Source organism: Melanerpes formicivorus, unplaced genomic scaffold, assembly GCF_026170545.1.
Source record: "Melanerpes formicivorus ecotype bairdi unplaced genomic scaffold, bMelFor1.0.p_v2 SCAF_3, whole genome shotgun sequence".
NCBI classification, from domain to species: Eukaryota; Metazoa; Chordata; class Aves; order Piciformes; family Picidae; genus Melanerpes; species Melanerpes formicivorus.
The window spans coordinates 20159683-20231239 of NW_027142355.1; the positions used below are offsets into that span (position 1 = coordinate 20159683).

At 46.0% G+C, this 71557-nt stretch overlaps 1 protein-coding gene across 2 annotated transcripts; it reads left to right on the forward strand.

Annotated features, from left to right (window-relative positions):
* Window positions 1–12378: 12378 nt before the first annotated feature.
* On the forward strand, window positions 12379–55882 carry CCDC3 (coiled-coil domain containing 3). 2 transcript variants are annotated; one of them, XM_068168335.1, is made up of 4 exons: window positions 12379–13305; window positions 14254–14428; window positions 53623–53905; window positions 54572–55882. In XM_068168335.1, the coding sequence occupies exons 1-3, from the start codon at window positions 12899–12901 to the stop codon at window positions 53896–53898; spliced, it is 858 nt and encodes a 285-aa protein (XP_068024436.1). In that variant the 5' UTR covers window positions 12379–12898; the 3' UTR covers window positions 53899–53905; window positions 54572–55882. The 2 variants fall into 2 exon arrangements, with proteins under 2 accessions (XP_068024436.1, XP_068024427.1); XM_068168326.1 differs by having other exon boundaries at window positions 53623–55882.
* The last annotated feature ends 15675 nt before the right edge of the window (window positions 55883–71557 follow it).

A 71557-nucleotide genomic window follows, 5' to 3' on the forward strand; every position in this document is an offset into this window, starting at 1 on the left:
AAGCAGAGTTCGAATTGAATCTAGCCAGGGAGATTAAAGGGAACACTAAGAACTTTTACAGGTATATTAATGGGAAGAAGAAGACTAGGGAAGGTGTGGGCCCCCTCAGAAAGGAAAATGGTGACATGGTCACAAGTGATGAGGAAAAGGCTGAGGTACTTAATAACTTCTTTACCTCAGTCTTCACTGCAAGGGCCTCTAGCCACACTCCTGATGTTATGGAAGACAATGCCAGGGACAGGGAGGAAGAACTGCCCATTGTAAGTGCAGATCAGGTTGGTGATCACCTGAAGAACCTGAAAGTGTTCAAGTCCATGGGACCTGACAGGATACACCCACGGGTACTGAGAGAACTGGCAGATGAGGTTGCTAAACCCCTCTCTATTATATTTCAAAAGTCATGGCAGTCTGGGGAAGTCCCCACAGACTGGAAAAGGGGAAACATTGCCCCCATCTTCAAAAAGGGTAAGAAGGAGGAACCAGGGAACTACAGGCCAGTCAGTCTCACCTCTGTGCCTGGAAAGATCATGGAGCAGATCCTCCTGGAGTCACTACTCGCTCAAAAGAATAGCGAAGAGGTGATTGGGAACAGTCAGCATGGCTTTGCCAAGGGCAAATCCTGCCTGACCAACCTGGTGGCCTTCTATGAGCAGGTGACAAAATTAATAGATGAGGGGCGAGCAACTGATGTCGTTTACCTGGACCTGGGCAAAGCCTTCGACACTGTCCCACACCACATCCTGGTCTCCAAACTGGTGACACATGGGTTTGATGGGTGCACCACTAGATGGATAAGGAACTGGCTTGATGGCCGCACCCAAAGAGTGGCTGTCAATGGCTCCATGTCCCAGTGGAGGCCAGGGACAAGCGGAGTCCCTCAGGGATCAGTCCTGGGACCTGTCTTGTTCAACATCTTTGTCAGTGACATGGACAGTGGCATTGAGTGCACCCTCAGCAAGTTTGCTGATGACACCAAGCTGTGTGGTGCAGCAGACACGCTGGAGGGAAGGGAGGCCATCCAGAGGGACCTTGACAGGCTGGAGAGGTGGGCACAGGCCAACCTCATGAAGTTCAATAAGAGCAAGTGCAGGGTCCTGCATCTGGGTCGAGGCAATCCCAGGCACAAATACAGGCTGGGCAGTGACTGGCTGGAAAGTAGCCCTGAAGAGAGAGACTTGGGGGTGCTGGTGGACAAAAAGCTCAACATGAGCTCTCAATGTGCACTTGCAGCCCACAAAGCTGATCAGATCCTGGGCTGCATCAGGAGAAGTGTGGCTAGCAGGTCGAGGGAGGTGATCCTCCCCCTCTACTCAGCCCTGGTGAGAACCCACCTGGAGTACTGTGTCCAGTTCTGGAGCCCCTATTACAAGAGGGATGTGGAGGTGCTGAAACATGTCCAGAGAAGGGCCACAGGGATGATCAGAGGGCTGGAGCACCTCTCCTATGAGGACAGACTGAAGGAGTTGGGGCTGTTCAGTCTGGAGAAGAGAAAGCTCCGAGGTGACCTAATTGTGGCCTTCCAGTATCTGAAGGGGGCCTACAGGAAGGCTGGGGAAGGACTTCTCAGGATGTCAGGTAGTGATAGGACTAGGGGGAATGGAATGAAGCTGGAGGTGGGGAGATTCAGGCTGGATATGAGGAGGAGGTTCTTCACCATGAGAGTGGTGAAACCCTGGAATGGGTTGTCCAGGGAGGTGGTCGAGGCCCCGTCCCTGGGGGTGTTTAAGCCCAGGCTGGATGAGGCTCTGTCCAGCCTGATCTAGTGTGGGGTGTCCCTGCCCATGGCAGGGAGGTTGGAACTAGATGATCCTTGTGGTCCCTTCCAACCCTGAATGATACTATGATACTATGATAGGGAAGGAATGCAGATGAAGGAGAGCAGCTCTTTGGCTGCAGGCAGGTCAGGAGCATGGGATCAGCTGAGATGTTGGTCTTGTCCAAGCTAAGCCCAGCTTTCTGCAGGACAGGAAACAATGCAAGATGGCCAGTGTGAGACTGCACAGTGAAAGCTGGTTTTACAGAAGGGCTGCCAGCTCCACACATCTGTGATGGTGTTTATACTGGTCACTTGCAAACAGTGCTCACTCAAAAAACCCAACACAACAGGCTTAGGATTTTAGTTACTCCTTTTTTTCCTTTCTTGTCCCAATTTCAATAGTTTTACCATATGGTGTTCAAGAAGTTACATTCCAAACTTCTTAATTGCTTCACTCATTCCCTCTTTACTAATTTTCCTTGACCAGCTACTTCCCTCACTGCCCCTTCTCTCCTGTCCTGAGTCTTTTGTTTTGCCTTTCTTCCCAGTTCCTCTGCCTTTCCCCCACTGCCTCTGTTTTTCTCTTGAGCTCTGCACCACTGTATCTGACTCCTCTGTCACATTATTTCTCATTCCCTTAATCTGTCAGACTTCATGGGGTGCAGGAGCATTTCTTATCCCTATAGTAGTCTGCTGTAATCTACCATTCAGTAATCTTCACTGCCTTGCCCCATTTTCCCACAGGTCTGCCTCTCCAGATGTGCAGGTGCATCAGAGGTTGCACATACTCCCAGAGCCAGGAGGATGGAGTTAAACCCGGTTCAGAGAACTGCCAGTCTCCGTGGGATTCCCTTTTCCAAATCCAGAGCAATTTGGGTGTTGGATGAGATATGGATGGCAGGCAGTTGTGTTCCTTACCACTTCCCTGGAAAAGTCAGATATAGCACTGGTTAGTGCAGTTTGAGAGAAAAGAAATGTACTAAAAATTAAGCATATGTTGTCTTACAATGGGAAACATTTACATAAACCCCCTTTAAATTGCATAAAGTTGTTTTGTAAGAGAACTGTCATATACCATGAGACAACTTCACCGGAAAGAACATCCGTAATGAGAAACAAATCACAATGACCATTGCTATAGTGCTTGAAAGCAGGTTTCTTTGGGGTTGTGGAGACTCATTTGCCCTCCAGCAGTGGAAGAATTAAGATGTAATGTTTAACATAAACAAGAGAGGTTTAATCCCAAATCCTCATGTAAGAGCACTTTGTGTTCTCTTAAAAGTTCAGTAACTCCATAAGCAAGATGGACAGCTAGATTATTTTAGGCTCAGCAAAAGCAGGGGAAGGACAGAAGGGACATCAAAGGGAATTAACTCATCAGAGTAAAAACTCAGTTGTGAAAGCTGAGCAGAGTGTGAGTTCAATTGCATTAACTATATGTGATGCCAAGTTCTCTCATTATCAGATGCTCTTCCCCCTTTTGTTTTATTCAGGCAAACTGCAAGAAGAAAGTTTGGTCTGTGTGAGACTATTCCAAGTCAGGGCCACACACCTCCTGGACACACATCCTCATTCCTGCTCAGTCAGTAATAGCATGAGAGTCATGATTGTCATTGCCATGTGGGCTCTACACAAGGTTCTCTGAGGTCTGATGCTGTTTTCTGAGTGATGAGAGAAAGGTAATATGGTTTCTGCAGACTGGAAGGCTTCACAGGGAGGGATGTTGTCTCCAATGATCAACCTTTGCTGGATTTATCTGCACATCATCTCTGTACTCGGCAAAGACAGAGAAGGCTTCGGGTTGAGAACATCATGTCTCTTTTGAAAGGCAATTCCTTCCCCATCTTAAGTTTGTCCTGCTGCTGTTCTGCCAGTGCCACAGACAGAAGTCAGAAGCTGGTAATGTTACCATTTAGCAGTAGTAAATACACTTTAGAGGAAGGGTGTCAAATATTTTACCTCCCAGTGGGATTAAAAAATTAAATCAGATTTAACAAATTGAAAACATAGGAGGGACATGATATAAACCCATCAAACCTGAGCTATTAAAGCAAAGGCAAAGCATTTCAGATCTCCTTTTTTAATTTTTTCTTTTTTTTTTAATATCCAAACAAGAAGCCAAAGTCCTACAATATCAGTGCTCCACTGATGTACATCACTTCCTTCACTGCTTCCCTGTGATCCTGCAGCTCAAGACACTAAGTGTGAGTGACTGGGTGCTGGAGGAGTAATTGCTCTGACCCAAAACCAGGTCAGAACTGCCTTTAGTTGACTGAACTAGGACTGAATTACAAACTGGACTTTGCTAATACAATTTTTCTTCAGGAGTGGGCAATGGAAATTGCTCCATGTTTGTCTGGCCAGCAGAATAAATGTGGCTCTTAGGTAAAGGGGCAGAAAATCAATGAATGGTGGTGCTGCCCTCTCTCTGACCAGTCTCTACAATCCAGAGTTCATCTCAGGAGAAAGGGAGGTTGAAAATCTGAAGCAATCGAGATGCAGCAGTGACTGATGGTCTGGTCATCCTGCCACCAAGTAAAAGGAAATGTGTTCAGTCTGTTCAAGGGAGTGCTTGGTTGTCGGATTATAAATGCCAGGTGAGGATTTCTGTTAAGTGGGTTCTTTTTTCCACATAGAAAAGAACAGCACAACATAGTCCCATGGCTGTAAACTGAAGCCAGGCAAATCCAGAATGGGAAAAAGCACAAAATTTTACCACTGGAACAACTCACCAGGGGATGAACTTGCTTCTCCACCATCTGAGATTTTAAAGTGAGGGTTGGAAGTCTTTTGTTTTCTTCTTGACTCTCCTCTTGACACAGGGGTTTCTAAGTGACATCTTCTAGCCAGTATAGTCATATTAGATTTTCTTAAAGGTTCCTCTGCTTTTAAAACCTCTAATTTATAAGAAGTGCATTTACCTGCACCAGGGTTCACCCCAGGGACAGGGAAATTAGACATCTTTATTCATGCCTGCACAGCTGTGGGAATGATCTGTTTAGATACTTTTCCCATCATCAGTTGTGTCAGTGGTATGTGTTATGCAGATGTGTGTCTACTGGGAGCTATGCTCAGACAGCACATTTCACATTGATTTATGAACAGACTTCTGAGCGCAGCAGCTTCTGGCCTCTGCTGACTTGGGCTGGAATTGCTTGCACATTGTTGCTATTCTTATTCTTGGACCTGCAGTCATGGCTAACAAACCAGATGCTGCAGAAATGCAGAGCCAAGAAGGTTCTTGCCTCAGAGCTCTTCTGTAAGAGCTTGGTATAGAGCAAGGGGTGGGTGTGGGTAGCCAAGAGAGCCCAGGGTAAAAGTGGGTGGTGAAAATGTTCAGGAGTAATGAACTACAAAAACAGTGTGCATAGCAGAAGGTTGAGTAGACAGTGGCGGGCTACAGCTGGATCTGCCCAAGAAAGGATGCTGCAGGACTCAAGAAGTGAGAGGAAAGTACCTGCACAGAAGCTGTGTTGTGTGAATGGTGGGAAAGACACATGTGCTAGAAGATACAGGAAGGTGTATATACACCCTTGAAAATATAGAGTCTAAGGTGAGGATGACAACCAGGTTGTAAGCCCAAGTGACGAATAAAAGGAGATGATAGTGCCAGTGATTGTGAAAGGGAGAAATGGTCACTTGGAATGAGAGTAACTGTTAATCTTCAGCCACAGTGGGACTGAAATGAGGGCCAGATGTCCTCAGGTGTCAGGGAGCCAAGCTGAGAAGGGAGTTTGAATAGGAGGACACAGCCAACAGGACAGAAGTCCATATCCAAAGGAAATGGCATTTGTGAGTGGTTAGGGCAGAGGGAGAAGAGAGTAGGATGGACCCTGTGGGCACAGTGAGAGCAAGATGGGAAAGATGGACAGCCAAGAAGGGTAAAGGCCAAAGGCGTGAAGAAAGGACAAAAAGATACAATGAAGGTGTAGACAAAGATCTCCATCCATACCAGTTCTTTGATCCTTCTACTCACTTTTCCATTAAAATGCTAAATGGTATCACAGAAAGTCCTGTTACTGCCTTGCAAACTCCTTGAAACAGCAGTGTATTCCTAGCTGATCCCCAAAGACAGATCCTGTTTCTTCATGTTCAGAATCACTCTTCAAAAGAGGGAAGCATAAAGAACTACAGGAAACTTTGGCCAGGCAGTCTGATTTCCGCCCCCTCCCCCTCCCCCCCCCCCCCCAATAGGAATCACTCAGTCTAGAAAACATAACATAGAAAACATAATTAAGTGTAATGGACCAAATGGACCAAATGTTAAACTATGAGAAGAATGATTCGAATTAGAGAAGCATAGACAGAAGAAGATAACAAAATAATCTCTTCCTGTGGGGACATCAGCAGCCAATGATTAATCTTTGTCGGTCATATGGTTTAAAGAGGAGTGGGCAGGGGGAAAGAGATCTGGGTTTGATATTTTGTGCCTTGGACTACAAAGGAATCACTGTGGATATATAAATAGAAGACATCTGGGATGAGGTTTCAGATCACCTACACCTATCAGAAAAGCAGCCAGACTCCTAGCACTGTGCTCTTACCTGGACTAGTGCTCAGCTCTGTCAATACTTTAAAGGGGGAAAAGAGACAGAACAGAGCTATATTTTATTAAAAGGCTTAAATCACCCACATTGGCACAGGAATAGCAAAGAAAATGACACAGCCCTGAGGTATCTGCTAAGATGTGTGGAAGAAAAGGAAGAGCTCCTGCCTGGGAAAACTGCAATCCTGTCTCAAAGTCTACAAGACTATCTAAGCAGAGGAAGTGAATGAATAACTGTGGCACATGCATGAGTGGCTGAAAGTGCAGCCTGAACAGTAATTGGCTCTATCGGTGCTCCTCTGATTAACTGGTTTTGGCTACAGCACTAGTCAGACCCATGCTGAGTTCATAGCACAAAAGTATTCATGCTGCACTGAAGAGCCTCTCAGATCAGCCGGTGGATCCCTGCAGAGAAACAGCAAACACAGATCTGAAGGATGCAGTCTCCAGAGAAGGTTTCTAAATCCTTACTGTGTGTCACTAATTTCTTGTTATCCAGGGCTGAAAGAGAAAGGACTCCTGGAATAATTCAGATGCTCCTGCCACTTTTCTCTACCTTGGAAATGAAGGAAAAGAGAAGAAAATTGATGGTGCTCATGTGGAGAGACATTTAAGAACAAAACCAGGCTAATCACTGTGCTCTGAATGTAGATGGTTGTAATTCTTTATTAAAATAGTGGTCTGAAAGTTGCTAATGAACCCAAACAGCAAATAGCCCAAAGAACTGACTTGCAAGGATGGGAAAGAAAGTTTACACACTGATAAATCTCCAGAAAGCCTTCTGACAGGGAGTGGTCACAGCTGCGGATGGCTTGCAGATGGCACAGGAGAGTCACCCCAAGAGCTTACAGTGGCACTGGGCATAGACCAGCAAAAAGAAATGGGGCAGAGCAAGGAAATCAGGCATTTTTCACATGAGAGGTGTTTTTACTTTTCTATGAAGGCCTGCATACCTATTGCATCTGCTCCAGAGTTATGGCCAAGACCTCCTTTCAGCTCACTCAGCTCTGAAGTCAGCTCCATGGACTCCTGCTGTATACTTAAACCACCAACACAATCACTCTGCAGGATGACAGAGAAATTCCAAAGAACATTAATTGCTTGCTTCCACACTCCCCTAACTACCACCAAAAAGAGAGCTGGAGAGCATCACCCAGAGCCAGAGTGCACCAACCAATGCTGTTGTGTTTCTGAGATGGCTTGCTGGTTCAAACACTCTTGCCAAATATAAGCAGTTTAATTTAGACTATTAACAGTAGCATTAAGGAAAGACACATCCATATTTTTTTTGTGTGAGCTGCCCATGCCCTCCCCCTCTCCCTGCTTCCTGACTGCTGTGTGGTGGCTAACTGAAATGTGAGGAATAACAGAACAGATCACAACTTAGATATTTCCAAAGTTGTTTGGGGTCACTTGGCCATTACTCATTTGCAACACAAAGTAAACAGAGATGAAACACAAGTATGAAGCTTTTCTGTCCAGAAGAATCAATCACATATAGAATATACAGAAGAAAGAGCAATTTCACACAAACTAAGAATTTGGTTCCCAGAGCAAAACCAACCAAACTGTGGCCACAAATGTCTCAGCAGCTTCTTGAGGTTCCATCTCCTCAGCAGCTGTCCTGGGGTAATAACATACCTGTATGTTACTGGCCACAGCTAGCACAAGATTCTTGTTGCTGAAGCTGCCTGGACTGTCACCAGGTGTACCACATGGAGGGAGTGTGGAGAGACATGACCCTGGATGGACTGAACATCTCTCCCATCACTTGCATCACTTCTCTCTTCTCCCCCCCCCCCAACATCTTGAAGCAGCATTTCTCAGGAGAAAGCTGAGGTTCATACCAAGGCTTCCATGTACACTGGATTGCACAAAAAGCCTCCAACACTGCCCCAGCTTTGTCTGAAGCCAACATCACCTCCAGTTCTTTATTTTTCTCCTTAGTTCTCATGTATCTAAAAACCTACTGAATAAGGCTCCAAAACTTCTCTACCACAGTTTAGAATAGAATAGAATAGAATAGAATAGAATAGAATAGAATAGAATAGAATAGAATAGAATAGAATAGAATAGACCAGGTTGGAAGAGACCTTCAAGATCATCGCGTCCAACCTATCATCCAACACCACCTAATCAACTAATCCATGCAACCAAGCACCCTGTCAAGTCTCCTCCTGAACACCTCCAGTGATGGTGACTCCACCACCTCCCCGGGCAGTCCATTCCAATGGGCAATCACTCTCTCTGTGTAAAACTTCCTCCTGACCTCCAGCCTGGACTTCCCCTGGTGCAGCCTGAGACTGTGTCCTCTTGTTCTGGTGCTGGCTGTCTGGGAGAAGAGACCAACCTCTGCCTGTCTACAACCCCCCTTCAGGTAGTTGCAGACAGCAATAAGGTCACCCCTGAGTCTCCTCTTCTCCATATTGGGGGTCCTATCTAGCCCGGATGATAATGGCATTCCATGGCTCTACAATCTCCTGCCCATCTTGTTGGCCAGCACAGCCAAGTTTCTCATTGCTTTTATGCTTTGTTTGCTCCTCAGTAGAGGAGATTGACTAAATATGCCCTTCTAAGCCCATCTTCAAGGGCTGAGGAGCAGCTGGGTGCAGGGATGGTTCCTGCCACAGCCTGAGGGAAAAGTAGCAGCATGAGCTACATCCTTGAAGCCTAGCAGCAAAGAATATGTCAGGGATGTCCAGCAGCTGTGCCAAGTGGCCACCTGGGGCAGGGAAAGCTCCCTGGGCACCCTGGACACGGGGACTGCCTCAGGGCCGGCACCCCGAAGGATTGATTCCTCTGAAGGATGCTGGGCAGATAGGCGCTGGGCGGGGCGCTGGTGGGCAGGGCTGTGCATGGGGAGCTGTCACCTGATGTCACAGGGCCACCACCTGATGTCACAGGGCCACCACCTGGCAACGGCAGTGCTATGCCACCAGACAGTATAAAAGGGAGCATCCTCCCGTGCCTGCTGACAGACCTGGCGCAGAGGAGGTCCCGGAGGAGCAGGTGGTATGACTTGGTAAGGCCTGAGAGGTGAAGAGCAGAGGCTGGACCAGACCTCTGGGGGTGAGAACAACCACCAATTGCTGGAGCTGCCTGAGGCTTTTTCAGCTGGGTAGCAATAGCAAGACGAAGGGAATGTGTTATCAGGAGCCCTGCAGAGCTCACCATCTTCACCCCCTGCAGGGGCAGTGGCAGCAGGCAGGGGAAGGATTTTTGTCCTCAAGGCCTATCAGGCCAGGGGCATTTGGCTACTCTGAGAAGCCCCTGAGAGAATAGCTGCAGGCTGAGGGAGAAGAGGGCTTGGGCATCTCCTGGGAGGCATGAGAAGCCTGTGGGAGGAGGAAGCATGCTCACATGCTCAGGGAGTAGCCGATCGCCAGCGCTGGGGTCAGGAAGGAATTTTTTCCCCCGGGGCACATTGGCACTGGTCCCTGGGGTTTTTTTGCCTTCCTCTGTAGCATTGAGCATCACCACTTGCCAGGGCTCCTCCGCTCCCTTTCGGCTGGGTTACTGCCTGCTCCTCATGCACCAGGAAGATGGCCTCTCATGCCCTGCAGCTAGGGCAGGAAGGCTTTTTTCCCCTCACAAGGGACTATTAAGTGTCCCCGGGGTTTTTTTGCCTTCCTCTGCAGCACTGAGCACATTCCCTTGGCCAGGCCTCTTTGGGGCCATTCTGGCCAGGGGCCTGCTGCTTGTCCCTCTCAAAGGTGGCCCTCAGGCTGCAGAGCCAGGGACAGAAAGCTCTCTAGACCACCCTAGCTAGCCAGGGGCCTGCTGCTTGTCCCCCTCAAAGGTGGCCCTCAGGCTGCAGAGCCAGGGACAGAAAGCTCTCTAGACCACCCTAGCTAGCCAGGGGCCTGTTGCTTGTCCTCCTCAAAGGTGGCCTTCGGGCCGCCCATCCAGAGGGAGCAGCCTTCTACCATGGCAGCACAGGGAGGGAACTCTTGTGCTCCACAGGTGGCCTTTGGGCCGCTCCACAAAGGTGGCCTTCGGGCCGCCCATCCAGAGGGAGCAGCCATCTACCATGGCAGGACAGGCAGGGAAGTCTTGTGCTCCACAGGTGGCCTTTGGGCCGCTCCACAAAGGTGGCCTTCGGGCCGCCCATCCAGAGGGAGCAGCCATCTACCATGGCAGCGCAGGGAGGGAACTCTTGTGCTCCACAGGTGGCCTTTGGGCCGCTCATGCAGGAGGAGGCAAGCTCTTTAGACCCAGGGTAGGGAACCCATCACTCATGCTCTGCAGAGGTGGCCTTTGGGATGGACACCCAGGAGGAGGAATCTTTCTAGATTCCCAGGACAATGAAGCATAAAAAAAAATAAAACAACACAAACCAACATAAACCAAAATAAAATCCTATTTCCACCTGTACCCTTTGTGTTTTGTGTCCTTTGAAGTGGTTTTGGAGCTGGAAAACCCCCCAGCATTTCAGGCAAAGAACAGGTTCATGGTTCCTCCACACATGGGGAGTGCAGGGAACAGAAGAGCACAGTTCTGCTTGTGGGATGCTGAGGTCAGCATCACAACAGGCTTTGACACAGGGCTGAGGGCTCCATCCAGGAGAGCAGCTCACTGCAGTGCAGGTATCAGCTCCATCCAGTTCCTTCAGTTTCCAAAGCAAAAGTAGTTTTTCCTGATGGTCAACATTAAAAAAAAATAATAATCAAGCTTATTGGTCTGTTGGGATTGCCTGAGGATATTTTCTTTCAAAAAATTATCTTTCAGGATTGTCTTTTGAGCTTTTCCCCTGAAATTTGGAAGCAATATTTTGATGTTCAAGAAACAAATTATTAAAATCATTTAGAAAAGCTGGATCACTCATTATGGAGTTTTTGTTAGGAAAAAAAACCCACAAACAAACCAAAATCTATTTCTGATTTAGGAAGAACTAAATCTGCTGTTCTTGCATAAAGGTATGACAAAATAGGCTGTAGGACCTTGCCATCAAGAAATATGAATAACAACTTTGTAAAACTCTTCAGCACACGGCTGAGTCTGATGAAACTATTCCAGAGGGAGACACTTGTCATAGAATAAGCCTTGTCTCACTATCATGAAGTCGGCTCAGCATTATTTAACTGATGATTCATTATTTTGCACATTATTTTGAACACTAGTCATGCATGAGGACCTTCTCCCTATACTGGGCACAGCACAGATATAGAATGAAAAAGCATCTTTTGCTCCCAAGAGCTCCTAGTCATTGTAGAGGACTGGAGGGACAGATGGAGACAGACATACAGACAGACAGATGGAGGATGAGGTTAAAGGAACCAGGCAGGACATTCTGTCAGACTTTTGGTAACCATCACAGTTAGGGAGAGGCTTAAGTGTGTCCATGATATTTATATTCTACCAAAAGTTTTTAAATGTCCCATGCCCGTTCCTGCCTCCGTTGATCCCATGAGATCTGATGTAGGACGAGGAAAATACTGTGAGTGCTACAGCACCCCCCGGGGACCCTCGGGAGAATCTCCACAGCAATTCATATGTGGGGAGAGGGCCAGTCTCTGAGCCATCTGCCAAAAAGCTGGAGAAGCCCAAAGCTGCCCCAACCACTTCTAGGAGGAAACAGTGGGAAGCAAAAATATTTCAAGACCTGGCTTTTTATTTTTACCTTGCTCACCAGATGCATTTTGAAAAACGGTTGCAGGGTGCTAGGAAGAGCTGCTCTCCTCTACTTGCAAGCTTTTCTCCATCCTCATCTTGAAGTGGGAGAAGTGACCAAGATTACAAGCTTCCCTACTCACACATCTACGGTTTCCCAGGCTCTTTATTCCCGGGGGGAGCTGTGCACAGCCCTCTGCTTCTCCAGGACCCTTGTACTTTCAGCACCCTAAGAGTCACCCCTTCACCTCTCAAAGCCCTGGGTGCTCTCCTCGGGGCCAGAAGGTGCCTGGCAGCAGCAGTTCTCACCCCGGGGTCTGCTTGCCCTTGGCAGCTCTGCTCAGTTACATCTTGCCTCTGTGCTCCCTGTCCCGTCCACCTCCTCCTTTCGTATTCCTCCTCTTGGCTGCTCTGCCTCCCTCCCCTTTGTATCCCTCCCTTTTCACCTCCCCCTTTGCACCTTTCTCATTTACACCCCTCCCCTTTGCCTCTCTGCCCCTTCGCATCTCTGCCTTTTCCCATCCCTCCCCTTTCCGTCTCAGCTCCTTGCATCTCTGCCCCTGTTCACCCCCTGCCCCTCGTCCCTTTGCATTTCTTCCCCTTTTCACCCATCTCTGCCTGCTTGGGTCTGATCCCTTTGGGTGTCTGCCTCCTGACACCCTCCATTTCACCATACCCCCATACGCCCCTTTGCACCCCCTTCCTTTTGCCTCCCCGCCCCTCTCCGCCTTGCTGCCTCTCTGCCTTCTCCATCCCGGCTCCTTTGCACATCTCCTCCAGGGCCCCCCCGGCTCCCCTCAACCTCTGAGGCAGCCTGCAGTGGCTCCGTGCCGTTCACCCCTCTCCAGCGCCTCCAACACCCCCTTAACCTCTTCCCCTCCCTGCCTGCCCTCCCTGCCTGCCCTCCCTGCCTGCCCTCCCTGCCTGCCCGCCTGCCCTCCCGCCCTCTCCTGCGCGCCCCGGGCCCGGCCACGGAGCCTTCCGCGATGCCGCCTCCTCCGCGGCTGCTGCCGCTGCTGGTGCTGAGCTTGGGGCTGGGGGGACGGGTGGGAGGCGGGGGCGGCTGCCAGCTGCCGACAGAGTGGCGGCCGCTCAGCGAGGGCTGCCGAGCCGAGCTGGCCTCGATCATCGTCTACGCGCGGGTGCTGGCGCTGCACCCCGACCCCTACGGCGCTTACAACTACCTGCCCTGGCAGAGGGGCCCACCCGCCGGTCCCCAGCACGGAGCGGAGGGGCTCTTTTATTCGGCCGAGATCGAGCTGCTGTGCGACCAGGCGTGGGGCAGCATGCTGGAGGTGCCCGCCGGCTCCCGCCTCAACCTCACCGGGCTCGGCTACTTCTCCTGCCACTCGCACACCGTCATGCAGGGCTACGCTTATTTCTTCTTCCTGCGGTGAGTCCCGGGGTAGCGGGGGTCCCGGGGAGAGGAGTAGCCATTCCGGCTCTGGGGCATCACCGCTCCCGTCCCTGCCCTGGACGGTTCGCTCCGTCCCGCTGCTGCTCTTCCCGCAGCGTCTACCCACAGCTTCATCGGAAAAAAAGCCAAACCCAAATATATATTATTGCAGCACTACCGGGCAGCAGATGGACGGAGAGCTGCTGCTGAGTAGCTCCTGGGTGCTGCTGGTTTGGCTTTACTGGAGAGGGGCCAGCACCTGCTCTCCAAAGTTTGGCACAGGAGTTTAAAACACATCCCCAAATACTCATCTGAAAGTTTTGTCTTGGCTTTCCCAAGTCCCAGACAAATCCTGACTTTGGGCTTATCAAAAAAAAAAAAAAAAAAAAAAAAAAAGAGAGAGAGAGAAGAAACCACAACGTAGGAATAGAGCCATGGCTGTGACCTTTCAATCCAAGAGTGTTTACAAAAGGCTACTCAGTGGCTTGTTTGGATATATTCCTGCGCTGGGTGCATAGCACAGCAGTTTGATGATGTCTTGTGCTCAGACTGTGGCAGTATCTTTAAACATGTTTTACATGAATTATTTATCAACTGCTTGAAGAAGTGCTGAAACTCCAGGATCCCTGGATCCCTAGATCCTGGAGTTTCAGTAGGAACCATGGGCCAAAGTATAGATTTGCCTCATTCATGAGGTTTTATTGATGTTGGCAGGGTGGCAGGTGCCTTTTAGGTCCTTACTGCTGCTGCCTGGTCCAGTCCTCCGTGTGGAAGTTGTCATCTTGGCAACAAAATACCAGACAGCCAATAGCCATATGCTGGCTAGAAGTTTGTCTGTGTGACTTCGGTGGCAGTTGCTGAGCCAGACTGAAGTATGATGGGTGCCTTCTGTGGGAAAGTGCTGTTCAGCCTCACAGAGGGCTGCCTGTGCAATTTGTGTTTCAGAATGGATGAGAATTACATCCTCCTGCCACATGGAGTCAACTTCCAGGAGGCAATCTTCCCAGACACCCAGGAGAACAGAAGGATGTTTGCCAGCCTTTTCCAGTTTTCTAACTGCTCACAGGCACAGCATGCCTCAAGTTTCTCCAGTGACTGGGAGATTCAAGAGGACAATCGGGTAAGGGATTTGTTTGCTCTCCAGGACTTGTTTTCTAAGTGGGCTCAGGCATTCCAATGTCGTTTGCAAACATATATGTATCTATATACATGAATGCGAAGCAGAAGATCCCTGATTTTTTTGTTCCTTTGGTGATATCACAGGCAAAGTAACACACTGGGGCAAAGTTAATTTCTGTTTTCAAAGCTGACCTCTGTTTTAGCTCTTTATTTTCCCATGGACCTGAACAAAGCTTGGTATCAATCTGTTAATGAGAAATACACTGGAAACAAATGTTGTTTGTGATCCTGTCCTGCTCTGCCAAGTCATTTCTGGGTTTGCTATCTAGACACCCCAAACTTTAACTTCATCTGAAATATTCAGGAGCAGAGCTTTTCTTGCCTAACTTCACATCTGACAGCACAAACACCTATTATCACCCTAAGCTGTCTTTGTAGCTTCTGGGAAAAAAAGTAGACTGTTGAGGGCATATTTCATCTAAGTGATGAGGGCATGGTTCATCTGAACATGTACTTCTGAACAAGCTGAATGAAATGCCTCTTTCTCCTCTCAAGGGAAGCCACAACAAGTAGTCCAAAGTCTAGGTGATCCTCCCTTAAGAAAATACATTTTTAATATGGAAAGACCAACAATGCCAGCTGTTAGTGGCTTCTGATCCCCTTTATGGAGCTGTACTATGTGTAATAAATGCAGAACTTTAATAAATAATTCCCTGGCAGCAGGAAGCAACCTGCAGTTATGTGTGTGCAATGTCTGGATGTGCATATACATTTGCAAAAGAGGAATTTGGAGAGATGATGTAGTGCCAAACCTTGCTTGATGAGGCTGCTGGTCTCCACTGGTAGGTGAGAACATTTAAAACATTTCTTTTGGTCAGAAAGGACAGGACACATCATTGCTTTGCATCTTCTCTGGACTTATCTGGACAGATGAATTAGTGGTTTGTTGGGAGACGGACAGAGGGAGCTTGGTAGCTGTCTGAGCCCTTTCTCTTCACTAGCAGGCTGACTGCCAGTGTACAGTTTGAACTGCTGCATGACTGTCTGGCCAGTGACACAATCCTGCTCCTTGGGGTGTGCCCTGAGTGAGTGTTTTCTTAGAGCAGATATTTTGGGGAGGGAGTGGGAAACACTGATCTTCAAATACATGACTGGGGACGCCATCAGGGATTGATGTTTAAGAGAAAATGAAGCATCTTACAATTAGATTGCAGAGCCATAACCCTGGCTAGGCAAAAAGCAGGAGGTGACTGTGATGAAGTGATTATTAATTTATGGATATGGAAATTGAATAATTAACATTAATTTAAAACAAATTATTAAAAAAAATTAATAGCCTATTTGGCAAATAAAGGTGCTGCTGCTGCCAAATCCACAGATTTTGCTCCAGGGGAGCAAAGTAGCACTGGAGAACCACCACATCCATCCCTCCATGTCTGCTTGAGATGCCTCTTCACTGCTTATTTAGCCACACTTAGCTACATGTGAGGGATCCTGATGGATCAGTGCTCATTTATGCCAGAAGTGAACCTCACCCACCCACTGTAATGGAAATCACAAGGCAGAAACCTCCAGGGTAAGTTGGGGCAACTAAAAGCATATGTATCAAAAGTGTATTTCAGCTCTTGTGCTATTTGACCCCACACAGCTGTGAACAGAGTAGGGGGGATTAGAACTGCTGGTCACCCAGGCTGGGGCTGATGGCTTTATATACTTCAACACCCACCCATCAAGGGAATAAATTCAGCACAACTGATGGATACTTTGTCTTCCTTTCATTATGAAAAGCACCAGTTCCTCTGCACCAGTTAAAAATAGTTCAGGGTGACTGTGCTCCCAATCAGCTCCTGCATCTGTGTTTGACCAGCTGAGCGCTGGCTCAGCCTGGGAAGCGGATGGTGTTTCTGGCTAGCATGGTATTAGGAATTTGTTCCCCAGTTCTTCCCAATGCAGGTGCCCATGTCCAGGGTGCAACTCTCTTTAGTATTTGCTCCTCTCTTTGCCTTCTCACATCTGATGCTGAGCAGCCCTGCAGAAAAGGACTTGGGAGTACTGGTGGGTGAAAAGCTCAACATGAGCACTTGCAGCTCAGAAGGCCAGTCACATCCTGGGCTGCATCGAAGGCAGCATAGCCAGCAGATTGAGAAAGATGATTCTGCCACTGTAGTCTGCTCTGGTGAGACCTCAACTGAAGTACTGTGTCCAGTTCTGGGCCCACACAAGAAAGATGTGGACCCGCTGGAGCAGATCCAGAAGAGGCCACAAAGCTCATCAGAGGGCTGGAGAGTTGGGGTTGTTCAGCTTATAGGAGAGGCTCTGGGGACACTATATAGTGGCATTTCAATAACTGAAGGCTACCTACAGGAAGGCTGGAGAGGCACTGTTTTGAAGGGCCTGTAGTGATAGAACAAGGGGCAGGATAGATTTGGATTAGACATAAGGAAGAAGTTCTTTACAATGAGGGTAGTGAGATACTGGAAGAGGTTTCCCAGGGATGTGGTGGGGGCCCCATCCCTGGAGTCATTCAAGGTCAGACAATAGCACACTGAGCAACCTGATCTAGTTAGAGATGTCCCTGTTCACTGCGGGGAGATTGGGCAAGATGACCTTTTAACAGTCCCTTCAAACCTGATGCATTCTATGATTCTATGATTTATGATTGCCATCCACTCAGATCCTATCAGAGTGCAAGCAACTTCCACTTTCAAATGTACTTGGAGAAGCTGCCCCATGCTGGCTTTTGAGCTGAAACCTATGCCCACCTTTGTGACACAAAAATTGAGCGTTACTCAGAGGATTACTCTTGAAGCTTTTTGGAAAAGAGGCTCTTTGGGTCCTTGTGGAGCTTCTGTGATTGTGTCAAGCTGTGGAGAGCTTGGACAGAGATGGAATTTTCTTATGGTGAGGCTCACACTGCGGTGAGAAGTCAGGGGTCTCACTAGCTGCCTATGTACTCACATAAATTGCTGTGCAGTCAGAGGGAAGATATGGAAAGGCTGAGATCTTCAAAGCAGAAGGCAGTTGGGATGAATGTCTGGTTCCAAGAGTTAATAAATAAGGTCCTGCCTCTGGGTCATGAGACAGCAGCATGCATGGATACCTTAAAATGTGGCTCTGTCTAAAAGCAACGTGCTCAAGTAGGTTAAGAATAAAGGGGTGAGAAAAACTTCTCTATAGCTGGATCACATACTCAGAAAGCTTATAAAATCCCTGTATTTGCTTATGGCCCTGTGCCCTACTCTTGATATATTTTTGGGGTGGACATTTCAAGGGAGAATTCAGCACTGAAAGTATGTGCAGTTGCAGTGAATAATTTGTGTTTGTAGCTCTGGAGTGCTCAGCTGGATGGTGAGAGTGCCCTGGGTCAATGGCTTTAGCCTCTTGTAATGCTGCTCCCACAATAGGTTCCTTCTGCAGGGTGTACCTGAGCTGGCAGCAGTCAGGAGCCCAAAGGTGACTGCTGACTTGCTAGCCTTTGGCTTGCCCTCTTCTCTCTGCAGTGCTCCTTGCATGCCAGTAGCCATGTCTGGGCTGTCCCAATGGATGAAACAAGGAAAATCCTGACAGGTCCTTCTTTTCCTCCCAGCATGAGTGTCTGATGATGCAAAAGAGAGCAAAGAGATGTGCAGGAACTTCTTGATGCACTGGGAGGTACCACTGCCTTTTCCACTGTAGAAATGCCCTTTTAATTTTTGGAAAGCCCCATGGCTCATGGTGAAAGGAGGCCAGACCCAAGGCACATCTTGTTGGGGATAACATGTTCCTCATTCTAGGCCTGCTGCTGTTGCTGGAAGCTAATTCCAGCTGTGTTTTTAAGCCCCTTGCAGTCTGGGCTGAGGGCCAGATGTAGATCGCTGTAGTTTTTCAGTAACCTTACAGGCTCATAAACTCACTTAGGTTCTTGTTCTGGCCACTCTGGAGAACAACAGTAGCTCCTGCTGGCATTTCTTTAGGCACTTGCATTTTGGCTTCCAGATTTGCAGAGGCACTAATTAATTTGGCTCCATCCTGACTTTTCTCACAGCCTCTTAATGGTATTTGCAGACCTTGTGTTTTACTCCAGCTTGCCACAGCAGCAGCTTCCACAAGGTTGTTGCTAAAGCTCTAAGTTTGGATTTGTAACAAGCAGCTGCATTATTTGAAGAGTTGTGTGTGTGGGGGGGCATTCTTGCAGCACATTTCAGGTACCTGGGTCCCAAGTTTGGCCCAATCCCAGAGCTTATGTTGTTGGAGACAGTAACACAACAGCACTCCTTTCTCCCTCTTGCAATTAGTTTTCGTCAAACCTTCCCACCCTCTGCCCCTGGGAGAAATGCAGTATTCACCTATCCAAGGAGACTTGCAGTCACAGCAGTTTCTTTTAATAAGCTGCTTTTATTTATGAAAGGAATAATTAAGTAGTAAAAACCTAATGGAAATTCTTAAAAGCTCCATCTTTTTACCCAAGCCTCATGCTGACCCCCTGAGGGAAGACCCACAGAACTATCAAAGAGTTTGTAAAGTCTGAAAGTCTGACAGCCTGCTACATGGACATCCCAGGTTGTCCTGTTGTTACCAGGGAAACCACCCCAGACAACCTGCCTCCATGCAGAGGCCCTAATTTCTGTAGGTCAGATAAGGTCAATTAAAACCTTATTGCCTTGTATTCGCAGGAGGAATGACACCAAAGTAACTTGAGGTCTGGTGATAATAAGGTCTATAGAAGTGACAAAAGGAGCTTGTAATTATTTGTTATTCAGAGAGGTTTTAGCTCCAGGCTGATAGGCAAATGTGGTCTTGTGGCCTCCATTCCACTTGCTGTGAGTTGAGGCGGTATTCCTGATCTGCAACCATGCAGTGCTTTCCAGGGCACCTTCCTCCCTGTTTTTTTCACACAGGAGAATTGTAAGTTTATCCCAGTGGCATGTCAAACTACCTGTGGGCAACTCTGAGAGCAGTGGTGCTAGTGCTGTGATAAAGCCCATGAAACTTAAGGAGTCCAATGACTTCAATTAAGCCTGGCGAGATTGCAGAGAGAAATTATTTCTTTTATTAAGCCTCTCTCTCTGCATTGCTTCTCCTCCTCTCAAGCATCAAAACCACAATAATGTTGTTACTTCAGCTGATTTAGACAGACTTCTGAGAGGCCTCCAGAGATTTATCTGGGTAATAAGAAAGCTTTTATGAGAGTTATCACTGTTCCAAATAAAAAGCAAGGTAGTTAGTGGGTTAGCACATCAGTCTTCCAGCACCTGCTTAGCATCTTTGGGCTTGGGTCCTCTTCTCTGATGGCAGTTTGGCTGCTGTAACAAACTGATGACCTGACTGGGACATCTGCAAGACTTTGGAGCAGCTGCAAAGAGAACCAGTAAGCAAAGCAATGTAATTGCATAAATGGCCTTGCTGTTATTGTGCCAAGCAAAATTTAAATTAAATGGCATTCTTCCTCTGTGGAAGTAGAGGACATAGTTTCAGAACTATTTGTATTTTAGCAGTGGCTGTGTGTGTGAACTGGGAGTTACTGGATCAGATAATTTCCTGAACCCATCTATGGGCAGCACCAGCACATTTTGCCAGCAAAGGCCACAGCCCTTCTCTTCTCTGATGTTCTCAACTGAGTGGATGGTAGAGGGTCTCATTCAGTTACACTTCACAGGACCACAAGAGCTAAAATCACAATGAAACAGCTGCTTGCACAAAAGCTCTTTGGGCTTGCATAGTGTTTGCTGGGGGGACCTGTGTCAATCACCCATCTCTCTGCTAACATGCCCCTGGAAAGGGAAAAGAATGTAAGTTCGGGAAATCTCCTGTTTTTCTGCCCGTCCTGATTTTTGGTCTGGACAGTGATTAAATGGTATCATGGCTAGGTACCTGCTGGAGAGATGCCTACTGCATCCCTGGAGAGAGCCTCAGATACCTTAGATGCAGGGACCAGAGCTGTTCCTGCTGTGGCTGAGATGGACTTCAGCAATGCTGAAGGAGTCTTTGCTATATGAATCATGCAAAGCCTGGCCACTAGAAAGACAAGCTGATAACTGTAATGGATTTCAGCTTAAACTTTATCCATGGTATCCACTGATATAAAATGGAAAAGCAATCTGTTTTTTTTTCTCTCTTAAAAGTTAAGAACTTCTGTTCTTGAGGAGTTTCTTCTCTGCTCTGAGTGCATTGTAAAACACTGTTTGTAGAGTCCAGACCCAGCAGTTTTAGGGGCAGGACTGGATTGGAAAAGAAAAAGCAGCAGCCTGGCCTTGGTTAAGACAATTTTCTTTAATTCCCATGTACTGACCTTCTGTGTTTGCTTGTGGCGTGAGCTGCGTAATGGATCCTCCCCTCTCTGGTCCTAAGGCATTAGGGAAACAGAAAATATTCTCAGTTCAAAACAGTGCTACAATACAAGGGCAAGGCCAAAAGATACTGAAATAACTGGAAGTAAGTCCAATATCTAGAGGTCTGAAAATCTTGGTTTACATTCAGTTTCTTGCCTTGCTGTCTGTTAGAAGAGTTGTTGCTCAGTTAGCCCAATAGCATAATAGAAACTGTACAGTGCTTCTGGATTGTTATAGTAGTGGTTTGCAGTCCTTAATTCTCATCCCAGAAACCCACCCAGAGTGTATCCTCTCCCCATGAGCTGTGTTTTATTTGAAAACATACAAGAAATATGAGATGAAATGGAGAACTGCTGACAAGTGTCTGCGACGAGGGGAGACCACAAGACAGTTGGTACCTTTGGGTTAACATCTCCAAGAGTCTTTTGGCATAGAAATGGCATTGACTTGTTTCCAAATATTCCCACTCAGACTGTGGTAGGGACTGTTAGAGATCTGACTGGCATCTCCCTATCAGTTTTCTGTCATTCCACATGCACACAGGCTGCTAAAATACAGAATAAAAGATCACAGAAGAGTACCCAATATTCTTAGCTACAAGATGTTTCCATTGCATATGGTCTTTGTCATATTTATAGAACCAAGAAGATGTTCTGAACATTTCCCAGGAGAAAAAATGGGGACATTCCTCTGGTTTTAGGGTGTCTCTTAGATGCACCTTATTTCTCTGTCTGAAGGCAGGTTGGCTGGCTGCTATATACAGTGCAGGAGAGAAAGCCTGAGGTAGGATTGGTTGTGAACAGACTGAATAAGGAGCTGATCGGCTAGAGGGTAGAAAGGCTTTGCAGAGAGACCTCGACAGGCTGGACAGATGGGCAGAGTCCAACGGCATGAGATTGAACACATCCAAGTGCCGGGTTCTGCACATTGGCCACAACAACCCCATGCAGTGCTACAGGCTGGGGTCAGAGTGGCTGGAGAGCAGCCAGGCAGAGAGGGACCTGGGGGTGCTGGTTGATGGTAGGATGAACATGAGCCTGCAGTGTGCCCAGGCGGCCAGGAGGGCCAATGGCATCCTGGCCTGCATTAAGAACAGTGTGGCCAGCAGGAGCAGGGAGGTCATTCTGCCCCTGTACACTGCACTGGTTAGGCCACACCTCGAGTACTGTGTCCAGTTCTGGGCCCCTCAGTTTAGGAAGGATGTAGACTTGCTGGAACGAGTCCAGAGAAGGGCAACGAAGTTAGTGAGGGGCTTGGAACACAAGCCCTGTGAGGAGAGACTGAGGGAGCTGGGGCTGCTTAGCCTGGAGAGGAGGAGACTCAGGGGTGACCTTATTGCTCTCTACAACTACCTGAAGGGGGATTGTAAACAGGCAGAGGTTGGTCTCTTCTCCCAGGCAGCCAGCACCAGAACAAGAGGACACAGTCTCAGGCTGCGCCAGGGGAAGTTCAGGCTGGAGGTCAGGAGGAAGTTTTACACAGAGAGAGTGATTGCCCATTGGAATGGGCTGCCCGGGGAGGTGGTGGAGTCGCCGTCACTGGAGGTGTTCAGGAGGAGACTTGACAGGGTGCTTGGTTACATGGGTTAGTTGATTAGGTGGTGTTGGATGATAGGTTGGACGCGATGATCTTGAAGGTCTCTTCCAACCTGGTTTATTCTATTCTATTCTTTGCTGCTCCCATCTGAGCTCTTGTCCTTACTGGCAGCTGGGACTGGTGAGAAGCTACCCAGATGAGGCCCCCCACTCAGTACCCTCCTGGTACCAATGTGAAGTGAGGGGAGTCCCACATCAGTGTTCAACCTCCTGGTGAACGAGTCTGAACTGACGTACTCTCTGTCAAACAATGTAGATTACTCCAGAGCACAGCTCTAACTGTGTCTCAGGCACATCCAAGTACATGATATCCCTAAAAGTATCTGGTTTTCAACCCACTGAGCAAGGAATGCCTAAACAGCCATGGATATGTGTGTGTATGTACACAGCTGCCTCCTCTGAAGGGTGAAACACCAATCCTTCCAGGAACTGGCAATGAATGAAGACCCACATGGCTCCAGGCTGCTTTTAATTATCCAGAGCCACGCTTAAAAAAAGCTCTGCCAAATGCACTAAATCATTCCAGATTTCATGGCACAAAGCTATTTGCTGCTGTACGTGAACTTGGTGCTAAGCAGTCTTCTGATCCTGGCCCCAGCACTTGAAAACACTTGTGCCCATGGCCAAATCATCTTCCTTTGCACTGGTTCCTGTATTCAAGATGCTGCCTGGGTGTCTGGGACCTGGCCCCCAATGAGAAGGGTTGATGTTGGTGTTCTCAGAAGGTGGATGTATTATCTTACCTATTTGAGGCAAAAGAAAATGTGCAGTCCAAATAAGCAGATCTTGGTGGGTTTTATTATTCATATTTGTCCCATGATTTTTCAACCTGAGAGAGTGGAGGTACTGACTTAACCTGAGAGCTACTGGAAAATACTCAGTGCTTTTATTTGGACTGGGAGCAGGAAAGGGAAGCAAACATCTGAACTGGGTGCCTCTAGCTCTTCACCTGTTTGGATGTTCTTGGACATTGATTTGGGCCATTTGTTTGGGGAAATAAACTCAGAGTGAGTCTCAGGCAAGTTTTCTGGGACAAGAGCAGCCAAAATGAATGAAGGAGGTCCCCAAATTCTGTGTTGTTCAGCCCAGTTACAGGACCCATCAACCCCCTCTGTAAAACTGCAAGTCTATAGATGTGTTAAGTGTTTGTGTGTACAGATCCGTGCTTTATGTTGATCAGCAGTTGGGGAGGTGATTCATATGGACCAGCAGTCCTGGGCCAGGATCTGTCCTTGAAGCACACACTGCCTCTACAGGCACTATAAGCAGATCTGGTCTTTTGATAGTTGCTGGCCCCAGTTGACCTTGAATCTAGGGAGAAGTCTTTTCTTTCCACTTCTGTCTCTCTCCTGTCCCACCTGTTAAATAGATACAGAAAAAGATGGAGCAAAATGTTTATTAAGATCAACATCCACCAAAATCCAGCTGTCAGCTGGCAGACAGGACACCTGTAAAGCTGCCTGTAACCACATTAGCCACTGCAGCCTGAAGGATGATGAGATCTCTCAGTTTGGGGTGTATTTTCTCCCAGCCCATGCATTTTGATGTTTATTTGTGTAAATGGCAAGCCAAGATGGCTCTGAGGCAGCAATAGTTCAAATCCCTAATGGAAGCTGCAGATGGAGCTTTTTAAAGCCCATCCTGCCTCCACCAGCTGAATTCCCCCAGAGAATGTCCTTGTGCCACTCTGCTTGGCCAGGAGAGGCCATGCAGTGCCAGGCTTGGCTTTGCCTCTGGCTCTGGAAGCACAAAGCCCTTGCTGCAGCTAATGTGAAGTGACAAACCAGAGAAACTGGTTTAGAGGGACTGGGAGCATAGCAATTGGTATGACCAGTTACAGCTGGCTGCTGCTCAAATCATTGCAGGTGCCTCTGGCAGCTGACATGATGATTACCTCCTTTTGCTGCCCATATTTGCAGGTTGGGTTTTTTTTGAAGAATGCTGCTACAACTGTTACTTCAGTTATCTGTGAAATGAGTGACAGTAGGGAAAGATACACTGAGCGAGAAGCAAGCCTCCGTGACACTGTATAAAGTGAAGGGGAAATAATATGGCTAGAGACCCATACTGAGTTTCTGTCCACAAAACTGAAGAGCAAGCAAACAAGCAAAATAATATTTCCTGAGATCTGAAAGCACTTAATGGACTTGTTCTGATGTGTTTTTGCATTCCCCAGATCAGTGGGGACCCAGAAGAAATACTAGCTACTGCAAAAGGGAATGTCATCACAGTGTTTTGTACTGAGACAAGATGTGGGACTAAAGTGAAAGCCAGTGCTTACATACTGTTATCCTTGAACAGGCTCATCTTATCACCTTACAGAGGTGATCAGATTTTTCCTTTCTGCAGATGGTAAAGCTAGGCAGGCATGTTAGGCTCTGTAACCCGGTGGAGACAATTCTCTTTGACCAAGGATTTATCTATACTGGAATTAGAAACAGCTGTCTGAACAATTTTTCTTTCCATAAAGTGTGCAAATCCTGTGCCCTTCCCCTTTCCTCTCTGTGACTTCTGGCTTTGTTACACAGGCAGTACCATACTTTTGAGTAAGAAGATATCGTCAGATGGGTGACGGACACATAAGCAACTGAGGTTTGGTTGTTGGTTCAAACCAGTGGATGTTGGTGGTATGAAGTCTCGCTTCCTTCTTCAGGTGATCAGTGACATGTGTCCTCTTTGTTGCCACAAAATGCAATGAGTTTATCATCTCTGCTTGTCTTCACTGTACACCCATTTCAGAGCACTCTCACTGGTTTGTCTTGCTTTTTGTCTTTCCAGAACCTTTAGACAAAAATCTCAACACAATTTTCTTCTTCTGGATGTTTTTGATTACAGTTTTTGTTGTGGAAAAAAATTAAAAATACAGTGAGTTGCTTAGCTAGATGGTAGGCAGGGAGAAAAAGGAGGGAAAGTCAAAGTGAAGTAACAGCTTGTCCTGACATTGGCTGAGGATTGGAGTAGGAATTTGGGTGCTATAATTCCCCATTTCCATTAGAAGGGGAAAGAAGCCCTTTTCTGAGCCTTTGAAGCATGAAAATAGAAGTCACATCCACTCAAAATCTTCTGTGTTGATGCACAGCAGGAAAGTTCTTTTTCACCTTATAATCATCATCTTGGAGCTTGGAAGAGGAGGGATAATGAAGAAGGGGCTTAGCCAGAGTGGCCATGGTGGACCTCTACCAAATGTCACCCTATGCTTTAAAAGAGCTCTGAGATCCCAAAGGGGTCATAAGATTTTATTTGTGGTCTGTAGAAGATACGCATGTGAGAATCTCTGTGTATACAGTTTATTTGTGGGGAGGAACAAGCAGCTTGTTCTTGATCTGTAAGTACCATTGCTGAGGAGATATCTTGCAGTAGAGGCAAAGTAAATAAAATAAAAATAACAGATGTTATATAACAGAAGAATAAAAACCCCACATGGAAATAGGAAATAAGGAAATAATCAACTGAAATATGTAGCCAGTTGATGTGGCAAAATCTCCATCATTTACAAAGCTTGGCTAAAGCTGGAATATTGTGATGGATCCCTTAGTCAGAAGGCAGCATTCTTCCTTTTTCTGCCTGCCTCTGGAGGAAGTTTCATGACATGGCTCTGGGTTTCAGAGCACTCTGCCCCTGACCACTTCTTACTCCTCAAATCGGACTGTGTTGACAGTACTGACTTGCTCCCTCTGGAGAGGGTTTAGGTTCCCTATGCTGTGGCTGAGCAGCTCCAGGAGGTACCAGATGACATCCACAATCTACCTCCATAGACTGGATTAAAAAAGAGAACCTGTAGGTGAATTTTTCTAAAACCACTTGCAAGTTCCTTGAGTCCTTCAGATAGCTACAGCCATGATAGACATAATGATATTGGGAAAAGCCTGTGGACTGGAAACAAGCAGTTATAAGAAGACCCTAGGGAAGGGTTGTTACTAGCATCAGTGACTGGATTTCTGGCCTTTTTCATCCTTTAGGCATGTTTTCTTTGAGTTCAGTTAACACTTTACAATCTGTCCCTTGAAATCCTAATTGAGCCTGTCTCTGTTTCAAAGGGCAGGGAAACAAGTATGATTCTTGGGTCTTTTCCCAAAGGTGCAGGACTGTAGATTAAAGGTGTCCTGGAAATAATATTTTTTGCTCAAATCTTGTTGCCTACAATAAAAATGGATCAAAATAACATCCAGTGACAAAACTCTGCTGTACTTAACCCGTGTCTAGCAGCAGCTGAAGTACTGCTGGGAAATGTCTGGTGCTCCCAAGTCAGTGGCACTCTGGAACCACTGGAACGCATTCCGCTCCTTACAAACAGTGGCTGCTCCAGAAACACATTACAGATGCTAAGGATGTGAAGGAGCAGACTCCTTCTATCACAGCATTAGGACAGAGAAGGGCTAAAATCAAAATTCCAGACTGGAGGCATTTGTCTGCTTATTCTGTGTCTTCAGGATCCACTTCTGGTTCCTGCTCATTGTCAGAAATGCCTGAAACGGGAGAAGCCTCCTGCGGTCGCTGCTAACAAAGTGGTGTTTATCACGCTCTGGTAATTGCATTTGCTATGGTATTTACAGCATTGCCTAGGTTTTGACATGGAGAAAGCTCAGGCTTGCCCAGGGCTAATCGCGTGCTCTAATCTGCTCCCGAGCCCGTGTGGATCTTTAAACATCCATATACATACAGACACATTGTCAGTCCAAACCTGACAATTACTGAGCTGGCTATGTGGCCGTTGCATTGTTAATGTTTGCTCTCAGAATTTATCAGGAACAATATCTTGTCCCTCCTCTCCAGATCTTAGATAACCTTCCCCTCCCCAAACCTCCCCTCTCTGAACCTCTCCTCTCCGAAATTGTACTCTATGGAATGCCTCCTTAAAGATCTGCCAGGTCTGTTCTGCAGCAATTCTGAAAGAGCTCCTGTGTTGCACCCAGTGGTGAGAGTAGCCCCACAAATAATTGGTTTCAAATTCTGCTTTCCTTTTAGGTGAAGACAATATCTTAATACTGCAGAAACAGAGCTCATCTGAGCTCACATTGTGGTTTGGCCTTGGCCCCCTATGGACTTATTAGTGTCTAAAATGGACAGACATGATCCTGGACCATTAATGTGACAATACCCTGACCATGACTACGGCTCTGTCTCTCTGTCTGATTTTCCTGAATATTGCAGTTCTGGGCTTAGATTCAATGAATTTTGGGAAAGTTCAGATCTTGAAACAAGCACTGCAGCCTGTTTGGGGTCATGCTTCCTTATCTGTTGCTGTGTGGAGCAGGTGGCTTGAATTGGGCTGAAGCTTAAGAGGCATTTTGAAATCTTTTTCTTCTAGTTTACAAAGCCTTTTGGTTAAGGTTTGTTGAATGCATGTAAAATGCTGAGTTTTATTTTGTGGATTTAAAGCAAATCTTCTAAATTCCTTTGAAGTAATTCCTTGCATTTTGAAATTTCAACCCCCCAGGCCCCTTCTTTCCTGATCTAGGAAATGGTGCAAAATGTTTAAATGAAACTAAAAACATTTTTATTTGTACTTTATCAAAAGGGGACTATATCTCTTACCCTGGAAACCCTTAGACTCCAAAGCTTGCAAGTAACAACTGGAATAAGTGTTCTAATCCAGGCAACATTGTTGGAACCATCATGTAAGAGGACACATTTTTTTTTTCCCCACATGGGGCTCTTTGAATTACTTCAACATTGATTTTAGGGATTTTTCTTTTTGGAAAGCAAGCATATACTCTAGATTGGAATCTGAATGTATTTTTTCCCATGCATTTTATGCATAAATATTCTGGTTTGAGATTGACTTCCTGATTAGATTTTTGTAAGTGGTAGTTGAAAGGAGTCAGGGAGCTTGTCTACTTCAGCATTGCACTCAGAATGTATGAGAGACTGAATTTCATTGCATACAAGACTCTACAGTGCTGCAGCCAATAGCAGAGTGGAGTACAGGAGTCCTTTCATAGGTTCATAGATCCATAGAATGGTTTGGGTATAGAAGGGACCTTTAAGATCATCTAGTTCCAACACCCCTTGCACTAGGCCAGGTTGTTCAAGGCCTCATCCAACCTGGTCTTGAACACCTCCAGGGAGGGGGCATCTGTGTCCACCCTGGGCAGCCTGTTGCATGCTACATTAAGATTCACATTTCACCCACTCTGAGCACCTTTGCTGTACCCCCAGCCAGCTCTTAGCACTGCATCTTCAGCACTCCTCCCCGTCTATCCCATCATTCCACAAACAGTAAAGCCAGAAAACAGCATCCATGATTACAATTAAGCTGCACAGAAAAGTCTCCAGTGGTCAAAGATCACTCCTCAGCTCCAAAGGTCAGAAACCTCTGTATGGATCCATCTGTGCTGTCAGCAGAAGAGCTACAGACCCAGGTAGGTCTGTAGGGCAGGTGCTTCAGTATCAAAAGCCCTGAACGGGTGCAAAATAGTGATCTTTTGTTGACAAGTGGAGAATATGAGTTGGGGCTACAAAAGAAGGATGAGATATGTGATGGTTTGATTTCAAAAGTTTGAAATGGAAATCAAACTATATTCAAGTGAAGCAATCCATTGAATAGCTAAATACATTGTGTTTTGTATTATCTACTTAGAAGAAGTACACTAAATATTTCCACCTTATTCCATTTCCACTGAAACTCCTGCTGACTTCAAAGAAAAAAAAAGTATGTTAAGAAATATAGTCCATTTTCTCCTCCTCCTGTGATTTGAGAAGTGTGTAATCTGTGGTTGTGATGAGGTGTGGTTGGTATGAGACACTTTGGTCTCTCTTGGGCTAGTGGAAACTAAAGATACTGTGCAGAAGAACCAGCCAAGCCAACCACAGTGTTGCTTCTGTTTGAATTGCCTCATGTCAGACAGAGGAGACATGCTTTGTGGAAATCTCTCAATTTCTGGAAAAGGTAAAAGGAGGAGACAGGGCTGTCTCTTGCCACCATGAAGCAAGCATGGTGCCTGAAGGAGACCAAGTGTCCTGGAAAGATTTGCTCTTGGCAGCAACTAAAACAACTTATCTGTTTATATTGCCTCAAACCATTACTTAGAATTTATCATTTCATTCCTCACATAGCCCCATTTCTAAGGAGAGATTAATTTAGAAGCAGAACATCCAACCAAACCTGAGAAGCCTGAGCACCATCTTTCTAAACTGAAGGATCCCTTAGCCCATAGTGGCAGTAGCTCAAGGCCTGCTCGCAGAGATCATCCTGAAGGGAACAATGAGTCATGCTGTATGAAGACCTACTAACTTAAACTTATCAAGGACATACAGCTAAGGAAAATCAGTGTGATTTGTTCTCAGCACTGGTTTGCTTAGCTGGGCTGATCCTCAGGCTTTCAGCCATTGTCTCCCCAGGTAATGATATATGGTGGTTCCTGCTGATGCTTTCTCAGCCTTCAGTGATTTTGAGTGAAAGACTCTCTGCAGTGAAGTTATTTTCATATATTTAGATGTTTCTATGCATTCAGTGACTTCCAGCGGATTTATTTTCCATGAGGCTGTCCAGCTTCCTCTTGAGAACCACTGCTGTTCGATTGATTGCCTTGAACCCGTTTCCTATTATATCATCTAATACCCTCAGTACCTCTGCTGGCAGATGGTGCTATCTTTTTCATTCCCTCCACAGCACTCATGATTGTGTAGACCTCTACTCTAAATCCTCTCATAGCATAGGGCTCGAGGTTACAGACCATGTTTTATGTCTGAACCACAAAGAAGGCTGTTTCTGTCCTATCCTGGATGAAGATCAGCTACCACAAATGCTATGTGATGCAAGTCCATGAGAAAAAAGGGAGTAAAGCCCCTTCCCTGACTGTCTGGGACCTCCCACTGCTATTGCCACAGGGAAATTTCAAAAATTTCCCTAGACTCCTGGAAGTGCCAACAGGAAAAGCAAATATTTATGTGTAAGACTTAACCCCAAAAAGATTAAGTGCAGATGGATGTCAGTAGTGCCACCAACCTGCAAGAGAAAGTGAAAAATGAGAAGGATGTAAAACCAGAATATGGTATGGAAATAAAAGAAAAAGAAAAGGGGAAAAAAAGGCAAGAGTAAAATATAAAACAGATTAGAAGCAAAGGAGGGCTTTTTTCTTTCCTGAAGAAGGGCAGCTTGAGGACCAGCAAAGAGGAGCACTGCAGCAAGGGCTCAGCATTGCTAAGCGGCTTGGGAGGCTCTGTGGGTAAGCACAAAGTATGGAGTGGGTAGGGCCATCAACATGAGGAGTGCAAATTGATGGGATAGTACATAGACAGTAGATGGCTTTGGAAATTGGGAAGGGATGTGGAGGTGATTAATATCTTTCATGGCCTATGGTTCCCACCTCGAGCTCTGGAAGTCACTTGCTAGCTGGGAAAATGGTGATCCGTGGGAAGAGGTTTGGATTTGTGAAGCTTGGCCCATGTTCTGTGGGAGGAGAGCCATGCAGTTTGGAAAGTGTCCACCTAGGGAAAATCATAAGTGGTAGGGCTGTCTAGACTAGTCAGGAAGGCGTGAACAAATAACCAAGGGAAAACAGAAGGAAAAGAAGAAGAAAAGAAAGCATAATGCCTCACCTAGAATGAAATTAAAATGCCAGGAAAAAAAAAATAAATCAAAGCTTCAAAGGACACGAACAGAAGATGCTCTTAGCTGACATTCTAATGCTGTGAACCCAGTTAACAAGGAGTGGAAATTAGACATGTCCATAGCTGGATTTACATGCCACTGCTGGAAGTGGGTGGGGAGCTGTGTGACAGGAATGTTACAATTAATTATGATAAATCTCTTCCTAACAACTATGTGGGCAGCGTGCAGGTGTGTGTGAGGACCTTGGCAGCCTGACAGAAATGTAATTATGGGTTATGGAGTTAGCAGTGCTACAGAAGAAAACACTCTTTGGCACTTTGTCAATCAGCAAACTGCTAATTATTGATTGCCCCAGGCCACCATGTTTCTCTGGAGAGGAAAGTAGTACCTCCTTAAACACCTGGATGTGGTGCGAGTGGGAGCATGGAGGGAAGTGTAATTTACCTGGGAGGCTGCACTTACAGCGAGGATTTCCTGACTCAGAAATCAAACCAGTTCTGCTCTCAAGCTTTTTTCTTTCTTTCTTTCTTTCTTTTTTTTTTTTTTTTTTCCCCTGCCCTGGAAATTGGTAACCATGCATGTCCATAAAATCCAGCTTAAATAGTGTGGCTTTTAAAGCTGAAGTAGATCCCAGATTGGCAGATTACACTGGGCTGGAAAGGATCCTCAAAGATGATCCTGTCAACCCCCTTGCAGTGAGCAGGGACATCTCCAACTACATCACTAGTCTTCAGTGGCCATGCTGAACTTCCTATCACCTGAAAAGGGGTTGTATCCTTTTTCTAGGAAAGATATGCACCTGCTGAGGTCTTTAGGTGAGTGTAAAGGATGACTTTCAGCAATTTTATCCAGGAAATCAGATCTAATTTGCTTTAGATTCAGAACTGATTCTTCTTGCTCTCATTGCCCCATACTGGACATGAGCTTTGGGCAAGGTAGTTTCTAGTGTGGCTTACAGAAAATGAGGGGTTAGGGCTATATGCTACATAGCGTCCTTCTCCTAAAACCTATCCTTTGAAATTTATCTCCCTGTGGGCCACAGGAAAGATTGTACAGCTGTGATTACAAGAGTGCACAAACAACAGCTCAGAAAACAGAGTCTGAAGCTGTCCAAGGCACCATTTTAACCAAGCTCAACTACAACTGAAGAGTCAGGATGAGAAAAAGCATTGCCTTATGGAGGCTGTCTTCTAAAATCACTTCAGAATAGAAGCCTTTTTAAAGATCCCCATCAAATGCAGTAAAACATGCTGTAAAGCAGTTTTAAACACAGAGGGAAAGCAAATACATCTCCATCACTGCAGTGACAGCCAAGTGGTGCTCGTCAAGCCTTGGTTCCTTTAAAAATGTGTGCTAAGCCCTTTCCCAATCTTAGTGCTGTTTGCTGAAGTATTAAGGAAATGGGAAAGCATCCAGAAAACTGACACCATGACGTGTGAAAAAGGAGCAGGAAGGAGATTGAGGTCTGCATTATGGTGTTGACCTGCCACTGGCTGAGGACATGGCGATGCATAACACTGGTCCTGCTGGCACAGTGCCATGCTCAGAGGTGTCCAACAGCTGTTGAAAGGGGAATTGGAATAACATCTGCTCACAGCTGCTACAGTTTTGGGGATTTTTTTGTCTTGATGGAATTAAGGAGATGGATTTTTGAGGTAGCCTTAAGGATGCTTCTGACTCTACAAGGTGTGGAAGTGCCCCATAATGCCACACTGTCTTTGAAGATGTAGAAAAGTAACAGTGAATTGATGGTAATTTGTCAGAGGTTATCAGAGCTGTGTTCTCTTCTACTGAACTTCTGCAAGCCTTACAGATGCTGTGTGTGAATTATTTGTGTGCTGTAATGCTTATAGTGGTTTAATGCATAACATACATGCAAGATGAAGTTTAAGGAGTGCCTGTCTGTGATTTTTACAGACATGCTTTGTCATGGCCATTGCTATAACTTAATTGTTTCTTAGACAGGATTTTTGAAGTTCAGGGAACCCACATCTGCATCCACTGTATCACCATACAAGATTCAAAACTCAGCTCTGAACAGGTTAGGTAAAACTGCATATAAACCCTCTTGTGATTTAACATCAAGGGGAGTTGATACTAGAAGACCTTTGCCAATCTTACCAGCTAATGTAGAGTTTACTAAGGATCTTTCCCTTTTCCTCTTCCCTTGTATGTGGCATTGTATAGATCTCGTGAAGTATGAATTGTAAGTAAAAAAAACTGAGTAACAAGTGAGTTTGAAATCTGAAGCCAGTTTCAGAATTTTGGGGGTAAAAGGCTTTGTTAGTTTAAGGTACTGGTCTGCTTCAATAAACAGTAGAGATGGAATGTTGCTTTTTGAGCTCTTTCACCACTATCTGGAGGGGGCATGCATTTTCAGTAGTCTTCACTAAATTGGAGTATTCAGATTAGTGATTTAATACATGAGTTTACTCCTGGCCAGCAATGATTACACTGATTTCAAAAGGCGGAGGTAGGCTGAAAGGTGGCTGTTGGACCAATGGCAGTTTCTTTAGCTGCTACCACATTACTTTTGTTCCCCTTTCTATCACTTTATCCAAATTGTTACCTGGTCCTGTAAGCAAGCCTTAGATCCCTTGCCTTTAGTCCATAGCAGAGTATCTCCTCATATATGTCACTCACTGTCCTCTCACACAAAGTAAAAGGTCAGGGAAAACTCAATTTATTGGATTTTTTTTTTTGTGAATCTGAACATCTGTGGCTTTTAGTGAACTCAGTCCAGCTCTAGCTTCATGGTATACCCAAAAAATCATGTTCTGGTTGTGTCTGAGGGACTCACTTCACAACAGGAAAATCAAAACAACTTTTAGATGGCTTTTAGGTATGGACAGTCAGTAGTCTTGCTTTAGACATCCACCTTCCTTCACACATAACTCTGAAAACACATTGCCTGTCTCTTTGCTGGCACTTCATGTATGATATTTTTGGGGAAAGCTTATTATAGCCTGGCTCAAGAACTCAGTTACAAGTGCAAACATATCATAAATGTCTGTCTTGCATTAGGATCTTTCCAGAAGGCATTAAAATGTAGCCAAGTTAGCTTCATGGGGTCTATGTTCTCCTAGCACTTGTTGATTCAACTGTTCTTAAAACTGTGGGAGTTTGGGAGAGTGTGAATGTCAGCACCATTAAGGATTTGCAGTGTGTCAAGCACAGGGAAATAGGCAGGCTGTTTTAGAGCCAAGCCAGCCCTCCCTTTTGCTCCTCAAGCTTTCAAATGAAACTTTAAGGAGAGAAACACAGCGAGCTCTGGTGGTGCATGGCTCTTTAGGGAGCTTCCATCTGCTATTTCTGAGTTACAACTGGATCCCACAATCCCAGAGCTGCACTGCACATTCATCATCACCTCCTGTCCACAACCAAGATGTGAGGGGCCCTGGCCAGCACAGTGCTGAGACCTCTGAAGGCTGGAGTCAGCCCATCAGGGAGGATGGGAGGCAAGTGTAAAATAAAGGTGTATTGCAGGTTGTGCAGTGGTGGTGAGGTCTACTGTTTGAAGTTTTCCCAGGCCATGGAGTTCAGGGAAAACACCTGTGGGAAAAGCAGCCATCTTAGGGTTGTCAACAAGAACATGTGTTAAATCAGCACACTCTCCTTCATGACAGGGAATGAAGTTGGTGAGTAGAAGGTATAGTTTTGCTTGGCAAATAACGGTTCAGTTCACAGAGAGGTTTTGGTGCACGCTGAATATATTTCTTGTGGGGGAAAAACAGCCAGGCTGCGCCAGGTGCCTATCCGGTGTGCACCAAATCCTAATGGGAACACAAGGGATCCATGTATTGGTCCTTCATACACCTTTTGATCCCCATTCTCCACATACATCTAGAGCTCACCCCAAATACATCTAGTTCCTCTTTCTCCAACTGACTTGCTAGTGTGGATGCAACCAACATGCCCAGCCTTTTCACAGTGTCTCATATGAGATCTTCAGTTTCAGTCATTCAAATATCACTGTGGGTTTCTGGCAGGTGCAGTTACTCATCTTTGCTGTCTTTTTGCTCTTCACTTTTAGCCAGTCCACGGACAACTGCTCTGGCCACCTTTCTTCTGTTACACTGGTCTGGCATGGTAAATGTGACAGAAGCGATGGAGAAGTACAACATTGCCTATGGCTTAGTGAGGGATTTCTGTGTGCTTTTAGTGGAAGACATAGCCACAACACTTCCCATCTGACCAGCATCAAACTCAACTGACCCAGCAGATTAGGAGCTTCTTCAAGGTGCCACATTGAGGCATTTGTTGTTAAGTTTCCCAAAAGCTTGATGCCTCAAGGAAAACTCAGCTTCATTTTGTCCACTCAAGTGTGATCTCTGCCTTGCCCTCAGTTTGCATTTAAAACATTTAAGAGACACGGGTTCATCAAATCACTGAGGTTTTTTTTTAGCAAGCTGGGGCTGAGTTTCTGCTTTCTGACAGCTCTGCTTAAACTGTTGTATTTTCCTGTCCTTTCCTTCTGTGCAGGATGCATCTCCTAATTTCCATTTAAAACCTCCATGATGTGGAGTCTTCCTTTATTTCAGCACATGTGAGAAATTACTTCATAAAAGTCACTTAGAGAGTTGGAATTATCTTCATATTTTATAACTTGGCTAAAAAGTCTGGCTGCAAGTTAAAACTTGACACAGAAATCTCAGCCAGGAAACAATTCAGTTTCTCTTTCCATCAAAATAACAAACAAGTCCTCCCTCTCCCAAGCACTTGCAAATTTCTCAATGGTAAAAGGTTATTTTAGGAAAGGACTAAATAAACTTTATCAAGTGGCAGGATCTCTAGGGTGGGGAGAATAGGGAAGGAAAAAACATTTGAAATTACACACATTTTTATGATTTTCACTCAAAATGCCTCACAAATCCTGAGGGAGCAGCATAGATCACCAGTTTGATTCCCGTGATGTGTAGGTGCTGTATGCCAGTACAGTGATGTACTTATTAACAGGATTAAACCAACCTAGGCAGAACTGAGAGATCAGTCTGGATGGGAATCAGATTAAACAAATTGGTCATCCAGTCATTCCACCTGAGTTTATGCAGTTTACATGTATTAGCTTTAAATCACATCTGGTTGATGGAGAAAGGCCTCAAATATCTGCAGGAAAGGGTCTTCATCAATTCCTCCAGAAGCTTAGTGCCATGCTCTTGCTGTGCTTTTCCACACCAGGTCAAACTCCTGTTAATTTCTGTTCTAGACAATGAGTGAGAGTAAGTGTTCCCTTCCTGTAACCCCCTTTGATTATTCTTCTGCTGTCTTTTCTGCTAGTTGATTGACTCTCAGGTCCAGAAGAATATGTAGTGTGACCATTGGCACTCTGTTGCCCGACTACTTGCATTCATTTTGTTCCTGTTGATGAATGGTGCCTAAAGAATGCTTGGCTTCTAATCAACCCATGTCCCAATGAAGGCAGTTGGTTGAAGTTGTCCCTTTGCTCATGCTTGAAATCTTCGTGTTTGGGGCTATAACACCTTCCCATCTGCATCCTTCACTGAGTTCATCTGGAGCCAAGCAGAAGTATAAATGTGTCTATGCCCTTCCTGATGCTCATTGCCAATTAAGGATGATGCACCAATCAGAGGGCACAGTTGGCCCATCCTGTTGACAGATACTGACATGACTGTGTTTGATCAGATAAAATATAGCCCAGGTTTTAGCTGGTGAGACATCCTTCAACTCCCAAAAGAAAATATTTTTGCAGCTGGTGAAATGACAGTCCATCATTTTTCAGTCCTTTTCAACCTACCAGGCACTTGTACAACCCCCAACACCTTCATTAGCCTGAGCAGATATGTCCTTGTCCTGTACACAAATAAAATTTGCTATAAACATTAAAAGTACAGGAAAACACTTTATTTATTGCCACTGAGACTCCTCTTTTTCCAGTGTTATAAACTTGTGAGATTGAAGCCTTAACTGTATCACCTACAGCTCATTCTCCTGTCTGAAGGAGATTGCAGCACATTTAACCACCTTACCCTTCTCTTCAAAGAAAACTTAAACTCTTGAGAAAACATTTAGACACCTGGGTGATTTCCAAAAGCATCCAGTGACTTTGAGTGGGATCTGTGATCCTCTCAGCTTTGAAAATTCTTCCTGTCTATCATAAATGTGATACAGCAATACCCAAATGCCAGTGGATGTTGTTCACATATCTAAGCTAAGCATTCACACAGACAGGATTTTCCCCTTCTTGGATAACATGGACTTCAATGCCTTGATCTGTGACACAGAGAGATGCAACGTTTTTATTACAAACTTCTGTTGACTAAATGCATAGCTACTGAAAGCTCAATGAGTCCTATGCTCTAGTGCTGGGCACTTTATCCAAGATCCTTACTGGAAAATGGGTTTCCAGATTGCCAGAGTCAGGGCTGCAGTGGTAGAGAATGCTTAACAGTACTATTCATTGAAAACTGGTTTCTGGGCTCATACTCTGAATTTGCAGAGAAGCACTGAGACCATTCTACATGCAAGAGAAGTATCTGACTGTGGATCCTAGCTCTGTTATTGCTCCTGTCCCCTCAGAGAACTCTGTAAATCACAAGTGTCTTGAATGGTTTGGGTTGGTAGGGACCTCCAAAGGTCATATAGTCCAATTGCCCTGCAGTGAGCAGGGACAATCTCCATTAGATCAGGCAAACCCAGGCTAACCTTGAATTATCTCAAGGGATCGGGCCTCAGCTACCAACCTGGGCAACCTGTTCCAGTGTTCCACCACCTTCATGGTAAAGAACTTGTTCCTAACATCCCATCTAAATCTATTTTTCTCAAATTTCAAACTATTGCCCCTCATCCTATCAATACAGGCCTTTGTAAACAGTGCCTCTGCAGCCTTCTTGTAGGCTCCTTTCCAGTACCAGAAGGCTGCTATTAGGTCTCCCCAGAGCCTTCTCTTCCAGCTGAACAATCCCAGCTCCTTCAGCCTGTCCTGGAAGGAGAGGTATTCCAACCCCCTGATCATTTTCTTGGATGGTGAATTGAAACACAGAAAAACTCTCACTGGGACTGCTTTTCCCCAAAATAATTATTGCCTTCTCTATAGTGGAGACATCCAGTTCTTTTCCTCTGATTAGGACATTCATTTATCTGCCCTCTTTGATTAGGTGTGAAGTGTGCATGTTGCTTAATGAGAACAAGCTGTTCAGATAATGCAGCTCAAAATAATTGAGATTTTGCTCTTCCAAAATTACAGTTGCCAAAAGACAAGGAAATGTCCTAGTTAAATAGTAAACAGAAGCCCAGATCCTAGTTTCTTCACAGGTTTTGTTGTTGGTGGTTTTTTTGGGGGTTTTGTTGTTGTTGTTTTTAATCCTTTTTGATTTGTTGCTGTTATGCTAGGCAATTCTTGTGAAGTTGTGTGGATGGTGACTGTGATTGCTACTGCAGGAGGTGGCTGGGGCAGTTCAGATCATCTCTTTAGGCCTGTCCAGATCCTGTCTCTTGCTAAAGTAATGCAAAACAAAGCAGGTGAAACTGTAGATAACTTCTGTGTCAGAGAAATGTGAGAAAAGCAAAGGAAGAATCTTGGACTGATAGTGGAAATTAATTTCATAATCAGATTTAAAGGCCTTGTATGCACATGCATACTTAAATGGCAACTCAAGCTTACAAGGGATGCATTTGCTACCTCTCCCTAAGTATTTGGTCAGGAACAAAACCAGATTTTACAGATAGGTGCACATGACAGTGGGATTTGACAAGACTTTGCAGACCACAGGGTGGTTATTGACAGAAGAGCCCATACCCAAAATAGTATGTGATTGAACTGTATCTCAGAGGCATTGCTGTCTGCTCACTGTGCAGTGTTGTGGCACTTGCTGTGAAATTATCTTACTCCAACACAATTATTAACTCAGGATTAAGCAGTTGAGAGCCACCATTGTAACATTAACCAGTACTGGAGCGTGTGCTCTGTAATTTAAGTGCTTGCAGGGAAGAGCTCACTGCAAGGCATCTTTCAGCCCTGTGGACATGCTGGATTTCAAATACAATCCTGTATATCCCTGACCCAAAATTTCTGCTGAGAATTGCAATACTGGCTCAGGAACAGGACCCTATCTGAGGGGTTGTACTCGAGTGAAACAGCAGCTTTGGATCCATATAGAAACAGCCATCAATGCAGCTGTCAGAGCACAGGCAAGCAGGAGGGTGGTCTCCTAAATACCATGTCTCTGCACCTTGATGACTGGGTATTTGCCAAACCCTGCCATGCTCAGAGTAGCCTGTTGCCCACTTATTGCGTGCAGGGTGGTCTGGGGCTCTTTCAGGATTTACAGCCCATGCAGCAGCTGGAGCTGTGGACGGGCTGCTCTGAGCTGCCTGGTGGGACAGGAATATCTGCGAGCTCCCGTCAGCCAGATGTTAGTGATTTGAGCTTGTTATTCAGAACTGCTGATTAGTCTCTTGGGCATTCTGCCTCCTTGGTTCCTTTCTTAGTTGCTGACGTTAGCCAGAGAGTGCCTGCAGATTGCAGATGTTTGTTTTTCCATCCCTTTGTCTTTGCTTCTTCAATCTCACCAAAGCCTTTCCACTTCACCACTGTGGCAACCTGTGATACCTTTGCTCCTGAATGAGGGCTGAACCCAGTCCTCTGCTGTGCATATGTCTGTCACCTATCCCAAAAGATAGAGCTTCTTGCTGGTCTCCTCTTTGCTCTGGGCTTTCAAAGCAGCTCAGGAGCAGATGCAGATGCACTTTGTCAAGTGCCTGTGCTTCATCCAGTCTGATTTCAGGGCTGCTGCCGTCATTTCCCTCAAGGTTTCACAGATTTCTTCTGGCTTGCAGGGAAAGGCATCAGTAGAGCCTCTTGTCCTGCTCCAGCCATTGCAGGCATGTCTCCGTCTGTGTGCGTAAGCAGTGTCAAGAGTTGTTTCCATACTACTCAGCTCTGGTATAGTGCCTGCTTCCCTGCTCTAAATTAGTTTCTCTGACTCATCCTCTGGAGGAATTTCTATCTCTCTATTGACTGTAGAAATAGATCAGAAAACCAATGTTTCTTATGCAGGATCCAGGTTAGGTACATTGAGCAGGGTGATGCAAAGTCTACACAAAGGGATCCATCCATCCCAGTTAAATATGGATCTGTGTGTGCCCTTTTCACTCCTCCTGCTTTCCTGCACCCAACTACTCTTGACAAATGAAATGAAGCAGCACTGGCAGTTCCTATAGATGCTCAGGAGCAATGTGGAAACCTTCACTCACAGCAGCACCGGAGGACAGCAGGTTGCCCAAGGGCATCTGCATTTGCTCTTTGAAATCCAGAAGCTTTGCACAGCAGCAGTGCCATGCTTCCAGCCAGCCCTGCAGCCAAGGAAATCCTATCTGTTTGTAAAGGCAGCTAAGCTGCAGCAGATGATGTGAAGCATGAAGCCAAGAAGTTTAGAGCGGAAGGATTTATGGGGCAGCATGACTTTTATAGACTAGACTAGACTAGACTAGAATAGAATAGAAGTAACCAGGTAGGAAAGTACCTTTGAGATCATGGAGTCCAACCTATCATCCAACAGCATCTAATCAACTAAACCATGGCACCGAGTGCCTCATCCAGTCTCTTCCTAAACACCGCCAGTGATGGTGACTCCACCACCTTTCTGGGCAGCCCATTCCAATGGCAAATCACTCTTTCTGTGAAGAACTTCTTCCTAACATCCAGCCTAAACCTCCCCTGGCACAGCTTGAGACTGCATTCTCTTCTTCTGGTTCTGGTTGTCTGAGAGAAGAGACCAGCCCCCACCTGGCTACAACCTCCCTTCAGGTAGTTGTAGAGGGCAAGAAGGTCTGCCTCCTCTTCTCCAGGCTAAGCAACCCCAGCTCCCTCAGCCTCTCCTCATAGGGCTTGTGCTCCAAACCCCTCACCAACTTTTTGGCCCTTCTCTGGACACGTTCCAGCAAGTCAACATCCTTCCTAAACTGAGGGGCCCAGAACTGGACACAGGACTCAAGGTGTGGCCTAACCAGTGCTGAGTACAGGGGCAGAATGACCTCCCTGCTCCTGCTGGCCACACTGTTCCTGATGCAGGCCAGGATGCCATTGGCCTTCTTGGCCACCTGGGCACACTGTTGGCTCATGTTCAGCCTACCATAAACCAGTACCCCCAGGTCCCTCTCTGCCTGGCTGCTCTTCAGCCACTCTGACCCCCACCCTGTAGCACTGCATGGGGTTGTTGTGGCCAATGTGTAGAACTTGGCACTTAGATGTGTTAAATCTCATACCCTTGGACTCTGCCCATCTGTCCAGCCTCTCAAGGTCCCTCTGCAGAGCTCTCCTACCTTCTAACAGATCAACACCTGCCCCCAGCTTGGTGTCATCTGCAAACTTACTGATGATGGACTCAATGCCCTCATCCAGATCATCAATACCAATATTGAACAGAATGGGGCCCAGCACTGATCCCTGAGGGACACCCCTAGTGACTGGCTGCCAGCTGGATGTGGCACCATTCACCACCACTCCCTGGGCTCAGCCCTCCAGCCAGTTCCTCACCCAGTGCAGAGTGCTGCTGTCCAAGCCATGGGCTGACAGCTTGGCCAGGAGTTTGCTGTGGTGTCAAAGGCCTTGCTGAAGTCCAGGTAGACTACATCCACAGCCTTCCCCACATCCACCAGCGGGGTCACTTGATCATAGAAGGAGATTAGGTTGGTCAGGCAGGACCTGCCCTTCCTAAATCCATGCTGGCTGGGCCTGATCCCTTGGCCATCCTCTAAGTGCTGTGTTATTGCACTCAAGATGACCTGTTCCATGATCTTGCCTGGCGCTGAGGTCAGGCTGACAGGTCTGTAACTCCCTGGCTCATCCAACCGGCCCTTCTTGTGGATGGGCATCATGTTGGCCAGCTTCCAGTCTTCTGGGACCTCTCCAGTGAGCCAGGACTGTTGAAAAATGAAGGAGAGTGGCTTGGCCAGCTCCTCTGCCAGCTCTCTCAGTACCCTAGGATGGATCCCATCTGGTCCCATGGACTTGTGGAGATCCAAGTGGCTGAGCAGGTCTCTAACTGCTTCCTCCTGGATCACAGGGGATCTATACTGCTCCCTGACTCCATCTGCCAGGTCAGGAGGCCAGTTGTCTGGAAGACAACCTGTCCTGCTATTAAAAATTGAGGCAAAGAAGGTATTAAGTACCTCTGCCTTTTCCTCATCTTTAGTTACAGTATTCCCCTCTGTGTCCACCAAGGAGTGGAGGTTGTCGTTGTCCTTGCCCTCCTCTTGCCATTAATATATTTATGAAAGCATTTCTTGTTGTCCTTCACAGCAGAGGCCAGCCTAAGCTCTAAATGGGCTTTTGCCTCTTTTTTTTTTTTTCCCTACATGACTTAGGAACATCCTTAAACATTTCCTGGGTAACCGCTCCTTCCTTCCAAAGATGATACACGCTCTTTTTCCCCCATAATTCACTCAGAAGTTCATTGCCCATCCAGGCTGGCCACCTACCCCAGTGGTTCATCTTCCAGCACATTGGCACAGCCTGCTCCTGTGCCTTCAAGAGTTCTTCCTTGAAGTAGGTCCAGCCCTCCTGGACCCCTTTGTTTTTAAGGGCTGTTTCCCAAGGTACCTTCTGAATTAGTTCCCTAAGTAACCTGAATTCCGCCCTCCAGAAGTCCAGAGTGGAGGGTTTGTTGCTGCCCCTCTTAGCTTGGCTGCATATCAAAAACTCAATTATTTCATGGTCACTGGACCCCAGACAGCCTCCAACCACCACATCTCCCACCAGCCCTTCAAGCAAAGCCTTACCCCTGGTAGGCTCACATAGCAGCCGGGATAAGAATCTACCCTCCATACACTCGTAAGAACCTTCTAGACTGCCTCCTCTCTGCTGTGTTGAGTTCCTAGCAGATATCAGGCAGGTTAAAATCACTCATAAGAAGGTCTGGTGATCTTGAGACAGCCTCTAGCTGCCTATAGAGTAATTCATCAACACCTTCACCCTGGTTGAGTGGTCTATAACAGACTCCAACCAGGATGTCAGCCTTGTTGGCATTTCCTCTAATTCTCACCCACAGGCACTCAACTTGGTCATCCTTAATCCCTAATTCCATGGCATCTAGAGCCTCCCTGATGTACAGGACCACCCCTCCACCCCTCCTCATTCGCCTCTCTCTCCTGAAGAGCCTGTAGCCATCAATTACAGTGTTCCAGTCATGTGAGTTGTCCCACCACGTCTCTGTGATGGCAACTACATCATAACTTTCCTGCTGTAACAAGGCTTCCAGCTCCTCTTGTTTGTTACCCATACTGTGTGCGTCAGTGTACATGCCCTTCAGCTGGGCTGCTGGTTTCACGCCTGACTCCAGCTTACCAACTTCAGACTCCTGTCTGGGGGGACTGGTTTCAGCCCCTTCTCCCTTCAAATCTAGTTTAAAGCCCTGTCAATGAGTCCTGCCAACTCCCTTCCTAGAACCCTTTTCTCTCTGTGGGATAGGCTATTCTCATGTGTAAGGATCTTTCTCCCCCTCTGGAATGGATGTACTCCATCTGTTGCTAGCTGACCTGGTGCCATAGAAAGTTCCCCAAGATTGAAACCCCCAAAATTCTGTTGGTGGCACCAGCCTCTGAGCCACTGGTTAATTACACCTGCTTTCCTGTTCCTTTCAGTATTCCTTCCTGCAACTAAGGAATCAGTGAAAAAATTACGTGTGCTTCTGAACCCTCAACCAGTTTTCTCAGAGCCTTGAAGTTCTTTTTGATTGCCTTTGGACCTCTGGTTTCAACCTCGTTGCTCCCCACCTGCATAACTATCAAGGGATAGTAATCAGAGGACTGTACCAGACTAGGCAGCCTGCTGGTAACATCTCTAACCCAGGTCCCAGGGAGGTAGCAGACTTCCCTGTGGGAAGGATCCGGCCAACATACAGGGCCCTCTGCTTCCCTCAGGAGGGAATCACCAATAACAATTACCCTCCTGTTTTTTGTAAGGGAACAAGTCCTGATGCGGGGGGCAGGCTGTTTTGCTTTAGACAACACCTCAGATGGTGTCCCTTCTGTCTTCCCATTCACCTCACCCTCAACTTCTAGTGCCCCATACTTGTTTTGCAGGGGCAGCTGGGAAGGTGAGGGGAGCCGTGAGGGTTTTACTTTGTCTCTCCTAACAGGGACCTGCATCCATTTCCTTCTGCATCTTGGGTCACCTCCCTCTGCAGAGCCTGGTTCCTCAAATACAACTCCCTTTCACATTCCCTGACAGTCCTAAGTCTAGCAGCTTCTTCCTTCTGTTCAGCTACTAGCTTAAGCAGATAATCGAGCTGCTCACACCTAATGCAGGTGTTATCTCCGTTGCCCTCATTTCAGGAGCCAGGCTCCAGCACTCTCTGCAGCCAGTTGCCTGGACATCTGCCTGCTTAAGTTCGACTTCAGTCTGGGTCGACACAGATCTGAAAACAGCTTTGTGGCGAGTTAGAACTATCCCTGGCCACGGGACCTAACTGGAGAGCAATTCAGGAACGAGCCCAGGTGACTCAGCACCTCCCTCCCTCCCTCTGGTGAAAGCATCGCCGCTGCAGCAGTCTGCGCCCACGCCACGCTGGGCTCTCGGGAGAGGAAAGCTGGCTCGGGGGTATGGGGGGCCATGCCATTCCGCACGGTGGGTGCCTGGGTCCTGCCTCGGTGCGCTGCAGTTGCAGATACTGCAGGTATTACAGATATTGCCTTAACTGTAAACATTTGCCTTTCTCAGCTTGGGTTGTCCTCATGTGCATAAAACTTCCCCTACGTATGATATATTTGCTGGGGGGGAGACATAGTCTCCACTCACATTAAATATCCCTATTTCTATACTTTCTTGAGAGGCAGCATTTAATGCTTTGCAGTCACACTGTGGCCATTCACCAACACCCATCTACGGCCTGCCGGGGTTTGCTCTGCTTCTCTCTTTCCCCATTTTGACTTACAGGTAACAGACAAGCAAAGGATTTTTCTTATTATATTTAAAATATATTTTATTACATATTTCCTGATCTCAGTCCTTCCCTTCTCAGCAACAGAGGATGTAGGCACTGAGCATTTGCACTCTGAACCTGCTGACCTGCTGAGGGGGTACACAGAGGTCTGGCGTTACCTTACCCACAGGAGGTTATGAATTAATTAAGCCATGAATCAACCTTGTTTCACTATTTCCATGCACCCCTGTATCAACCCATGATCTCCCACCTGTTTTTTGTACACCTAACAGCTATGTTTAATCTAAACCTCATCTTGCAGACATCCATACAGCACCTGTGTCTTGGGTTGAGCATTACACCAGAGCATCAAGCACCTGTTAGGAACCCCAAGGAACTCCTATGAGTTGTGATACATTAGATTGAAATAAACCATACTTAAACATCTCAAACCAGGTTTAAATTAATTTTGTGCCCATGCAAATTAATATTGTAAAGATAAAGATGTTTCCTTACCAGCTGATGCTGATTCTCAGCTTCAGCTACATCTGGAGATGGTTTATTTGAATATAGTGTACTTCCCTCACTGCTGAACTGCCACAGGGTGTTTCCTGTCTATTTAACAGGGCCATTAAATTAAATGAAGTTTCTAGGAGCTGTTGCAACACAAGGTAGAGGTCAGCTCATTCAAAAATCAACACTGACGTTTCAATAAATAGAAACAAAGATGTAAGATGTTGTCCTACTCCGATCTGCAGTTTCTCATTTCCCTGTGTTCCCATCAGTGAGCAGGGAGGATACAATACATTCTGTTTCTGGGTCTTGCTGATTTTATCCCTTCCTTGGTATTTAATTAATCTGCTGTGTGTTGCAGGGGGGAATGGTGACCTAATCCTATTGAAATACAAGCCAACTAAAGCAAGTTTAGATGGAGACAGGGTCACACAGCAACTTTCAGTTGGAGAACAATACACTTGAGGTAAGGTGTATTGGCAAAGTCGTTTTAGGCACATCAGACCTAATTAGTTTTATTGTGATAGTAGTAACTCTAGTTGAGAAAAGGCTGAGCTGGAAATTAAAATTAAAGCAAGTTTTGGAAAGTTTCTTTGCATGTTATAGAAAAACACCCCACTTCTCAGAGAGACTTGAAGTTCAGCTGAAATTGCAACCCTAGCTCTGGGACAGAAATGAACAAAAAAGAAGAAAAAGCAGGAACAAAAAAGAAGAAAAATCAGTAACAAAATGCAAAAGTCTATTAAGCAGCTTGTCTTGTAAACCCACATTTGTTTTCAGTGCCTATATTGCTTCTAGCAACAGTGAAAGATTTGGGTTCTGTTGCTCAAAGCTCAGCGCAGTTGAGCTGAGTAGTGTGCTTTATTATGCAGTGCCATTTGCCTGCAAGTTATCAGCTTAATCCATGCTGGCACTGTGTAATCTCCAGGAACAGGACAGAAGTGTATCAGGAATGTCTATTACCCATCCATGGTACCTCGAAGGAAGCAGAGGAGGTGCTGCATTGCCTTGGATTGCATTTGCAATTCATAATGTGCAAAGGGCTGTGTTGCACAGTGTACAAGCTACCTGTTTTTGTGATGAGCACTGTATATACCTTGTAATAGAGGTTGAGAGCTCTAAGTAGAGTCCTGGCTTCTGTCTCTGCTTTTGCATGCTATGGAGGTGTATGCTGCCCCATAGTTTGTTATTTCACTGGCCACTCTTGCATATTATTGGGTGGAGGGAGTCAGAGGAGGGTGACATGGATCACAGTGAAGAGGCTGACAGGGTAGCACTGCCTATCCCTGGGCACTATTCACACCTGGAATGGCTCTAAGGCTCCCCACGTCCCCCCAGCACTGATCCCCCTCCATCTCAGAGGGTACATCTTGCCCAACCTCCAACTGAGAGCAATGCTGAAGGCTGGGAAGCTCTTGGAAATGCCTAAAGCACAAGATAATGGGGCTCGTGGGGCTGAGCACTGAGCCCAGTGTTTGGCAGCTGCAGCCAGGAGGAGGACTGCTGCTCCTGCTAAACCACTTAGACATGAGACTTCACTGCCTCTCCCCTCCCAGATCCACCATCACATTCCTGTGGCATCTTGGGTGAGTTGCTGGGAGAAAGGTTTTGAAGGGGAACAAGGTGAAGGTGGAGCCCCTCTGCTTCGGAACAACAAGGAAAAAAGCAGTGGTCTGGCTCTTGGCATTTCTCCTTCACTGCCTGCCTGATCAGTGAGGAGAAGAAAGGGACTTGGAGATGCCCCAGAGTGAGGTCCTACCCTCTTGATTTATTTTTCCTTTCCTGGAGACCTTCTGTCTCACACTGACTGTGAAGGGAATTTAGGGATTTACTGTCAGGACTGACTTATCTGCTCACTTGGCACAAGTGAGGTGCCTGTGGTAGGCAGCCTGGCTCATACTCTAGACCTTTTTTGTTCTTTTTCCTGTCTTCTTGATTGGTGTGGTTTCTATTCTTATTAAACCATCACCCTTTTTTTCCTTCACAAGTATAGGGAATAAAGTGTTGATTCCTTCCTGGGTACTGGTAGTGGCCAGCCCAGGTATTGTGGAGACATTTCTACCTCCATCACTAGTCTTGGCAGAGGGAAGCAAGTACAACTCCCACCTGATATCTTTGTATTCACCTCTTCAGCAGCATCTCAGGCTTCAGAATTCAGAGTGTCTGAGGAAAGCAATTCCCTGGGATATGCCCTAGGCATGGTTTTGGGGTCAGGGACCTCTCTTGAGTCATTAGCCGTTGGAATGGGCTGCCCAGGGAGGTGGTGGAGTCACCATCCTGGAGGTGTTCAAGAGGGGATTGGGCGTGGCACTTGGTGCCATGGTTTAGTCATGAGGTCTGTGGTGACAGGTTGGACTCGATGATCCTTGAGGTCTCTTCCAACCTTGGTGATTCTATGGTTCTTCAGATACCTCCAGGGCTGAGTCAAAACTCAGGGTTTTAAAGTGGATGCCTGCAACACCCACTGCAGGTGAGAGACACCAGCAATTGAGACACCTTGCCATAAAGGAAGGTCTGGTTTTAAAAAGTACTTAATCACAGGAAAGTATCTTTTGGAAAAGCCCCTGTTGTTCAGTTTAAGATCATTATTTTTAAACAAGATGAAAATAAAATTAGTAAGTTGCAAATGTTTTCCCTTGTGAAGAAGACTCATCCCCGTGTTACAAATAAAGAAGGGTGAGGCAGGGAATTAATACAAGTGTAAATGGTTTATTTATTTAACTCCACCACCCACATCACTACATACAAAAATTATGAAATATTATATGGATTTGGTATGGCTGCTTCCAAAATATCTCCAGAATATCTGAGTGGTTGCAAATAGCTTGAGAAAACAGGAACTGGAAAAGATAAATCAAAAAGCAGCATGTTACCCCTACTCACAAAAGGCAGGTATTTCCTGGAGACTCTAGGAACACATCAGTCTACTCACAATGCCAGTTGTGGGAATTGCTCTGGTGTCTCTTTTTATCAGAAAATCCTCCTAGAACTGCTGCTGCTTATAAGCCACGTGTAGGGGGCAGAAACCCTAGAGGGAGAGAGCGTGTGCTGCAGCTCACCCATTTTAAACAGCCGTGCTAATTTGTATGATAATGTTACCATAAAGCATGTCCCAAAAGCTGAAGTGTGCCCAGGCTTGCCCTGGCATGGGGGTCTGTGGCTGGCACATGGCTTGGGAGGAAGGGCCCATGTGCATCCACTGACCACAGCCTGGGAGGGAGAGGTGCCTTCCCCTGCTCCCTTTTCCCATGCTTCTCTGTTTTCCCCCTGTCCTGGATCCACTGGGGGAAAAGGGGTTTTGGATGTGCTGCCACACCCACCAAGTAAACCATCTTCTGGGCTGAGTAGGTGTCTTGGTAGAGCTGCTGGCACTTGAGGCTTATATTACAGCCTGTAAATACCATTCACATTTTTCAGGTACACGAGCCCTTCTCAGCTACTCAGGGGTACATCACAGCCAACTGTCACCCAGGAGACCTGCCAGATTGATGTCCAAGAGCTGCTCCTGGCAGGTCCTCCAACAGTTCTTGGGATGTTTTTCCACCAAGCAGCAGTTTGATGCAGGTCAGAACAAACAAGTCTGCTTTTCAAGACTTCTGATTGCCCCTGGACATGGATTTGGGTCCATTTCCAGGGCAAGGGTCTCTAAACTTCAAGAAAACTATCTGTATGCTGCCCTTGCAGGCTGCCCAGGTTAGTCAGTGATGCCAACTATGATTCTGTGGGTCTTGGGGTGTGATCTGTCTCACTATGAGCTAGTTCTCTAGGCAGTGGAAGCGGGTACTCAAAAGGGGTCCGCCCAAGGTAGGTATCTAAGGTAGAAAGGAAGTCTCCCCTTGGACATGCTCTTATGACAGTTTAGAAAGGTGAGACACCACACCTTGATTGCCTGCAATTTAGGAGTTTAAAAGTGAAAATCTGCTTTTAGTGAGCAATGAACTGAAGAAGGAAAGCTGCATTGACAGCGCTGGGGCACCTTGGGGTGGGTGTAGCCTGGCAGAGGCTCCCTGCAGGCAGTGCTTCATAACCCAGTGAAGTCTCCATCTCTTAATATTTAGAATGAACCAGAGACTTGTGCTGCAAGACTTACACCTCCTGTAGCAAAAGCCACAATCTTTTCTTTCTCCATCCAGGTCTTTGGTGTCTGGAAGAGATCATATGAAGTCCTAGGGTGAAATTCCAGCTCATCTCCATTAATGCCAGTGAAGCTGGATTGCCCCAATTTGGTACCTCTGACAAGTGCAGTCTTGCAGCAAGCAGGGGTGGTTTAACCCAGCACTGCCATGACTTCACCACTTCACCTAACATGATGGTTTAACAGTGCTGACAGGGGCTTTTCCATTCTTCAGCAGGAGTGTTAGTCTTGGCTCCTCCAGTAACCAGAGGAGGAGGTTAAGTTGCTCCATCCCAAACCAAATAGCCTCTGCTGCCAAGACTTCTCCTGCTATCCTTCATAACACCATCCATCTTTCCATCCAACATGCTTGATCCCATGTACCCCACCCGAAGAGGCTGAAGAAGAGGAGAAAGTGATGCTCAGAGTCTGAAATGTGACCATAGCAAGGAAGGGCTTCAAGGGGACTTCCCAGGCCAGGAGAGGTGAAGATCATCTGCATGAGTTGTATTGTGTCTTTATTAGCTTCCCCAGAAGACAGAACCCTTTCTCTTGCTAAGAGAACAGAAGGAGCTGGGGAAATAAATCATGATTGGGTTAAAGAAAAATAAAGAACTATATTTGCCTGAGGCTCTTGAGAGAGAGATCATGAATTGTTGCTGTTCTAAGGTACAGAGTTTGGGCTTTGCAAGTTTGATATAATTTGAACAGTAGTAAAGCATGGAGCAGTAATTTGGTGTGCAGCAGATGAAAACAGCTTGTACCTTTTCTGAGGAGCAGATTTATAGTAGGGAAGGGTAAGAGGAGAGCAGCATGGATACGCGGTGAACTTACAGGGAAGCAGTGCGGAGGAGGTTCTGCAGCACAGCAGGAGCTGTGCTCCCAATCTGCAGGGCTTGGGCTGTGTTTCTAGTCTCATTCCTTCCACCAGACTCTTCCAATAGGTTGTGCTGTGGCAATGCTGGGTCTGTGATGCTGAGGGCGTGTCCTGGCTAGGCACTGCTCCAGTAAGCAATATGGGTCAGGAGGAAGATTTGAGGACAATAAACCAAAGTGACCCATGTCCAGTTCTTCTAAATGCATGTCATGTCCACACAGAGATCAGGTCTTGCTGTCACACTTTTAAAGATGCTCCTGCAGTCATCTTGCCTGGTAACACCCTACATCTAAATATCAAAAAATACTGTCTGATGTGAAAGGCACTTTTAGGAGAGATAAAATGAAAGACTTTCAGGTACTGAGGCTCTAGTGCTTTTTAGCAGTGCTGCCCATAGCAAACATGCATGAGGAGCTGCCTAGACTTTAGCTTCCATCCCTTTGGTAGCTGAATGGCAAGACTTGGGTGCCACTGCTGGGTTTTTAGTGATTCAAGCTCTGTAATGCTGACTTCATCCATTTATGGACATTTTGTGGAGGATGATCGCTACCGTTGTGCCTTTATCCTTGAGGCATTTCCTAGCCACTGTCCCAGGCAAGCAAAGAGAGGCAGAGACATGTGTCTGTCAGTCAAACAAATGCATATATATATATATGTCAGTTTGGGGTGTTTGGTAAAGGCCTCACACAACCATAATGTGACACCCCAAAAATCAGTTTGATTTGTCACTATGTTGATTCGTTTGGCAGATGGATAGATCTTGTAAATCATCTAGATGTGCTGAAATTTAAAACTGGGTGTATTTGTTACAGGGTGTTTCAGATAAATATATTTACTTTGTAGTTTCACAGCTGTAGGTTGCCTGAGATGAATCCTAAAGAGCTGTATGTTTCTTGTTGTGCTACCTTTCTTATTACATCTTCTGGTAGTACTCCAGACTTGAGTTTAACCACTGCTGAGGATGCTTTGCTACCAAAACTGTGGAACAAGCAGACATGCAGAAAGAGATCTCCAGAACAAACAACTTGTTTAAACTGTGGGTTACTAGAGAATGTAACTTTTGAGGGAAACAAGAAAAATAACCCATGAATTTTCCCGAGGAGCCATTTCCTGATCCTTCTCTTCATTCCCCAGGTCTGTGAGCATGTATGACACACTAGGTGTAGCATTTCAGAGCTGTTGCTTAGCTGACTGCTGCTGGTACCTTGTGGAAATAGAAGCTGTCAGCTATCCATCTTTTCTTGTCCATTCCTTTATTGGCACCAACTGGAACTGGCTCCTCAGTAACTTTCCTTTCTGGATGGAGATTTTATTGTCCCTTAAACATTGCATAACATGCCTGTCTCCTTTCTCTAGTGTACCTGACATAGCAAGTTGGGATGAGGAATGGAAAGCCAGTACCAGAAACAAAATCCAGTTCTCTATGCCTTTTAGCAATGCCTTTGGACTAAAATCTGACCTTGGTGGTTGTCAGTCCAAACTGTGCACATTTATGGGTACATGAGACCAGACAAAACGGGGTGTGAAATTCTTGTCTGTAGATATGCTCCACAGGAATGACTGCAGGGATGTCTCGTCTTGCTGTACACATGAAGTATTTAAGTAGCAACAGGGACCAAGTCTTGGTTAACTTCTCACCTATTTGTTCAGCAGCTGGGTTAGTTATAAAGGTAGTGCTGAGCTCCAAATTGCCACAGTTACAAAGGTTGTATTGCCAATTTGAAAATAATTTGGTTGCACCCCTGTGAAATGCACCCCTTGCTGTAAAAGCAAGGATAGGAACAGCACTCACATTTAAACACCATCTGTGCAGAGCCCTGTGAAAAATGCTGTTTGTAACCAGCCTGTGAGAATGTGAGGGGACTCCACCTTGTTATTTTTTCCCCATGCAGAAAGAGCAAAGAGTTCATTTTTCAGCTGGTAGTCTTGAGATTGCAGGCAGGCATCCAATTATGAAGCTGGGCTCTTCCAATCATCTACCCTGTTGGCAAACAAAGCTGTGCTTGTCCAGCATTACCTCAGTTTTCTATAACTGTGTTGTTCCACTGATCTCTCTGGATATCTCCAGATAATATAAGCACTAAACAAGGGTTTTCAAACTGGAAAGTGAAGAGCTGGAAGAGGGACAGCACAAGGAAATGAGCTGGTGAGCTTTCTGACGGTATTCAAGATGTTTCTGAGTGGGTCTGTAGAACAGGACTACCTCTGCTGTTAGAGGGCCAATCTCAAAAGATGAGGTTAATGCCACCCCTGATGTCTGCCATCAGATATTACCATTTCCCCACCAGCCGGCCCACACAGTTGGGTTTTCACAAGCTCACACTTCAGCTACATGAATTGTTTGTTCCTCTGCATTGGACTCTGTTATATGCCATGCCTAGCACTGCATAAATGGAAAATGCAAGAAATCCTTCATGAAGCAGAATTTCCACTTCCTGTCTTCCAAACAAACATCTTTTCCTAACTCAGTGCTCTCCTTTGCAGGGATTTAAAGTCAAGAAGTGTTATGCTTGAGGTTTTGCAAGGGCTTGGCAAAAACAAAAGCTAAAATCTGCTGGCCGTTTTCAAATAGCACTTGGAATGAGCTGTGATCAAAACCAAATTCCCTCATCCTCAGTGCAATTTCTGGACTTCTCTCTGTGAGCTCCTAGTCTCCCTAGTATATATTTACAGAAGAGCCTCAGTGAGATGATGGCCAGGGCAAGCATTTACCTTTTAGCACAGCCCTGCAGTGCTTTCACAGAAGAAATGAGCTTATGGGGACTGGAAGCATTTGTATTAACAGGCCACCATTTTCAACTGCTGGGGATTTCCAAAGCAAATGAAATGTTATTCATCAAAGCAAGTCCCCTCCCCTGCTTTCAGTTGAAAATACTACAAAGGAAGATGGAAAGAAACATTTAATCCTTCACCACATTGAGGATTTCCTTGTTTATTTAGATTCCCTGTCTGTTCCAAACGTTCTGCCAGAGAAAGCCCATGCAGGCTCCAGGAGTGCTTGACACACTTAAGAAAAAAATAAATCTAAATGTATACTGGAGATAAATCCATTAGAAGACACTGACTTTCCTCACAGTGCCCCAGTGCACATGCAAGCCCCACCAGTACAATAAAATATCTCAGGATGCTTTTTACAAGAAAAACATTAAGGAGGTGCATGACCCTGGACAGAAATATGTTTAAATAGTGGCTCCTCTAGATCACAAACCTTTTTGATGGGGGCTGTCCTTTGCAAAGAAAGCCTGCTTTTGAAGAGTGGTGAGGTGTTTCAAGGAACACCCGAATTAACCCTTGCTTTAACAAGTTGTTGCGTAAATCTCACCATTTCCTATTTCATTTATGCTGTCTCCTCAGCTCATGTGTTCCTCAGTCCAGAGAGCCCTGTTTGAGGAGGAGGACAGAGTGAAGAAGCTGCAGCAGAAAGTGGCAACGCTGGAAAAGCGCAACAAGCAGCTGCGAGATCGGGTGAAGAAAGTCAAGAGGTCTCTCCGACAAGCCAGGAAAAACACCAGGCATGTGGAGCAGATGAATCGAAAGCTCAGTGAGAAACTTTCCTCTGCAGGTGGTCAAATCCCCTATATTAACTCTTTGAAGCAGGAGAACTCTCATGCTACCTACCTTAAAGTATAATGCAAGGGTAAGTGCTCAGGCCAACAGTAACAGTTTTGCTTGCATTAGGTCAGGATCTGGCTCTCACACTTTGTCTGCACTGTGCTTCAAATCTTGCACGGAAAATGAATCTGGACTTGCTTTAAACACAGTGCTAGATTAAACAGAAAGGCAAACTGTGGTGCTGCAGACACAGCCAAAAGCCATATCCTCACTGCTCTTGGTAGATGTAGGGCCAGATGATAATCTGTGGCTCTCTGCCCTCACTGCCCCCCACCTCCATCACCAGTTTTAGATTGTCTTTGATGAAAGTCCTGGTTCAGTCCCATGGGCCAATGCAGGCACTTGACACAGGAGCTCATCTTGGAAAGTTCTGGTGCCAGTTTACTTCCACCACGTGGGCTGGGTGAGCCAGGTCAGAGGGGTATATGGAGATGGATGTTGTAGGAAGGATGCAGGCATGAGTGCCTCTGTTATGGTTGATCTTTGATCTATCATCACCCCCAAGCTCTCAACCTCCCTTAAGCTTGATTAAAGTCTGCATCCAGTGTCTGAACAAAGACTATGCCCAGGACACTGTCAGTTTGGACCCTCTTCAAAGTGAAGTATAGATGTGCCCAAACTGTCTTAAGACTGATTATAAATATCCCTAAATATACTAAATAAAATACCTAATATTTTTTTATTTTCCCAGGAAGTGCCTCAGTGGTCTCTAACTCTCTCAGGTGCCTTCATCATTGCCCATCCAAGAGAGTTTTAAATGATATGATTTTGGAACTGTAACTAGGACATAATCCACCTCTTGCAATGCAATCAGGAGAGGGTGTAGCCTTCCTGTTAGTGGGTGCTGGATCGGGCCCAGCAGACAATTTCAGATCCCGTTTTCAAGCAGGTTTAATTTGCAGTGTGGATAAGGCCTCAAGTTTTGTAATCACTGTTTGAGGTATAATGGAGGTTGCTGGGCAGCCCCACATAGCCACTCAGATACTGTAGAGACCGCATCAATATCTACAGGGCATTAAAAATTAAGGTAGTTTATATATGTATATATTTTAAAATCCTATGGAAAATATTTTTATTACACATTTGATATAGTCTAATTTCTTTAAATATGAAGCAAATCCTGTTTGTTGGTTATCTCATTAAAAAATAATAACAATAAATTCTATCATGTCCTTTATTTGACATTTACAAACTCGCTCCATGCTGTGCCTCAGCACTCAGAGTATATCCAGGCTACAGCCCTGTTGGACCACACTTTAGCTATCGCTGCACTAGGAAAAGCCCTTATCAGCTTTCAACCATCAGCTGCAGTCCAAACTGAACTCCAAAGTTAAACCTCATGTTGGTTTCTAGGACGCTGCCAAGTTGAATTACCTTCCAGTTTAGTTCCTTTTGGAAACAGAACTTTCTTTTTTTTCCATCTTGAAATAATATTGGTGTTTCTTATGGTTCTGACTCCTTCATGAGCTCCACTGGTTTCAAAGGCTTTGCCTACCGAATCAGCACAATTTGAGTTGTTTTGTGCTGTAGTCAGCAATGCTGTTTCCTGAGGATCACTACAGACCTAAGGCTTCCCTGAAAGCCAGCGAGGTATTTTTAACTCTAAAATTTAAATCCATAGGAAAGTAACTCATGGAGTTTTTGTTGTTGTTGTTTGTTTCTAGTTTCTAACCTGCTGTTTAAATAAATGAACCATTTGTCCTGGTATAGGTATCCAAAACTTGTGTTCTAATTGTTTGTGAATAAAAATATCCCCTCTGCTATTCAGTAATGTTTTATAAATGCATGTATTAAGTGGAGAAAGTATGATTACTATAGCTACACCTTTGCTGTTTTTACAGATTTTCCAAAGATGGTCTTGAAATATATTTTTTCTTTTCATTGATAGTTTTGTCTCTTGATGCAAAGATTGGAATTTTCTTCCAGTTTCACCCCATTCTTTAGCTTAAAAAACAAACAAACCAACCACAAACCAACCAAAATAAAACAGACCAAAAATGTATACTGTTTTGTTCTCCTTGTCAGTTTTGTGAGAATGTTGTTGCTTTGCAAAGAAAACAGAAGGAACAACCCCCAAAAGCCAAATTCAAATGTAACCCAAAAGCTTCCCTCTGGGTATGAAACCAAAGAAAGTTGGTTCCTTTCATTAGAGTCGTTCGCCATTGGAATGTGCTGCCCAGGGAGGTGGTGGAGTCACCGTCCCTGGAGGGGTTCAAGAGGGGATTGGATGTGGCACTTGGTGCCATGGTCTAGTCATGAGGTCTGTGGTGACAGGTTGGACTTGATGAACTTTGAGTTCTCTTCCAACCTTGGTGATACTGTGATACTGTAATTCCTTCATGGTTTTGGATCGTTTCCAGTGATAAGGACTAGCAGTCAGGTGAGTTCACAAGTCAACCCTCTCAAAAAGTAACAGGAGATGCCAAGCCCAAATAAAAATGCTGTTAAAGTGCCACCACTGATTGCTGGTGACAGTATCCAGAGAGAAACCAGGGCAGAAAACATTACTGTGAAGAGGAATTTGGGTTATGTCCATTCAGACTGGTACACATCACATAGGGCTATACATTACATGGGCACACTAGAATAGAATAGAATAGAATAGAATAGAATAGAATAGAATAGACCAGACCAGGTTGGAAGAGACCTTCAAGATACCAACTCTGTAGCTATCTCAGGGACCAGTTGATCTGGAAACCCACAAAACCGGCAAAACTTCATGTAATTTTCCAGTTTAAGGTGAGAGGTATGATTCTTGGAGAGCAATATGGGAGAGACTGGGGTGCAGAAATTGCAGGGGGGGTCGGCATACCTAGATGGGTCGGAAAGGAGTGGTATAGTAACCCCAAAAACATCCTGGGGGAAAAAAAAAAGGCAAATAGAAGTATTCAAGTGAGGAAAACAATTAGTTAGCAACTGGTTACTAAATGCAGCAGCCCTCCCATAAGAAGTTTGAAGATGATTTACAAATTAATAACAACTGCTTTTGTAAACACAACAGGAGCTTGAAAGCTGACAGAATACCTACAGGACCAGTTCTAGGGGTTCCCAGAGCAGATGAAGTCAGAACTGGAGGCAAGAGGGGGCTTTCTCATTCACAGAGATGCTTGTGTCTGAATCATATTTTCATGATGGATCCAGAAGGTGACAAGCAGTGAAGGAGCAAAATTAATAATAACAAATAGCAAGAACAGAGAGCAAATGAGTAAGAGTAACCAAGAGTAGACTTAGCTGAGTGATTCTCAGTGAGTGACAACAAAATTAATGAAATGCAATGTAGGTAATGTAAAAAGATATTAATGGGGGAAAAGAAAGAACATTCACATGAAATTTCATGCTCTGAGCTGACATCAGCAGTTGATATCAATGTATATGATTAGTAGCCAGTTAGTCAAGTAACTGGAGCAACCTAGTATCATGGTGATAGAGGTAGGTGAAGTGGTAGAAATTGTTAGAGACCATCATTAATTACACTGCTAAGTATGAGGCATGTCCATGTTTGACATGCAGTGTGTAATTATTGTCCATCACAACAAATAACTCTCTAATAGAGAGTTTGTGAAAGTCAAGAAGAAAATTTAAAACATATAGAGTAGCCTTGTGTGACAACCATGTTGAGAGGCGAGGCGAGGCGAGGCGAGGCGAGGCGAGGCGAGGCGAGGCGAGGCGAGGCGAGGCGAGGCGAGGCGAGGCGAGGCGAGGCGAGGAGAGGAGAGGAGAGGAGAGGAGAGGAGAGGAGAGGAGAGGAGAGGAGAGGAGAGGAGAGGAGAGGAGAGGAGAGGAGAGGAGAGGAGAGGAGAGGAGAGGAGAGGAGAGGAGAGGAGAGGAGAGGAGAGGAGAGGAGAGGAGAGGAGAGGAGAGCTTCCTATGATAAAGAACTATATTTTCCAGTACTTTGGCTTTGGAAAAGAGAAGAGAGAGAAGAATGGCAGTGAGAAATAAGGGAGGGGTGTCCCTGGCTGTGGTTGGGAGGTTTGGAGTAGATGATCTCTAGGGTCCCATCCAACCTAAGCCCTTCTATGGTTCTATAAAAACTTGGGATTGTCCTCTTCACCACCACCACCACCTATCTCTGTCACTAGTTAAACGGTTGCAAGGTTTATGTGTCTCACCAGAGCTGAAATGGATACTTAAGGTGCTAATCTGCACCCACAAAAACATCTACTGCCCTTAGACTTTACAGGAGGGTTTTCTGGGTTCTGGAATGTGGATATTTGTAGAGTAAAATGCATTAAATTAGCCATATTAGTTTCTCTTATATCCCAAACATCATCCTAATGTAACAACCATAGCTGGGTAGCTTAGCAGCTTCTCTCCTTAACACCCAAACTATGGAGAAGAGGACAATTTCCATATGTTTGAACAATAATTTAAGGACATAGCAGTGTTGTTCTGTTTGAGTCCTAGCAAAAGGAGTTTTTGGAGCAGAAGAACACATCAGTGTTCCAGAGTTGTATCAGTAAAGCCCATTTCTAACATGCAAAGCTTCTTGCCAAGCTAGGTAATCTCTCATTAATGAAGCAAAGGAGCCCAAATTAATTTCTGAAAGTGGGAGCAAAAACATAAAGGAAAAACTGTGACTAGCAGATAAAACTGACAAGGTACGTCGTTCTTTCTTACAATAAATCCAAGTAATTGCAGGGAAATTTCATTTTTCCTCCCCATTTAACCCCAATTATTTTCATTTAGTCACAGCAACATTGCTGTTTCCCTCCAAACCAAACCACTTTGCATGTGAAACATCATTTCCAACATGTGCTTGGGTTTAGGCATGATCCTAATCCCCTAAAACAAACACAGAGAGCAGGACAGTATGTTCCAGCATACGTGGCACTGCTGGGAGGGCTTATTGGCTCCAGTTGCATCAGCTGTGCAGGAAACCAGGACAAGTCCTCTCAGCAGGGATTTCCCAGGTGGCATCAGAGCTCATGCCTGGGGATGCAGGCACAGCACAGATGTAGTGGGGCAGGAGTGATGCAGCTTACTAAGGAATCATCTTAGGGTGGTCAAGATTTTGTGCACATGACACCAAGTTAGGCAGGAGTGTTGACCTGCTTGAGAGCAGGAAGACTGCAGAGGGTTCTAGAGAGGCTGGATCAATGTGCTGAGATCAATTGCATAAGGTTCAACAAGGCCAAGTGCCAGGTTCTGCATCTGGGTCACAACAACCCCATCCAAGGTTACAGGCCTGGGGGAGGGTGGCTGGAAAGCTGACCAGTGGAAAAGGACCTGGAGGTGTCGGTCAACAGTTGGCTGAACATCAGCTGGCAGTGTGTCTGGGTGGCCAGGAGTGCCAGCAGCATCCTGTCATGTATCAGGAATGGTGTGGTCTGCAGGATGAGGAAGGTGATTGTCCCTCTGTACTCAGCGCTGGAGAGGCTGCACTTCAAATATGATGTTCAGTTTTGGGTCTCTCATTACAATGAGGACATTGAGGTGCTGAAGCATGTCCAAAGAAGTACAATGAAGTTGGTGAAGGATCCACAAAGAAAGAGCCATTTCTCAGAACAAAGCAGTGTGAATAATTGTTTTGCAATGTTAAAACATAATCAGTGAAGTGACATTTTTTTTGGCAGACTCCCATTTCGGAGTCATGACAAAATTGGCAGAAGTCCCTTCATGTCCTCATACCACCCAGGGCAGGGGGTAAAATCATCAGGAAGCCTTTGAAATGCTTTGGGTTTGCAATGCACACATACTCGGCAAAGCCTTCACAGTGTTTCATGGCTGAAAGAGCAGTGAATGCCCTCAATGAACCTTCTTCAGCCTATCTTGGGTCTTCATCCCAACTGGACAGTCAAGCTGCCAAAGACAGCAGCATGGACAGCATATGCCAGAACAGATAAAAACATCTTTTAATTGTATCTCCAACTCTAGGATGCCTCCACATTGCCCTGGGGCTGGATCATATGCTGGGGGATGCTCTGGTCTGTGTATGCAGGGAGGTGACACAAGGGCAATAAGCTCAGAAAGGAGATGAGAAGTAACAGAGGTGGCCACCTGTACCTGGATGGGGCTCTTGGAAAAGGAAGACTTGATCTCCAGAGGTGCCTTTCAACCCCTGCCGTTCTGTGATTTGCTATGCACTGTCCATCAAGGGTCTGCATAAGGGAGCCTAAAGGTTCCCACTGGTGAGGACTCAGTTATGTTAGTGACATTTCAGTGAGGCAAAAGGAGGTATCGGCTTGCAGAGAACTGGTGTGTGACAAGTGCCTGGGGATGCTGCAGGAAGGTGTGGGTTGCTGCAGGCAGCGCAATGCAGAGGTTGAGCAGAAGCCAGAACATTCAACTTGCTTCCTCCAAGCTCACCAAAAGTTCTTGTTTCTCTGGACAAGCGTTCAATCACCAGGCATGGCTATGATTTCAAAGCTTCTCTTTGAATTACTGAGAAAAAAGCTCTAGCTCTAATGAGAATTAACACAAGGTGCTGCATTAGTGACACAAGTTTACCAAAATTGAGGAAATTCCGCTAACCACAAGCTGGACAGAACTTTGGCTTCAGCTGCTGCTGTGCCCACAAACCAGCCCACAAATAGTACCAGAAAACCACATATTAGCTCAGGTATGTGGATATGTGACTCCCCTGCCACTCGACTTGCCTAGTATGCAAGGAACGCAGTCAGATCCATCAGGCTGGACTGCAGCCACCCATATTGACATGCCCCTTGAATCCTCCAAACCCCCTAGTACCATGGTTCAGTGTCAGTTTTGTCTTTTACATGTTTTGTTGGGAAATAAATTATGTAGGAGCTGCAGTTCTGCTTCCAATTACCTAGAACTGGGACTAGGTTGGAATTGAGTGGAAATTTTCCTACAAATAGGAATCTTTCTGAATGTCAAACAGGTGTCTGCTCTCTGTACCCTCTGAAAGTCAGATTTATCAGCATCCTGCCTTCCTAATACACATCTTGATAGGGTGCTTGGTTGCATGGTTTAGTTGATTAGGTGGTGTTGGATGATAGGTTGGACACGATGATCTTGAAGGTCTCTTCCAACCTGGTCTATTCTATTCTATTCTATTCTATTCTATTCTATTCTATTCTATTCTATTCTATTCTATTCTATTCTATTCTATTCTATTCTATTCTGCTTCTCAGAAACTGGCCACCTTAATGAACATAGAATCACAGAATTGTTAGGGTTGGAAGGGACTTCAAGGATCATCTAGTTCCAAACCCAGTGCCATGGGCAGGGACACCTCACACTAGATCAGGTTGCTCAGATCCACACCCAGCCTGGCCTTAAAAACATAATGAAGCCAAAAGCATCCCATCATACACACTACAACAGAGAAGCCCTGCAAGCAGGAGGAAAAAAGTGGCCAGGGCCAGTGCTGGGAGAATGGGCTTTGCTTCAGATGAACTCATCCCTTTTCACCAGAAAATTCTCTGAGGGTTTTGCAGCTAGAATTTGCATTGCAGCAGCTCACAAATTTGGTCACTTCCCAGTTGCTGCCATGTCCCTCTATGGTACCCTGCCACTATCCTTCCTGTGAGTGGGATCATCTCTGCTAACATCAGCCCACACTACGCATTCTGCCTTGTGAAGGTCGGGATATGTCACTGTGTACAGGCACAATTTCTCCTTACACTGCTTTTCAGCTGTTGGGCTGACTTCTGGAGAACCCTCACAGTGTGTTGCTCAGTGCCCATTCTCACCAGGGAGGGGGATAATTAGTGTGTCCTTCTCTTCTTGGTCAACAGGGCAGACTATTAATCAGGAATGCTATAAGACATTTTTGGACTTGAGTGTGCTTGGCCCCATTCCCCTCGGCTTTGGCTCTGGCTGTGTCCCCGCCGTCTGAGGAGATCTGTAGCTGACTGGTTCACAAGAGGCCATGTCAAGTCCTTCAAATTTGTGCATGTGCCCACTTTCACCAGCAGCTCCTCCATCCACACACAGTAGATGGATAGCTTGATCTTTGGAGGGAATGAACAGACACTGTGGGGAGATGTGCCCAACTTCAGCACCCAGGTCTCCACTTCATATACAGATTATTGACTCCGCTCTCCTCTCACATTAGGCAGAAGCAGCAATGACACCAAGTCACTGCTGATAGTGCAGACACCCTGATTTTTTTGAAGGTTGTGGCAGATTACAGGAGCATACTTGCATTAATGTGAATTAAAGTTCATCAATGAGGGCTGACCTTTTCTCATCCCAGTTCCTTCAAAAATGCCCATCTCACCTGCAGCCCTTGGCAAAGACCCTCTCTGGGAGAGACAACCTCTATCATGCATGTGTTTGTACCAGTAGATAGCCAGGAGCTGCCTTGCTCCAACTCTAGCTCCAGGTAAAGCACCAGCACAGACAGCAATGAACAAGTGATTATTTCTGTGTGGGAGTGACCCTGGCAAGCTGTCCTTGAGGCATTGCTTTCAGTGTGGTAAAGAGTAGAGGTAAGCTCAACCCATCACTGACAGCATCCAGAGCACACAAAGTATCCTGGCTCCCTTTTTCCATTTCTAATTCCCCTTATAGACTTATGGGAGCTTTTCTTCAAGGAAGGCAGTCAAAGGAAAACCTAAACCCACATGGATTTGGAGGGTCACCAGCTGCTAAAGTGCAGCCCATAGATCACAGTCTGGGAACAAATGCAACAGAACACTTTGCCTTTCTACTGACTACACTGAATTCTGAAAATGCTTAAAATACTTAAAGCAAGGCTTTGCATGGTCTTCCTCCACTTCCAGTCAAGCAAAGGTACCAATGCACATATAGATACCTAAAGTCATGAGTCAGTTCTGCATAGGAAGGTTCAAGCATCCTTGACTTTCAGTCCCTGCTTCAGTTCCTAAAACTGCCAGCTGCTCAAGTGGGGCAAGGAGAGTAGATGCCAGCTTATCAATGAGGAGATGCAGCTCCTTGCAGAGGACAAATCAAAGTAGTCTGCATTAGGTGCCAAAATTCAGATTGCTCGTTCAGATGGGAACACACCTAGCTGAAAGTAAGGGATGGCACAAATGTACTCTTGGCTAGAGGAAAGACCAGGCAAGTCTCTTCTGTTTCTCAGCATCTAGAGCTTTTTTTGCAGCCTTAGACTATTGAAAGTCTTTACACAGTCCCCAAACATAACCCAGGTCCTTCCCAGGGGCTGCTCTGATTTGGCACTCTTGATACACTCAGGCTTCCTGGCAGGAGGCAAACTGAGGAATCCTACATGACAGGAAGCATGAGTACATCATCTCTTTGCTCTGATCATGCAATTGCCCAGCCCAATTGCTTGGGCTGGTAAGCCACCACCTGCAGCATCTCCCTCAGGAGTTCTCCCAGCACTCCCCATACCCACAGAGGCTGGAAACCCAGTGTTTTGTCTCAGTGTTTCCCTGCAGATCAGACATGCTCTTTGGAAAGCAGAGATGATTTTTGACATTTCATTTTCCCCTATTCTGTTTGCCCTAAAAGATAAGCCAAAATCCCAACCATGATTTTTACAGGACTCTCTCAAATCCTCTCTCTGAAGTTTGTAAGTATCTGCCCACTCAGCTGGCCTGTTTCTCCAGCCCATATACACACCACACAGACTCCAAAGGAAATGTTTGCTTCTGCCAGGGCTATGCTCAGCTAAGTCAGGGCTGGGAGCCCACACACTCAGGATTTTCCTCTCCGCCTGCAGTGTCCCTGGCAGCCCTGGACCTGCAGCTGGAAGCCAGTCTTAAAGTGATGGTTTCTCAGTAAGGCAAATCTGCTCTGTGGGTATGCGACCTCAGGCAGAAAAATGACATCAAAGGCATTTCTTTCATTAGCTTCCCACAGAGCAATGAGAGAACTTGTGGGTTGTCTCACAAATTTGCAGAGTAGGAGGGGAGTTACTGCCTGATCAAAAATTACTTCAAGTAATCCATAGAATCATAGAACCATAGAATTGATTGAGTTGGAAGGGACCTTAAAGATCATCTAGTTCCAACTCTCCTCTTCTGCCACGGGCGGTGACACCTTCTACTAGATTGGGTTACTCAAAGCCCCATCCAACCTGTCCTTGAACACTTCAAGGGTGAGGGTTTCCAAAACCTCTGTGGTTAATCTGTTCCAGTGCCCCATCACTCTCACAGTAAAGAATTTCTCCCTTATATCTAATCTAAATCTATTCTCTTTCAGTCTCAAACTGTTACACTTCATCCTATCACCACAGGTCCTGATAAAGAATCCTTCCCCATTTTCCCTGAAGGCGCCCTTCAAGTAGAGGGTGGCTGCAATAAGGTCTGCCCAGAGCTTTCTTTTCTCCAGCTTGAACAATCCCAACTCTCTTTGCTTGTCCTCATAGGAGAGGTGTTCCAGACCTGCACATTTTCATGGCCCTCCTCTGGATCTATTCCAACAGGCCATCTTTCTTGTGCTGAAGACTCGAGTGCTGGATGCAGTACTCCAGCCAGGGTTTCATGAGAGCAGACTGTAGGGAAACAATCACCTTTGTCAACCTTCTGGCCATGCTTCTTTTAACCTTCACAGCTCAGTTTCTTAATCTCTTCCTCACCCAGGAGGTGAGCATGGGTCTGATGGGCAGAGATACTCCTACAGGGTTGCTGTAGCTTGGGAAGAGGAGAGAGGGCACAGAAGGAAACAGCTGGACTAGCAAAGAAGGGAGGAGGAAAGTTCAGAGTAATAGGTTGTCCCAATCATTCATTTATGTCTCAGATGACATTTCAGTTTCACTTCCTCTGCACAGAGAAAAGCAGAGAGCCTCCAAGACAAAAGGAACTTATTCGATGTGCCATACCAGTGAAACCCAGGCAAACACAGGAGAGGATGAGATGCCTGATCTTCACTCACTGTCTGAGGACAAATACATGACCACATTGCAAAGGGTGCTCACTTGAACTGTTCCCATGCATTTCCATGGGAATGGGGCAACTATTTTCCCCCCTTCCTAATATTTCTTTTGTGATTATTTTCTGAAATAGCTGGAGGCTTGGCCTCAAGAGATAAGGAAAAGGAAATGCCACAGACTCTTGTAAATAAATTATTTTTCCCATTTCTTGATGCCAGGAAAAGCAGATCTAGCTGGGAGAAAAGAGATCATGGGTTGTGCTCTCTTTAAATTGTTTGTTTCAGAGATGTTAGAAATTGCAATATGCACCAAAGGGCATAGTGTATTAGCTGGAAGCTGGCAGCAACAAAACCCATTTCTTAAGTCAAATAAACCATCTTCTACCCTGGTCTCTCTTCTCTTGTGCATATATAGGTGCTTCAAGCAAGCTTTAGGATTATAATCTGTTCTTCAATACACCAAAAAAGGGCTCCATTTGGGTCCCCATGAGCACAAGATGAAGAGCTAATTCCTGCCTCAAGAAACAGATCTTATAATTGTGGATGGAACCAGTACAGCTTGCCAGGAGAACAGGACAGATGCGAGTTTACCACACTTCCAGTTTACAGTGTTCAGGTTGAAAGTTTCCATGTTGGTGCTGGTGTCTGCCTCAGGTCATGGAAATAATAGTTTCCAAACTGTTAACCATCTGTGCATCTCTCTGCAACTGAAAAATACTTAATTTTCCTCTAAATATTTTTTTACCATCACCATCACTGCAGCAAAGAGCTAAACTCTGATTGGGACATTTTTATATCAAGTCTATTATTTTTGTTGAAAATCCACCTTTATTCAGGCAAGTTATAATGAATGGTAAAGAGTTCTTCAGCTGCAGACACTCAGCCAACACTCAGTCTCCCTCTCAACCAGCTTCACTGTTTCAGTCTTATGGACTACACTAGTAGCAAGATCTCCATCATTGTACTGCAGTTATGCAATGCAGTGCAATATGATCTTCATCTTCACTGATGATCTGGATGAGGGGATTGAGTCAGTCATCAGCAAATTTGCAGATGACACCAAGTTAGGAGCAGATGTTGGTCAGTTAGAGGGTAGAAGGGCTCTGCAGAGGGACCTTGACTGACTGAACAGATGGGTGGAGTCCAATGGGATGGCATTTAACAAGTCCAAGTGCCAAGTGCTGCACTTTGGCCACAGCAATCCGATGCAGAGCTATAGGCTGGGGTCAGAGTGGCTGGAGAGCTCCCAAACAGAGAGAGACCTGGGCGTGCTGATTGACAGCCACCTAAATATGAGCCAGCCGTGTGCTCAGGTGGCCAAGAAGGCCAATGGCATCCTGACCTGCATTAGGAATAGTGTGGCCAGCAGGAGCAGGGAAGTCATTGTGTCTAGTTTTAAGGTAACACCTAACAGTTTAACACACAAGCGGACTATGGGGGAATATAAACCATGGTTCAACACCCTCCTCCACACCTATCCTTCTCATCAAGGTGTAAACTGTGACTGAAGCCTCAGCTGTGAAAGGACCCTCTGAGAAGACCTGGACAAAAACACACCCAAGAGTATGAAACCTCCTGGACCAGCTGCAAGAAATGTGGCTTTGAAGGCCAGTGCCACCAACACAGACCAGAGGAGGGGGTAAGCCTGGTTCAGGTGCTCATCTTGTGTTTTTTTCATGCAAGAGCAATTAAATATTAAAGGGAATGAGCAGTATCCAGGCCCCGAACTGGCAGCTTCCAGGTGAGAGTACATTTTCAGGTGAAAATTATGAAGGTGCCAGACCTGGAGGATATTATACACTGATGTGCTGTGACATGCATGGAAGTTTCAGGAGGTATCTGTACTCAGGGCATGTTGGACAAGCATAGACAACAAAAATCAAACCTCTTGAGATGCAGCCTGAGGCAGAATACTACAGCACTACTTAGGAGGTGTTTGACATCCGCCAGGAGCCTTCAGAGCTTGCATGATAATGCGAATGAGTGTAAGAAAGGGATAATATATTGAGAGTGGCTGGACATGGACCTATTGAACCTTAAATACTGGGTGCAAGGGTTGCTCTCCTTGCAGTTATGTGAGTCAACTAGGGGCTAGTAGTATCTGGGGAAGAAAAGTTTTCACACATCCCCTTACACTGAATCCCCTTCCTTCACACCCTCAGCAAAGCCATGTCACTGACAAAGCAAATGAAACATCTAAGGATCAGACCTTCCTGCCTTACTAAGCAACACAACAGCCCAACCTCCTGGATGTGGAGGTGAAACCACAGCTGCAGAGCACCTTTGCTGCATGTGCACCTGAAGGATGGCCAAGGGCTCAGGTCCAGCCAACATAGATTTAGGAAGGGCAGGTCCTGCCTCTCCAACCTGATCTCCTTCTATGATCAGGTGACCCGTCTGGTGGACGTGGGGAGGCCTGTGGATGTGGTCTACCTGGACTTCAGCAAGGCCTTTGACACCGTCCCCCACAGCAAACTGCTGGCTAAGCTGTCAGCTCGTGGCTTGGACCACTACACTCTGTGCTGGGTTAGGAACTGGCTGGAGGGCCGAGCCCAGAGAGTGGTGGTGAATGGTGCCACATCCAGCTGGTGGCCAGTCACTAGTGGTGTGCCCCAGGGATCAGTGCTGGGCCCCGTCCTCTGTAACATCTTCATTGATGATCTGGATGAAGGGGTAGAGTCAGTCATCAGCAAGTTTGCAGATGACACAAAGTTAGGGGCAGATGTTAGTCAGTTAGATGGTAGAAAGGCTCTGCAGAGGGACCTCGACCGACTGGACAGATGGGCAGAGTCCAATGGGATGGCATTCAACAAGTCCAAGTGCCGAGTGCTGCACTTTGGCTACGGCAATCCCATGCAGAGCTATAGGCTGGGGTCAGAGTGGCTGGAGAGCTGCCAAACAGAGAGGGACCTGGGGATGCTGATTGACAGCCACCTGAATATGAGCCAGCCGTGTGCCCAGGTGGCCAAGAAGGCCAATGGCATCCTGGCCTGCATTAGGAATAGTGTGGCCAGCAGGAGCAGGGAAGTCATTGTGCCCCTGTACTCCGCATTGGTTAGGCCGCACCTTGGGTACTGTGTCCAGTTCTGGGTCCCTCAGTTTAAGAAGGACATTGAGACACTTGAACATGTCCAGAGAAGGGCAACAAGGCTGGTGAGAGGCCTTGAGCACAAGCCCTATGAGGAGAGGCTGAGGGAGCTGGGGTTGTTTAGCCTGGAAAAGAGGAGGCTCAGGGGTGACCTCATTGCCCTCTACAACTACCTGAAAGGTGATTGTAGCCAGGAGGGGGTTGGTCTCTTCTCCCAGGCAACCAGCACCAGAACAAGAGGACACAGTTTCAAGCTGCACCAGGAGAGGTTTAGACTCGAGATGAGGAGAAAGTTCTTCACCGAGCGAGTCATTCGTCATTGGAATGGGCTGCCCAGGGAGGTGGTGGAGTCACCATCCCTGGAGGCGTTCAAGAGGGGATTGGACGTGGCACTTGGTGCCATGGTCTAGTCATGAGGTCTGTGTTGATAGGTTGGACTCAGTGATCTTCGAGGTCTCTTCCAACCTTGGTTATGCTGCGATACTGTGATACTGTGAGTAACCACAGGATGCTGGGCAATAGGCAACTGCCCAAGACTTCAGACATCTCTTGGTTAGTCCCATCCTTCTGCATGAAAACATGCAAGTCTAGGTTTCCAGCTACATACAACTCACAACATCCAGGAGCCTCCCCAGAGACAGCTGGTACAGATGCTCTTTGCTACAAGAAACCACCACATTGCCTGAGCTATCAGCTGTTGCAGTCATGGAGCAAAAGCAAGTCTAGCCTCTCCTCTATTTACATAGCTCCCAAACCACATGCAGAAGGTGTAAAATCCATTAAACAAAGGCAGAAAATCTGAAGCCATCCTGCAGTGGACACAGAACTTGCCCACTTTGTTTTCCAGGCAAAACTATACCGCCATGTGTTGAGCTGGCTTTGTAAAAACAACATATCTCATAGAATCATAGAATGCTTTGGGTTGGAAAGGACATTCAAAAGTCACCTAGTCCAACATCCCTGCAGTAAGCAGAGACATCCCCAACTAGATCAGGTTGCTCAGACAAGTCAAGATTTTTTTTTAATCTAATGTTTCTTTTATTTCTGCTTAGGTGAGTGGAAGTCACTGAGTTAGTACAGTATACTGTACAAATCAGAGTTGTGACTGGGCCCAGGGCCAAGGGGCCTCCTTCTGATCTGGTGGGTCTGACCCAGTAGGAAGCTTTTTGTACCAACTGCAAATGTCTTCAGACATGTATTGTGAATTTAGGTGCAGACAGCATGGGACTGCTGACTTCTACTGTGGGAGCTAAGTCTGCATGGCACTGCTGTTATAGCTGTGGGCATCCCAGGGACAGGCTTTTGGGGTTCCAGATCCAGTTCTGGTCAATGGAGTGAAGTTAATGATGCCCTCAGAGCACCAATGATAGCTGTCTAGTTCTGTGCATTGACTCAGGGGCTAAATGAGCTGAAGAAAGGAAAATGTAATCACACTGTTTTAATTAAAGGCAATGGAAGCTTTCCAGCTGCACCATTACAGCCCACGCGGAGACAAAAATCCCTGCTCTGCTAAAGGGACAAAATAAAATGCATTGTCATGCTGGGAATCAAGCTGATCTGAACTTGGCTTTTCTCATCTGCTGCATGCTTAATTCTTGCCATTTTTAATTGATTGCAGATTTTCTTTGTTTTTGCAAATTCATCTTTGCAGCAGATTCTTTGCACTCTTTATAGACACAGGCTTTGGGGTGGACGAGCAGGACTGGTGAGGGACTTTGCACTGCTGATAAGTAATATTTTCTCTGCAGCAGGAGCCAGGGTCAACTGAGATGTGATAGATGATCTTCACTGATGAGCAAGGAGTGGGAGGAAGCAGCATAATACATAGAGATGTGAAGAAGTTGCAGGCAGCTTCAGCAACACAGAGCTCATTAGCCCAGGAAGTAGAAATTGCTTTGCAGATGCAGCAACCTTGGTGGAAATCCAGTGGGGAAGAGGTGGTGAGGAACTGTGGAGGCAACGGGGAGTATTCAGTGGTGATGAATGGCAGCCATGACAGCCAAGGCTGCATCTCATGAATGCCACAGCAGATGGCTGGGAGAAAATGGTCCTTCTCACAGGTACTGTTGAGTCTTCTGCCTAAAATGTTCATCTGGGTACCTAGCTGGCCAGGAAAAACAAGGATAACAAGACAAACATTTTGGGAAATGATGGAAGACCTCAAAAACCACAGAGATTTGGGCTCTCAGGATAGGAGGGGTTCTCAGGGTGTGTTCTAGCCAGTGAGCTGAAGTTCTGTTTTGGGATGCAAGTAGATTTTCTGGTCTTCTCCTAAATGACTTGCACGCAAAGCCAAAAGAAGCCTGAAAAGCAAGAACAGGGATGCAGGTTTTAGCTTCATATTTTACTATTTTCTTCCATCCATTCCTCTTCTGTGGGAATATTTGCTGATGTGCTAAGTTTTCTCTTTCTGAGGATATGTATTTAGAGGGAGAACCAAGGGCAATGCAGATTGATTTTCTGAGTTTCACTCAGATTCCATATTACAAGTGGCAATTCAGAAGGATAAGCTCATTCCTTATTTCTTTTTTAAAATGGATTTCACTAAGAAGCATGAACAGGCAAAAATCCCTCTAAGCAATCATATTACCAGTCTAATTTGCTAGACTTTCATTAAAGCAATTAAAGATAGAATGATGCAATGACCCAGTTCCGGACCCAGTTAAGACTGAATCAATAAATCAGTAGGTATAAATCACCACCATAAGGCCACAGATACTCAAAACAACTTATGAGGCTGATTCTAAACAGAATTATGGTATTAACATTGTCACAGGAGAATTTAAAGAATGAAATGCTTTCCAGTTGAAGACCACAGTTCATCTTATTGCAACCAGCTTGGTGCTGATGGACACAGTCTGGTACAGATCTGTCAGCCTGCTGAGGGCCATTGCCAGGGTGCACAGCAAACAGAGTTCCGAGGCCATGTGATAGCCCTACAGAGCCCTGGGCATGGTGACTTCCAGCCACAGGTGTCAAGACCTTATCCACTTGCACAGCCACATCCGGGGCTAAATGATCTCACCAGTCTGTCACTGCCTCCTTTACAGACAATTCCAGCATGTGTCCACCATCTGCCTCTTGTTCTATCTGTTTGGAACAGGAATTTATCCACCAGCCCCCACTGAAGCTCAGTATGGCTTCTCCATGGCAGCCTTGAGCGAACAGGCGAATTTCTTGCCACACATATTGGCCTAGTGTGGGGAGGGGAGCAGAGATGCCTCTGGGGGGACATTCACGCCTGACCAAGGTCTGGTGTGCTGCTGCACAGGCTGGGAATCAAGGTCTTGGTAGTCCTGTCTTGTGGGAGGGCAGTTTGACCTGCTCCTGGGTTGGCTGAGCCTGAGCTGGGGGGAAGGTTTTGACCTAGTGAGGCCCAGGTGGAGAACTGGACTTAATTTGTGTGTATATTCCTTTTCTCTGGATACCTGTTGCATTTCTGTATCTATTTGTAAATAGCATTCATTTACCCTCCAATTCTGTGCAAGTTTTTTTCTTTTATTTTACTCTCTTGGGGGTAAAATACCTTTCTGTCCCATTGCTTTGGGCAGCTCGTGGCTCAAAAAGAGGACAGCTGTGGTAGGTCAGGGACTGGGAGGGCAAGTAACATTTCAGATGCTACTTTGAGCAAAGGCAAACTTCAAGTGCTCTGCCATGAATGTGGTATGCCACCCTTCAGTATGGAGGGTACCTGCCCAGTTGGCCTCCAACAAAAAGTATTATTTGTTTGAGATTTGTTATGCATTTCTGGTCACAGCCAGACAGCAAACTGAGGCAGAGATGTGAATGCAGCTCTTGCTTCTGCCCTAAAGAAAGAAAATG

Excerpts from the sequence above, each read along its gene's own strand:
- CCDC3 (XM_068168326.1), top strand. The coding sequence starts at position 12,899 with ATGCCGCCTCCTCCGCGGCTGCTGCCGCTGCTGGTGCTGAGCTTGGGG. Across the intron at positions 13,306-14,253 it reads GCTTATTTCTTCTTCCTGCG|AATGGATGAGAATTACATCC; the intron begins GTGAGTCCCGGG and ends TTTGTGTTTCAG. Across the intron at positions 14,429-53,622 it reads AGATTCAAGAGGACAATCGG|CTCATGTGTTCCTCAGTCCA; the intron begins GTAAGGGATTTG and ends CTGTCTCCTCAG.